Source organism: Musca domestica, unplaced genomic scaffold, assembly GCF_030504385.1.
Source record: "Musca domestica strain aabys unplaced genomic scaffold, Musca_domestica.polishedcontigs.V.1.1 26, whole genome shotgun sequence".
In the NCBI taxonomy this organism is placed as follows: domain Eukaryota; kingdom Metazoa; phylum Arthropoda; class Insecta; order Diptera; family Muscidae; genus Musca; species Musca domestica.
In genome coordinates this window covers 9,088,412-9,160,500 of record NW_026712283.1, presented here as the reverse complement: position 1 = coordinate 9,160,500, position 72,089 = coordinate 9,088,412, and the positions used below count along the sequence as shown (strand labels likewise).

Here is a 72,089-nt window from a genome sequence, read left to right as displayed (position 1 = left end):
GTTACAAACAAATGCAAAAAGACATAATACCCTTACCACTATGTGGTGTAGGGTATAAAAATGTATTTTCGAGGACTTTAAAGACCACTAACTTTGATTTTTTAAAAATAGTTTTTCAAGGGCCACACGATATGTTTTAGTGGAGTATGAGATCTCAACGTGCAACATACTCAATTATATTCTTAAACACAAGACAACAAGCACCATTTCTGTCGATCTGGTAACAATATTTTTAAAGACTATCTAAAACATAGATGGGATTTACCTAAAAGATGGGTTTTACAAGGGCTGCCAGTATTTTTATACCCTACACCACAAGGTGTTCGGGCTATTATGTCTTTGTGCATTTGTTTGTAACATGGAGAAGGAAGCGAGATAGACCCATAGTTACTTTTGAGGATCTCCATAGAATCACTTTCTGAGTTGATTTATGCATGTCCGTCCGTCTGTCCATGTATTCTTGTAAACATAATGCAGGTCGCATTTATTATTCGATTGAGATGAAATTTTCTAACTAACATTTGTTTGGCCCAAGGACGAGCCCTATTGAAATTGGAGATAATCGGTCAAAATTTAGATATAGATCCCATATATATCTTCGTCCGATTTGCTTTTTATTGTGCACCAAACGTCTAATATCAGTCCGAATAGTATACACATACACATTCAACCAAATTAGGCCTGAAAATAAGTATGCTAAATTTGATCGAAATCGGATCAGATATACATATAGTTCCCATATATATTGTTCATACGATTTGTTATTTTTGTCCTCAGCAGGCGTAATATGCTTTGCTTTTTATTGTGCACCAAACGTCTAATATCAGTCCGAATAGTATAGAATTTTGCACATTCAACCAAATTAGGCCTGAAAATAAGTACGCTAAATTTGATCGAAATCGGTTCAGATATACCTATAGTTCCCATATATATTGTTCATCCGATTTGTTATTTTTGTCCTCCGCGGCCGTAATATGCACTCTGTAACAACAATATTTGGGGAAATAATGCAGCTCAGAAATACATTTGCTAAATTTTATCGAAATCGGTTCAGATTTGGATATAGCTCCCATATATAACTTCGTCCGATTCACTTTTTATTGTGTACCAAATGTCTAATATTTGCCCAAATAGGATGGAATTTGGCACATACGACCGAATTGAGTCTAGAAGCTAGTATGTCAAATTTGGTGAAGATCGGTTCAGATATAGCTATAGCTCCCATATATACTGTTCATCCGATTTGTTATATTTGTTACCCATAGCCGTAATATGCCCTCCGTAACAACGATATTCAGGGAGATATATCAAATACAGCTCAGAAATATCTTTGCCAAATTTTATCGAGATCGGTTCCGATTTGGATAGACCTCCCATATATATCTTTATCCGATTTCAAATTAATTGTGCACCAAATTGGCAAAACAAGTCCGAATTCAAAAGATACAAATGCTTCGGCATATTTATTCATTTGAAATTTAAATTATAATTATATTCATAGCATGTATGATCGAATTCTCCCATAAAAACTTTTAATTGTTATGCGGTGCTCTACTAAATTACCAAAGTGGTGAAGGATATCATAAAGTCGGATCCGAAGAATAATTCTTCAAGGTGTATAAAAAAAGCATGAAAATACCGAGGAACCGTTATATGGGGGATATACGAAGATGTGGACCTGCACAGACAATTTTCCGTCCTAGGCTTTTGTATCCATGACGAATTTAAAATACCAAATTTGAAACCATTTCGATGAATAATATCTCTAAAATCATCAGAATACCGAATATAGGGAGGTACCAATATATGGGGACTATAACAAAACGTGGACCTATATAGACAATTCTCTTCCAGGAGATAACGTATTCAGAAGGAACACCGTTTGTGGATGTTGAGACAATTCTATTGATAAATTTGGCTACAATCATCAAAAAGCCGAATCGGGGGGATTTAAAATATAGTGGATCTATAAAGACAATTCTACTCCAGGGGCTAAAGTACCCAGAAGGTACTCCTGCTGTGTATTTTAGGACAATTTCATTGAAAAATGTCGATAAAATCGTCAAAATACCGAACATCGGGAGGTACCGTTATACGGGGAATATATGATATCATAGACCTACACAGACAATTCTCTTTCAGGGGATTAAGCCCTCAGAAGGAACTACTTCCGTGGATTTTGAGATAATTCTATTGAAAATTTTGGCTTCAATCATGAAAATACCGAATATTGGGAGGTTATAGGGGGGCTGTACGATATCGTGGACGGATATAGTCTATCTTGTACCGAACTTGACCTGCCCGTAGACACAGGACTGGTCTATGCAAACTGACGGATGGACAGGGCTAAATCGTTTTAAGATTGTACGCTGATCATAAAAATATATACACTTTGTTGGGTCTAAAATTATTATTTCGATGAATTACAAACGGAATGACGAACTTAATATACCCTCCATACTACGAATGGTACAGGGTATACGAAGGTTAACCAGAGAATCCAATCAATCTTAGGAATATAATTTTCATTTGGTATACCTTCATCCCAGCTTCGAGATTCCTTGTTTTAAATCGAATTAATTATACCCTCAGCCACATGGCTAGAGTATACCTTTCATTTGATACGACCAAAACCCGCCTCATCGGAATAACGGTTTTAGACCCTAGGTCTCTTTGTACGAAATCCGTTTCACGACATTATACCCTCAGCCACATGGCTAGAGTATACCTATCATTTGATACGACCAAAACCCGCCTCATCGGAATAACGGTTTTAGACCCTAGGTCTCTTTGTACGAAATCCGTTTCAGGACATCTGGAGTCGATCTAGCAATGTCCGTCCGCATGTCGGCTTGCGCATGATAACTTTCGAAGGGAGTATCCGATTTCATCCAAACTTCGTATATCGTAATATTATTGTCAAACTTAGATCGAATTCGGAGATGTAAAATATCGGTCCATTCCTTCTGATACCTGCCTCAAAAAAGATCGGAATTTTCAAAAAATATATTTTTTACACAGACAGGGAAAGGATACTCCGATTTTGCTCCAACTTTGCAAATCCTAATATTTGCGTCCGTGCTAGGTCAGGTGTGAAAATGAACAATATCGGTCCGCTCCATCAAGTACCTCCCTTACAAATACAACTCTTATAAAATGTGATGTAAGAGTCCGATTGTCTTCAAATTTCACACATTCCAATATTTTTATAAACCCGAGATCTGGAATATATCGGTCCTCTCCTTTTGGTACCTCGAAATTTTCAAAAAAAAAAAAAAAAAATACCGCACTGAAAAAGATAAGATAATCCGATTTTGCTCAAACTTTGCAAATCCTAATATTTGCGCCAGTTCTATGTCAGGTGTGAAAATGGACAATATCGCTTCACACCTTCAAAACGTCGAGATTGTGAATATCCATGAAGCTCCTAACACGCGAAATAAACATTCGATCCCTTTCCGACTTAGTACTTTGTAATATTTCTATCAACACAAGATCTGTTATAAAAATGGTAGAGATCGGACCATTCCTTCTGATACATCCCGCACAAAGGGTCAATGTTTTGAATAACTAAAATGATCATAAAATCCGAAATAAGCATGCGGTTCTCTTTATACTTCACACATTTCATTATTTCTTCCAACACAAGATCTGCTGTCAAGATAGGATATATCGGTCCACCCTTTCTGGTACCTCCCCCACATAAGATCGAATTTTTGAGTACCCATGAAGCTTATAAAACGCGAAATCAATATCCGATACCATTCAGACTAGGTACATCTCAATATTTCCATAAACACAAGATATTTTATAAAGATGGTAGGGATCGGACCATTTCTTCTGGTACCTCCACCACATAAGGTCGAAATTTTGAATATGCAGGAAGCTCCTAAAACGCGAAATTAACATTCGATCCCATCAACGCAAGATCAATTATAAATATGGTAGAAATCGGACCATTCCTTCTGGTAGATCTCCCACAAATGGTCAAAGTTTCGAATAAGTAAATGATCATAAAATCCGAAATAAGCATGCGGTTTTCTTCATATTGCACACATTTCATTATTTCTACCAACACAAGATCTGCCGTGAAGATAAGATATATCGGTTCACTCCTTCTGGCACCTACCCCACATAAGGTCCAAAATTTGAATATGCAGGAAGCTCCTAAAACGCGAAATTAACATTCGATCCCATTTAGACTTTGTACATCTCAATATTTCCATTAACACAAAATCTGTTATAAATATGGTAGAAATCGTTCCACTCCTTCTGGTACTTCTCCCACAAAGGGTCAACGTTTTAAATATTCATGAAGTTCCTAAAACGCGAAAGTAACATTCGATCTCATTCAGACATGGTACATCTCAATATTTCCATTAACACAAAATCTGTTATAAATATGGCGGAGATCGAACCGTTTCTTCTGGTACTTCCCCCACAAGGGGTCAAAATTTTAAAAAACAAAACGCTCTTCAAATTTCAAACATACAAACATTTTTGCTAACACAAGATCTGTTGTGAATATGATATACATCTACGAACCCCTTCTGGTATCTCACCAACAAAGGCTCACAATTTCCAATACTTATATCTCTCATGACGTGCGAAATAAGTCGGCGATTCTTTACAACTTGCTATATCTAAATATTTCTCTAAACCAGAAACCTGATATGAATATGTGTTTTATCGAAATTTATGATTTCGCATAAAATTGGATATGTGTTCGATATTCTTCAATTTTTGTCCGTACCAATATTATTATCTGTATTATATGAAGTGTGAAAACGGAATTTCTGTTACCCCACGCATATTTCCATATTTTTCAAAAATTTGCACATATCTCACAAAAGGTATAGGAAGTAGTCCATATAATCCAAATCTGGCACATTGTAATATTTATATCAGTCTTAGGACAGATACGAATTGGTCAATATGGGCCAACTGCTTCGGAACCTCCCCCATAAAGGGGGAATATTTTGAATAATCATAACTCAAGGCTGGGGGCATACATCTGTCGGCAAAACCGACTGATACTATTTTATTTGTTTTATTCTAAACTTGAAAGAAAGGCTTAGGCCTTAACCTCTTCTTCTCTAACTGAAGTAAATCAACATATATCCATTAAAATTTATCTGTGATGCAGAACATGAGCAATGAGCGAGACTAAAACACATAAATTATTTTTTTCATGCATTCAAACACCGAATATTAAACCATTCCGATCGTATTCCAAACATCCGTTATAGTTTTACTCCGCTGTTAATTATGCTGCACATATGCAAGCGAAACAAATTAAATGAAATAAAGAGCCGAATAAAATGACTAAATTTAGCACGTTTCAATATCCTCGGAATAATAATTCCCACCCACGCACTTGTGTGTTTTAATCCAAAGCCTATCAACACAAACACACACTTAACAACACATTTATATATTTCTCATTATTGCTGGCAGTGGAATCATATGTAGCACGTATGTATGTATGTATGCGTGTATGTTGTTTATGGTTGTTGTTATTATTATTATTTTTTGTGTATTTTTGTATGATACACTTCGTAGTGTTCGCATGCCGACAAGTGAAAACACATTGTTTGCAGATGTTTAATTAAAGTAACGGCGAAAACGACACAGCATCCCAGCATCGGAAGTTTCCATAGAATAGAGCGGCTGGCCTGCCTGCCTGCCTGCCCTGAAAAAGGAGAACACCCTCAATTGTTTCGGCATTAAATTAACTCAACTTCGTAATACAGACTGCGCTTTTTTTTGCTCACCGCCTTCGGCCAGAATGGCAGCAAATATTTTCGATTTTTATTTTTAAGTCTCTCTTTCGCCGAAGCTGGCTGTGATGTTGTTCATGACCCCTTTTTTCTTGTTTTTGCCGGTGCGGCAATCGGTTTGTGCAGTTTTAAATATTCTCTTCCGCTGGTTGAGTGTGTGAGGAGGCTGATAGGTTTCCAATGCCTAGCCATGTGAGTGTGTCTGTGTGTGAATAAATGTCACATAAAAATCAGATGGATAGATGGCTGGCTGGCTGAATGAATGACAAACAAGCCATCAGACATCGTTTAACAAGTAGGAGAGATGGGCAAATTTTAAAATTCATCGGGAAGGAAGGGTGACGGGGGCATAAAGTGGCTGCCATTGAATCTTGTTTTTGATTTAATGAATTCATGGGTAAATTTTATGAATTTATTTTTTATCTGAAATCAAGGATGCCCTGCACAGGTCTCTGATCTAAATATAAATCCCCTATAGAGTTTTCAATCCATAAAGACATCATGAAGGTTATTTTACCTTTGGAAGACCTCTGACATCTCTATCTATAGAAGACATCTGAGGGGTCGTCTAGATATAGAAGACTTCTGAGGGGAATTCTACCTATAGAGGACCTCTGAGGGGGGATTCTAGTTATAAAAGACCTTTTAGGGTTCTTGTAACTATAAAATACCTCTAAGGGGTCTTTCGTTAGACTTTTGAAGGGGTTTCTACCTATGGAAGATTAACAAGGGCTATTCTAGTTATAAAAAAGACCCCAGAGATCTTTTACCTATTTAAGATCTCTGATGTGTCTTCTACATATTGAAGACCTGTGCTAGGTTTTCTAACTATATGAGAACTCTGAAGAATTTTCCACCTCCGAGGAGTCTTCTATCAATCGAAGACCTCTGAGGGATCTCTATCCATAGAGGGCCTCTAAGGGGTCTTCTATATGTAGTAGACCTCTGAGTGGTGTGACATATATAGAAAACCCTTGAGGGGACCTCTAGCTATAGGAGATATCTTATAGGTCTTCTAGCTATACATGATCTCTATAAAAGGCCTCTGAGGTGTCTTCTAGTTATGGGTGACCTCTGAGGGGCCTTCTGAGGGATCTTCCGTCTATGGAAGTCCTCCGAGGTTCTCTATCTATAAAATACCTTTGAGGAGTCTTTTAGTTATAGAAGACCTCTGAAGAGTCCCCTATCAATAGAAGAACTCTAAAAGGTCTTCTAGTTATAGAAGACTATTGAGGGGTTTTCTAGCAACAGAAGATCGCTGAGACCTCATTTACGTAAAGAAGAACTCTGATGGGGTATAGAGGGCCTATGAAGAGTTCCCTATCTGTAGACGACCTCTGAGGGTTATTTTGCTATAGAGGACCTTTGAGCGGTCTTCCAGCTATAGAAACGGTCTTCTAGCTACAGAAGATATCTGAGGGGACTTAGAGAAGACCCATGAAAATTTCCCTATCTATAGAAGACCTCTGAGGGTTATTTAGCTGTAGAACCTCTTGGGGAGGTCTTCATATAACTATAGAATACCTCTGAGAAGTTTACTAGCTATGGGAGACCTCTGAGGGGTATTTTAGCTACAGTGGACCTCTGAGGGGTATTCCAGTTATAGGAGACCTGTGATAGATCTTTTGGTTATAGAAGACCTCTAAGAGGTCATCTATCTAAAGAGGACCTCTGACGGGCTTTCTAGCTAAAGAAAACCTCTGAGGGGTCTTCTAGTTATAGAAGACCTCTGAGGGTTCTTCTAGCTTTATACGACCTTTGAGCGGTCTTCTAGTTATAGAAGACCTCTGAGGGGTCTTCTAGCTATGGGAGACCTCAAATGGGACTTCCAGTTATAGAAGACCACTGAGTGGTCATTTATCTAAAAAAGACCTCTGATAGGCCTTCAAGTTATAAAAGACTTCTACCTTCAGAAGACATCTGACAGGAGTCCTTCGAAGAGCCTTCAAGCTAAAGGAAATGCTGATGGGTCTTCTAGTTATATGGGACCTCTGAGGGGTCTTCTAGATATGGGAGACCTCAGATGGGTCTTCTAGTTCCAGAAGATCTCTGATGGGTCTTCTTGTTACAGAAGTCCTCTGAGAGGTCATTTATATATAGAAAACCTCTGGCGGGTCTTCTAGTTATTAAAGATATCTAGCTACAGAAGATACCTGAGAGGTTTTCTACCTACAAGAGACCTCCGAGGAGTCTTCTTCTGATGGGTCTTCTAGTTATAGAAGGCCACAGAGAGGTCATTCATCTAAAGAAGACCTCTGACAGGCTTTCTATATAAAGTTATAAAAGACTTCTAGCTTCAGAAGACACCTGATATGGAACCTCTGAGAGGTCTTTTAGTTATAGAAGATCTCTGAGGGTTCCTCTAGCTATAGAAAACCCCTGAGGGGTCTATCTATAAAAGCATTCTCAGAAATCTTCTAGAGAAAGAGGGGTCTTCCATACAATAGAAGAGGTCTTCTATCTATAAAAGACCTCTGAGAGGACTTTCAGTTGTGGAATACAAGACCTCTGAGGGGTCTTTTAACCATTGAAGACTTCGAGAGTGGTCTACCATCATTCGAAGATGTCAAGAATAGTAATCTATCTACCTCACGATGGCCTTCCACCTATTGCAGACTTTACAGTTGATTTTCTGTCTATATGAGATCCGTTAGGTTACCTTCTGTAAACAGAACATATCGTCAGGATTTTTGTATAAACACACCAAATTTATTTTACCAGCATTTAATTTTCAAACAATTCTACTCCCTCTCAATTCATTTCAATTCCATCAAAACCTCTTTAAATCCACTTAAATCGACTGCAGTTTTAACCCCTAATCCCAAATCCCAAGAATACAATAAATTATTAATTTCTTGAAAATTTTTATTTAATTTCAGTCGACCTTTTTCCTTTTTGTCATATTAGATTACAATCAAACGCCTGCCAGGCCAGTATTGATGTACACATATAGGCAAACGTCTGTTGACCGGCAACGGCCACAAACCGCCATCGATTACACGCATCTGCCTTTGACAACAAAAAACGAAGACGGAACATGGCAAGCATGAAAGGGGTCACACCACTTTTATATCAACAATCAAAAAGGGGTTCAGAGGTTTCGATTACATGCCACGGCATGTGACACTACGGCGAGAAGCCCAACAAAAGAAATTCACATAATTATTAGCTTATTAATTCATTCATTCATTCATTCATTCATTATGTGTATGACATTTAATAAATTTTTATTACGGCCTTGTGTGTTGTGTTGTTCCCTAGTTTTCAGTTTTTTTTTTCTTTTGTGGCGCTCTTTTGTTTGAAATTAACGAAAGAAAGAAAAGAAATTGAGATGGTGGGTATTCATTTATAATTAGAAGTGCAAGTAAATTTAGTTAATCAAACAAATGCGGAAATGCTAAACAATGCATCACTTAATAAAAGAAAAGGAGATTAAGAGATGGGGCGGCAAATGCTTAGAAAAAAATAAGTTTCAGTATGGAGTATCATAAGACCCATGAGTCCATACCTTATTCTTCTACAACTGCTCATATAATTGTAGGATCTCTCTTAACTACTTAAGTTCCTTGAAAGCAGGAAGAATATTGTGTCGGAATTAACTTTTTGGCAGATGGCGACAATCTGAGCCACTGACTTAAAATCATCTATTTTTATACCCTAAAACACATTTTAGTATACCGATTATTATATTTTCCAGAAGTGATGTAATCTAGTTAAGTGCATCCGCCTGTCTATCCTTGTTAAACTGTTATCACTCTTCAAGTCGCAATTATGGTCTGATCCTCGCGCAAAAGCTAAGATCGACTCAGAACATTTAGGGGATGCAATGCAAACAAAAAATTAAGTTTTTTCTTGATTCCGAAGACGCCCTAAAGGACACAATTATGAATCAATCAACGGGCATAAGGTTAAAGTTAAAGACAAGCAAAAATTCTACCATTTACAATGGTCATAGAATAATACTTCCTAGAATCTTGAAATTTTGGGAGGGATTACTTTTGGTCCGAAAACGGACATTTTGGAAATTCGCACTAGAACGGTACGAATTTGTATTTTTCTATACACCCTCCACCATTCTTCATCAGCGTACAATTCTATGTCGATCTAGCGATGTACGTCTGTCTGTATAATCACCCTTTTTTTGGAACGACTTAAGTTAGAAGGCTAAAATTTTGCACACATGTGTATTTTGTCAGTTAAGTTCGTAAATGGGTCATGTCGATCCACGTTTTCGTAATGCCCCCATATTTGAAGATTTTAGCGACATTAGAGATCGGAATCATTTCAAATTTCATATTGGAAGATCTTTATGGGTACTACATGAGGTTCACGTCTTCTTATAGTCACCATATAACGATATCTCCCGATATTAGGTATTTTAATGATTTTCACAGGAATTGTTATAAATTTCGTATCAGAAGTTCGCAATGATACTTTAACCCATGACAGAAAATTTTCTATGAGAAGACCTTCGACTCTTCTATGAGAAGACCTTCGACTCTTCTATGAGAAGACCTTCGAGTCTTCTATGAGAAGACCTTCGAGTCTTCTATGAGAAGACCTTCGAGTCTTCTATGAGAAAACCTTCGAGTCTTCTATGAGAAGACCTTCGAGTCTTCTATGAGAAGACCTTCGAGTCTTCTATGAGAAGACCTTCGAGTCTTCTATGAGAAGACCTTCGAGTCTTCTATGCGAATACCTTCTGGTCTTCTATGCGAAGGCCTTCTGGTCTTCTATGACCTTCTGGTCTTCAATGAGAAGACCTTCAGGTCTTCAATGAGAAGACCTTCTGGTCTTCAATGAGAAGACCTTCTGGTCTTCAATGAGAAGACCTTCTGGTCTTCAATGAGAAGACCTTCTGGTCTTCAATGAGAAGACCTTCTGGTCTTCTATGAGAAGACCTTCTGTTCTTCTATGAGAAGACCTTCTGGTCTTCTATGAGAAGACCTTCTGGTCTTCTATGAGAAGATCTTCTGGTCTTCTATGAAAAGACCTTCTGGTCTTCTATGAGAAGACGATCTGGTCTTCTATGAGAAGACGATCTGGTCTTCTATAAGAAGACTTCTGGTCTTCTATAAGATGACTTCTGGTCTTCTATGAGAAGACCGTCTGGTGTTCTCTAAGAAGACCTTCTGGTCTTCTATGAGAAGACCTTCGAGTCTTCTATGAGAAGACCTTCGAGTCTTCTATGAGAAGACCTTCGAGTCTTCTATGAGAAGACCTTCGAGTCTTCTATGAGAAGACCTTCGAGTCTTCTATGAGAAGACCTTCGAGTCTTCTATGAGAAGACCTTCGAGTCTTCTATAAGAAGACCTTCTAGTCTTCTATGAGAAGACCTTCGAGTCTTCTATGAGAAGACCTTCGAGTCTTCTATGAGAAGACCTTCGAGTCTCCTATGAGAAGACCTTCGAGTCTTCTATGAGAAGACCTTCGAATCTTCTATGAGAAGACCTTCGAGTCTTCTATGAGAAGACCTTCGAGTCTTCTATGAGAAGACCTTCGAGTCTTCTATGAGAAGACCTTCGAGTCTTCTATGAGAAGACCTTCGAGTCTTCTATGAGAAGACCTTCGAGTCTTCTATGAGAAGACCTTCTGGTATTCTATGAGAAGACTTTCGTGTCTTCTATGACAATTCTGTCATGACCTTCTGGTCCTCTATGAGAAGACGATCTGGTCTTCTATAAGAAGACTTCTGGTCTTCTATGAGAAGACTTCTGGTCTTCTATGAGAAGACCTTCTGGTCTTCTATGAGAAGACCTTCTGGTCTTCTATTAGAAGACCTTTTGGTCTTCTGTTAGACCACCAACAAATATAACAAATCTAATATAACCTCTATTTCAATCAATTACTCGAATTCAAAACATTCATCACTCACTCATGCCCTGAAAACATTAGCAGATGTTGAACAGCATCAAAAGAAAACATCATTAAAATCAATGAACGTAAAAAATGGACAAATTTTCCGACAGTAAAACAAAAATGGAACATAAAAATCGTTATGCCTGACAGACAATGTTATGACATATTCCGCATTATGTTGTAACCAAATGCGTTCGTCACATGAGATGCGTAACGTGTAAATTTACACTTTTCTTCGGCGTTGTAAAAATTCAGCGACAAAAATCATAAATAAACGAATTATGGCATCTCCCCGCTCCGGGAGGAATATCAAGTGACCAGTCAACAACCCGAAAGGTTGAACCACCCCGACATATGTATCTCAATTGATTTGTCGTCTCTTGGTCAACGGCAGAAAATATTTCAAACAAATCGAAAAATTCAGGCGTTAAGGGGTGGAGGGGGAGATGAACATAATTACTGCGATTGTTATCTTTGTCACAATCTCTTTAATTAGCCATCGAAAGGTTTTGGAGTATAAATATGATTGTGTGTGCCTGGGTATGTTGTCGCATGTCGATGCCCCCTTTCTGGAAATTGAATTGGAAATTTTTGGAAATTGATATCGTTTGTGGCTGCAGACACATTGCCTTTGAATTTTCTACTGGTATTCGGCAATCGTAGAGGCTAATGAAGTTTCGAATTGCAGTTGTTGTTGTTATTGTTGTTGCTGGTTGTTGTAATTAAGACAGTATAAAGCAAATGCTGGTGGATGTTGATGTTATTTGGTTTTGTCATTTGAAAATATAATTGAATTGTATTACTTGGTCACACAATTGTATGTGTGGTTGTTCTACTATAAAGTCTAGGAATTTGAGGATGCGTGTGTGTGTTCAAAGGAATTTTGAAAGGGCAACAGTGATGAATTTGTGTGTTGCTCCTCAATGCATATATTAACATATGACGGTATTGGTAATATTTTGAAATATCGCTACAGGCATTGCTTCTATTGCAACAGGGCCTACGGATGTCCCATGTAGTGAAATTTGTGATTAAATACAGTCCAAAATTAAGAGGTCTCTAAAATATTTCAATTTTATGTTATGCAAAACCTCTATTTACGCTTTTTATACCCTCAGCCATATGGCTACATAGGGTATATATCATGTGATACGGCCAAAACGTGCCTCATCGAAATAACGGTTTTAGACCCTAGGTCTTTTTGGACAAAATCCGTTTCAGAACATTTGGAATCGATCTAGCAAAGTCCGTCTGTCTGTCTGTCTGGCTGAATGGTGCGCACGATTAATCTCGAAGGGAGTATCCGATTTTATCCAAAGTACGTACATCGCAATATTATTGTCAAACTTAGATCGAGGTCGGAGATGGGCAATATCGGCAACTCTTTCTGGAACCTCCCACACAAAATGTCAAAATTTCCATTGAAAATAATTTTTTTACATATATCCTAATATTTGCATCAACGCTAGGTTAAGTGCGAAAATGGGCAATATTGGTCCACTCCATCAAGTACCTCACCCACAAACGGTCAACATTTTGAATAATTACTACTCTTATAAAATATGATGTTAGAATCAAATTTCACACATCCAAATATTTTTACCAACTCAAGGTCTGGTGTTAAGATGGAATATATCGGTCCATTCCTCCTAAAACAACCCTACAAAAGGTCGAAATATTCCAAAATATATATTTTATGCACAGAAAGAGAAAGGATAATGCGAATTTTCTCCAACTTTGCAAATCGCAATATTTACGTCAGTGCTAGGTCAGGTGCGAAAATTGACAATATCGGTCCACTCCATCAAGTACCCACAAGGGATCAATATTTTGAATAATTTCAACTTTCATAAAATTTCATGTAATAGTCCGATTGTCTTCAAATTTCACACATCCCAAAAATTTTATTAACCGAAGGTCTGGTATCAAGATGGAATACATCGGTGCACTCCTTCTGGTACCTCCCCCACAAAAAGTCGACATTAAAAAAAAAAAAAACAAATAATATTTTCTGCATAGAAAGAGAAGCTATAATCCGAATTTGCTCCAACTTTGCAAAGCCTAATATTAGCGCCAGTTTTAGGTTAGGTGCAAAAATGGATAATATCAGTCCACTCCATCAAGTGCCTCTCCACAAAGCGTAAAAATAATAATATCCCTTATAAAATGTGATGTAAGAATCCGATTATCTTAAAATGTCACACATCCCATTATTTGTTTAACCCGAGATCTGGTGTTAAGATGGAATTTATCGGTCCACTCCTTCCGGTACCTTCCCCAGAAAAGGTCGAAATTTTGAATATCCATTAAGCTCATAAAACGCGAAATTACCATTCGAGTCCATTTAGACTTGGCACATCTGAATATTTCCATCAACACAAAAGAGTTGTATTTCTACATTATTGATCATCATCATCATCGAAACGATACTGCCCATCTCCGAACTCGACCTAAGTTTGATAATAATATTACGCTGAACCATTTTTGGTCCAAATCAGATCCCCTTCCCTTCAAGAGATATCGTGTGCATCAGCCATACAGACAGACGGACGGATATCGCTACATCGACTCCAAATGTCCTGAAACGGATTTGGTCCAAAGAGATCTAGGGTCTTAAACATTTATTTGAACTAGGCACGCTTTAACCGTATATATACTCACTCTGCCTGTATGGCTTAGGGTTTAAACCGGGCCGAACTTCTTATACCCTCCATCATTTGGAAGAAGCTTGAAAAATTTCAAAAAATCCGTCGGAAAATACCGCTTAAATGAAACCCGTTGTATGGGGGCTATACGAAGACGTGGTTCTGCATTAGTAATTTGTGTCATAGGCTGTAGTAACTGTTACGAATTTTATATACGAAATTTGAAACAATTCCGGTGATTAATGTCGCAAAAATCATGAAAATGCCTAATGGGTGTACCCTTATATGGAGGCTATACGATATCGTGTACATATACATACGATTCTCTTCTAGTGGGTAAAGTACTCAGAAATAACCCCTTGCGAGGATTTTAAGACAATTCCATTAAAAAAAAAATGGCTGAAATCATCAGAATACCGAATATTGGGGGTGCCGCTATATGGTGGATATACAATATCGTGGATATATATGGACAATTCTCTTCTAAGGAATAAAATACGCACAAGGAACTCCTTGTTAGGATTTTCAAACAATTTCCTTGAAAAATGTGGCTAAAATCATCAATATACAGAATATCGGGAGGAACCCTTATATGGGGGATATATGATATCGTGAACCTATATAGACAATTCTCTTCCAAGGAATAAAGTACTCACAAAGAACTCCATGTATAGACTTTCAGGCAATTCCTTTGAAAAATGTGGCTAAAATCGTCAAAATCCAATCTTCGAACTAGACCTGCCTGCAGACAAAACACAGATCTGTGCAAAATTTTAGCGTCCTATCGTAATTAGTTTTGACTGTAGCGTGATTTCAACAGACGGACAGAGCTAAATCGTCTTAATGGAACTATTTTTCGTTTCATATCTCCAGGCCCTGGAGTCCATTCAAGGCTATTTGCACATTTTGGGATTTTTTTTTTATTATTAAAGTCTACCGAACAATTTTGTTGCCTTGTTTTTCTACATTTCCTTCCCTTGTCTGAGCAACAGTTTTTTATAGATTATTTGATTTATTCATTTCATGGTATTTGTTTTTACTTCATCTTCCTCACATTCTGCTTTGTTATTCGTCCTCCAATACCAACTGAAGCGTTCCATGGCTAATAACTTAATGACATTTGTTGTTGTTGCTGCTGCTGTGGTTACTGCTGTATTCTTTCCTGTTTTTATATAGTTAGCGATTTGTAGAGCAAAAACTATATGTGGTGGACTTCAGATTTTTTTTTTTTTTTTTTTTTTTTTTGCAAATCCAGCCCACCAGCATATTCTCTGGGAGTTGGGACAAAAAAGGGATTGTTTACTTTGATGTTTATGTTTTTGCTCCACTTCAAGTTGGATTGACGTCGTTGGTTTTTTTTCCTTCATCTGCGAACTTTAAGCGGAAATGAGATTTTGATTGCTCACTTCGCTGTCATTCGCATTTAGTCGGTGAGTTACTTATTGAGTAAAAAAAAGTATGGTGTTATTAGATTTGTTGAGCTGGTTTTTGTTGTTGTTACTTTTTAATGAGAAAACATAATTTACTCAATAGAGCAAATTATCGATGTTACGGCAAAGAAAAAAAGAATTTGTAGAAATTTACATTGTAAAAACAATTTTATGGTCTGCTGTGGCAGTCTTATATTGGAGAGTCAAGTTCTGCTGAAGTTATCAAATAAATTCTATGAGTTACTAAATAAATTTCAATATGAAACATCATCCGATAGAACGGTACCTCCCTATATATGGTATTTTGAAGTCGCTACATTATACCCGTTTATAATATGGTAATGGCTTATAACAAACAATGCCTATATATGTCGACGTCGTATAGACCCCAATATAACGGCTATATTCGGTATTTTTTAAGATTTTAACAGAATTTTTAACGGATATTATTTTTTGAAAAATTCCAAATTCGTCCCAAATGGTGGAGGGTATTCCAAGTTCGGCACGGCCCAACTTACTGCTTTTTAACTTGTTTTATTTCTAGTTTCGTATTTGAACATTGCAAAAGTTGCCTATGCAGGTCCACGTCGTCGTGTAGACCCGGCGGTATATCCGTCGTATTTTTAAAATTTAAACAGAATTTTTAACGGATTTTATTTTTTTGAAAATTGTCAAATTCGTTGCAAATGGTGGATGGTATTCAAAGTTCGGCCCGGCCGAACTTATAGTTTTTTTACTTGTTAATGATGTTTCATATTGGAATTTATTTAGTAACTCATAGAATTTATTTGATAATTTTGTCATAAGACTTTACAATATTCAAATACGAAACTAGAAATAAAACAAGTTAAAAAGCAGTAAGTTGGGCCGTGCCGAACTTGGAATACCCTCCACCATTTGGAACGAATTTGGAATTTTTTAAAAAATAAAATCCGCTAAAAATTCTGTTAAAATCTTAAAAAATACCGAATATAGCCGTTATATTGGTGTCCATACGACGTCGACCTACATAGGCATTGTTTGTTATAAGCCATTACCATATTATAAACGGGTATAATGTAGCATCTTCAAAATACCGTATATAGGGAGGTACCGTTATATCGGAGCTATACGAAGACCTGGACCTGCATAGACAATTTTCTGCCACAGGCTGTAACTTCCATTACGAATTTCAAATACGACATTTCAAACAATTTCGGTGAGTAAAGTACCTAAATTCGTCAAAATACCGAATATAAGGAGGTACTGATATATCGGAGCTATACGAAGACCTGGACCTGCATAGACAATTTTCTGTCACAGGCTGTAGGTCCTATTACGAACTCTAAATACGTAATTTGAAACTACTACGGTGAATAATGACGCTAAAATCATCAAAATACCGAATATTGGGAGGTACCGTTATATGGGGGCTATACGAAGACGTATACCTGTACAGACAATTTTCTGTCATAGGTTGTAGTATCCATTTTATACTTCAAATACCAAATTTGAAAATTTGCCGGTGAATAATGTCGCTTAAATCACCATAATACCGAAAAAAGGGAGGTAACGTTATATGAGGGCTATACCATGGACCTACAAGGCCCATATTCAATACCAAAAGTCCTGCAGACATAATATACATTTGAGTAAAATTTTATCAGTCTACTTCATTTCGTTCGGAAGCTAGAATGATTTCAACAGACGGACGGACGGACGGACGGACAGACGGACGGACATCGCTAAATCGACATAAAATTTTACGCTGATCAAGAATATGTATACTGGGTGAGGTGAAAAAACTGCAACCATTTCTAAGCCACTCGTCCGACAGCTGTTGAAATTATTCCAGTGACAGCTCATTATATTGTTAACAAGCGTGCAAAAGCATTTTGGTGAGAATTTTCCAGAAACAAAGTTATTCGTGATGGAATTCAACCGTGTGTCTCGTACCATCGCTCGTTACCGTGATACTGGTAGCATAGCCCGACGTTAAGGAAGTGGACGGAAGATAACAGCAACATCAGCAGAAATGGTACGAAAAGTAAAGAAGCGACTTGATCGAACCAGCATCGCAGTGGCTGGAGAATGACTCGTGAGCTCAACATATTGCAATATTCTATTCGGCAAACATTGAAAACTGAGCTCGGGTTCAAGCCATTCAAATTCCAAAAAGTGCAAGGATTAACACCGCAACAGAAAGAAAATAGACTGCTTCGCTTTGCCGAAAGTGGTGAACTGCTGAATTTGTTTTTCTCCGATGGGAAAACATTCGTTGTCCAGCAGTTTGTAAACAGACAAAATGATCGTGTTTACTTGCCAAAGAGGTCAGCTGAATATGTTCACCTTCGGATGGTCACCAGAACTCAAGCGCCGGCCATGGTGATGGTGTAGACCGCCATAACAGCCGATGGTCGCTCTCCGCTCGTATTAATCGACCGTGGCATCAGAATAAATACCGAATGTTATCCCGAAAATATTCTGGAGGGTGTATTTTGCCAACATTTTGGCCGCAGACCTTGGATATTTTAACAGATTTCAGCACAATCGCACTCAGCACGCGCCACCCAAGAATGGTTACAAAATGAGGTTCCTCGCTTCATTTCCAGCGCATAATGGCCACCAAAATCTCCGGATACCAATCTGTTGGACTATTGTGTCTGGAGCAAGGTTGGTACTAAAAAATACCAAAGTGTCGATCACCTCAAGCAAGCGCTTAGCCGGGAATGGGCCAAAATACCGCAGAGCAACATTCGGGCAGGCTGTGACGGTGTCACTGGCCATTTGAAGCCCATAATTCGTGTTAAAGGTGACCAAGTCGAACAAATCTAAACTTATTCTAAAATCTTATGTTATTTCCGACATTTTTTTACTTTCATTCAATAAAATTTAAAAGAAAAAAAAAATAAATAAAAATTATGGCGTTTGACTTTGTTCTATTTTGTTATCTCACCCTGTACCTGTTATAAAAGGAATGACAAACTAAATATACCCTCCATATTATGGTGGAGGGTATAAAAATAACAACAGAAAGTCTTAAATCATTGATTTAAAGAACTTGGAATATTTAGGTCACAAACTTACATGTTTCGGCCAAAGTACTCTTTCTCCTCTCTCTCTCTCTCCTGAACTTGAGTGTTTCATTTATTTTTATTCCATAAATTGAGTACTTTGAAGTTTGTGCTTCTTATACACAATTCATTGCTCACATATCCAATCAAATTCGAATGCTGTTAGAGAGTTCGGCTACTCCAATTCAATATTTATTTTCCAAAACAAAAAAAGAATGGTATAAAGTTAAATATACACCAATTAAAAGTTTAAATACACTTATACCTGCATTGTTTTCTGTTATGTGATAGTAGTGGTAGTAGTTTTATTTTTTGTATGTGTATGGAAATTTTTTGTTTACTTGTTCGTAACACAGTTTGCATATGTTGAGAAAAAACTGAAGGATGCAAGTTTTTTTGTTTGTTTTCTTGATATCGAATTCAGAGTAAATAACTTTTGGTTTGGATTTGTTATTTTGTACATTTATTGCCTCTAACGGAAGAGGAGTGGAAATTATTTTTGTTATTCTATATGTAACAGCTGAAATATTTGTTGGATATCATATTTAATATGAACATACCCGTATATTCCTAATTAGCTTAAAATTTTTGGTAGGTCTAACCATGGTAAGGTAGAGCCACCAGCTGATTACAATTTTTTCCTAAGTGTTCCCGACTTCTGCCAATTTTGTTATTGCTTCAAAATAAAAGCAAAAAAATATTTAAAAAAATATATCACTTAGCCGTAGTACACAGCACGATAACTCTCGAAGGGAGTATCCGATATGCTCCAAAGATAGATCGAGTTCGGATATGGGCAATATCGATCCACTTCTGGTACCTTCCCTTTAAATGTTCATCAATTTTGGAAATAAATAAAAAAATCTCCTATTGAGTGAAGGGAATGCTAGATATAGTTCAAATCAATAAGGAAAAGTCAAAAGTTGGATAGTGATACCCTACACCAATATGCATATTTAGTAGAACTCCCGCAAAGAAATAATTTATTTCAAGTAGATCATAACATCTATCAACATTTGGCTTTAGAGCAATTATAGTTTGCTAAAGAGTACATGATATTACTCGGAGAAGGATTATTAAAAAAATATATATCGGAGCCAAATTGCACAAAATGGAAACGTACGTCCCGAAATTCACTCCATATGGGCTTATATTAGCCATTATTTGCACAATAAACTTAAAATCGGATTAAGGATATACATGTGAGGGACTTAAACACGAAATTGGATAAAACATATATATGGAAGCTATAGCTATATCTACATTACCAAAATTCAGGACTTTTGGACTGATGTTGGCCATTTGGTGCACAATTTACCCGAAATCGGTTAAAGATATATATGGGACCTATATTCAAATCTGAACCGATCTTGATAACATTTAGCAGAGATATTTCTGAGCTCTATAAGATATCTGGAACCAAATGTTATTCTTGTGGAGTGCATATTACGCTTGTGCGGGACATTAAACACCAAATCAGATGAAACATATATGTATATGTGGGAGCTATAGCTATATTTGAACCGATTTTCTCCGCGATCGATATACTTGCTTCTTGACTAAATTTGGTTGAATGTACCAAAACTTCAAGACTTTTGGACTGATATTGGCCATATAGTGCACAATTAACCCGAAATCGGTATATATGGGACCTATATCCAAATCTGAACCGATTTTGGTAAAATTGATCATAGGTACATTTGGGCTGTATCAGATAACTGGTACCAAATGTTATTCTTGCGGAGTAAATATTACGAATTTGAGGGACTTAAATATTAAATCGGATGAAAAAAATTCCATGCACTTGTTTCTAGGCTGAATTTGGTTGGATGTACCAAAATCAAAGACTTTTGGACTGATATTGGCCATTTAGTGCACAATTAATCAGAAATCGGTAGAAAATACAGGGTAAGATAAAAAATCCATAATTTTTACATCTTTTTTCCTAAATGTTATTGAATGAAAGGAAAAAATGTCGGAAATAGCATCAAGTTTTAGAATAAGTTTAGATTTGTTCGAAATGGTCACCTTTGGCACGAATTATGGCCTTCAAACGGACAATGAAACCGTCACACGCTACCCGAATGTTGCTCTGCGGTATTTTGGCCCATTCCCGGCGAAGCGCTTGCTTGATGTGATCGACACTTTGGTATTTTTTAGTGCCAACCTTGCCTTCCTAAATACTCCAGACACTATGGTCCAATAGATTGATATCTAGAGATTTTGGTGGCCATTTGCGCTAGAAATGAAGCGAAGAACCGGATTTTGTAACCATTCTTGGGTGGCGCGTGCTGAGTGCGATGTTTGCGTGCCCAAGGCCTTAATACACCCTCCAGAATATTTTCGCGATAATATTCGGCATTTATTCTAATGCCAAGGTCGATTAATACGAGCAGAGAGCGACCATCGGCTGTTATGGCGGCCCACACCATTACCATGGCCGGCGCTTCAGTTCTGGAGGCCAACCGAAGGTGCACATTTTGAACTGACCACTTTGGCAAGTAAACACTATAATTTTGTTTATTTACAACCTTCTGAACAACGAATGTTTTCTCATCGGAGAGAACCAAATTCGGCAGTTTACCACTTTCGGCCAAGCGAAGCAACTCTTTAGCTCTTTTCAGTCTACTTTTTTATGTTGCGGTGTAAATTCTTGTTCTTTTTTGGAATTTAAATGGTTGGTTGTAGTTTTTTCCTCTCACCCTGTATAGACAATTTTATATTTCAAGGATTGTCATCTACCAAATTTTCTTAAATACCAAATTTGAAACAATTTCGTGGGTGAGTGTGACTAGGGTTGGCAAAATATCGAATATCGCTGGGTATCGTTATATGTGCGCTATAGGAAAATGTGGACCTAAATATTCAATGTTCTACCACCGGAGCTAGAACCCAATATGAACTACAAATACCAATTTTTGGACAAATCCTTAGAAAAATCATCAAAATACCGAATATGAGGAGGTATCGTTATATGCGTAAAACAAGGACCGATGTATCTCATTCCCAATACAAACCATCCTAGACACAATGAAAATTGTTCTGATAAATTTTGAAGCTCTACATCAAATAATGTGGGCTGTATCGTGATTTCAATAAACAAACAGAAATCAGACGTACATTGTTAAATCGACTTAGAATTTTATGCTGATTATGAATATGTATACTTTATATTCGTCTACGACGAATGTTTAGGGAGGTTACAAACGGAATGACAAAGTTAATATTTCCTCATTTTCAAGGCGGAGGGTATAATTGAAGGACGTTTATTTAAACAAGTAAAAGAGCTGTAAGTTCGGCCGGCCCGAACTTTGAATACCCTCCACCATTTGGTGGAGACAATTTTCAAAAAAAATTAAATTCGTTAAAAATTATTAAGGTCTATACGATGATGTGGACCTGAATAGGCAACTTTGTCATAAGCTACTACAATATTCAAATGCAAAACTGGAAAATAAATCTGTTTATAATGTAGCTAAAATCATCAAAATACCAAATATAGGGAGGTAGCATAGGGGCTCCAGTATCCATTAAGAACTTCAAATACAAAATTTGAAATAATTCCGGTAAATAATGTCACTAAAATCATCAAAATATCGAATATCACGGGAACCGTTATATGGGTCAATACGAAGACGGGGAGCTGCACAAACAATTTTCCGTCTTACGCTGTAGTATCCGTTACGAACTTCAAATACCAAAATGTGAAACGATTCCGGTGAATAAGGTCACTTAAATCATAAAAATACCGAATATCGGGAGGTACTGTTATATGTGGACTATACCTAAACGTGGACGTACATAACCCATTTTCAATACCAAAAGTTCTGCAGACAAAACATACATTTGAGCAAAATTTTATCAACCAACTTGAGTTCTTTCGGAATCTGGAGCGATTTCCACAGAAGGTCAGACGGACAGATGGACAAACGGACGGACATCGCTAAATCGACATAGAATTTTATGCTGATCAAGAATATATATTCTTTGTGAGGTATAAAATGTATATTTCGATGTGTTACAACCGGAATGACAAGCTTAATATACCCTCCATACTGTGGTGGAGTGTATAACAATAAAGGGAGTAGATCAAAAAAGGTGACTAGGACATGTATTATTTTTCCATTAATAATTGTTTCATTTATAAAAATATGTCCACCTAGTAGGGCCCTCATATAGTGTAAGAGATTATGGTATTTTTAGTAAAATTTACCCAAAAAGTAAAAAATTCAAGAGATTAAAGGTAATTATGGAACCTCTGCTTAGTTGAGGTTTATTTCCTACTAGATGACATTTGATGCACACATGCTACTATTTTAGGTATTCACACTGTCTGTCACAATTCCTCAATATCTATCAAAAACTTCTCTTCACTCTTCCTACCAATTCCATTAAAATCCTAGGCAAGGAAGCATTTATAATTCTGTAATACAAATTTTCAAATGCAATGTCATAGAACATTGCTTTGTTAACTTTAAAACATGGTGGTGTCATTTCAGTTTCAGAAACGAAGAAACTTTCTAACAAATTCATTTAAACCATCAAATTCAATTAATTTCTAAATAAACACGCACACACACACACAGCGACACACACACATACAACACAGTGGAATACAAAGTTCGTGTTGCAGGTCTTTCATTTTCAATTTTGATGCCACTACTTTCGAACAAAAGAATAGACAGTTGTTATGGCGAGAACAGAGCGAAGGAAAGGATGGATGGATCTGCTTGTCTTCTATATCTCTCTGTCAGTTGGATGTTTGTTCTAGTTTAACTAACAAATTGTAAAAGACAACAACTTGAAAGTATAACAGCAGCAACAACAACACGAATAACAATAACAACAACAACCAGACCAGAAGAAAAGGTTGAACACCAAAACACAAAAACGTGCAGAAAAAGAGTTAAAATTTATTAAGGAACAAAAGTTTATTTGACACTAAATAAGACAGCAGAAGGAGCAACAGAAGGAGCAGCAGCCAAGGAAGAAGAAAACTTCATCATTGTCATTATCATAAAAACGTGGCATGAAAACATCATCATTTTCTGTTGCCTCGTCAGCGCAGTCATCATCATCGTCAGCGTCCCCATTGTCATCACCGAGTCATCAACAACTTTGTGCTGTTATTTCAATGGTGGTTTTTGTAGGTTTTTTGTTGTTGCTCGTCATTTTCGTTTAAACTTTTGTTAATTTATTTTACTTTTTACTTTTTAGTTTGTTTTAATCATAATACAGAACAACAACAGCAACAAGAATATCGTAATTGACAGAAATACAAATGCCAACATTGTCATCAACATGCTAGTCATCATCATCAGTCACTCGACATTTTCCGAGAAAGGAGAGAGGAAGAAGGAACAACATTCAATAACAATGGAGAGTTAAATGCTTGCATTTCCAATCCAATAATTATGTAATATTTTTTCAAGGATTATTAAACCGAAAATCGTCAATTTTTGCTTAGAATAATTTTCAAAGACGGATAATTGAGAACTATTCATGGAAATATTTTCAAAAAAAAATTATAGACTTATGAACAAACATTTAAAGGACTAATAATCTTGGACTAATAAAAATGCATTTATAAGGAATATTTCAACATTAACGGAAGTTGGAAATATATATAAATTGTGACATTTGTAAAAGGATTTTTTTTTAATTTTTAAGAATATTTTTCAATATAAATTCGAATACCCTCCACGATTTGGAACGAATTTGGCAATTTTCAAAAAAAAAAAAAACTAAAATCCTTTCTGTTAAAATCTTAAAAATATCGAATGTAGCGTTGTATTAAGTTCTATACGACGACGTGGACCTACATAGGCAACTTTGGTCATAAACTATAACTATATTCAAATGCGAAACTTGAAAAAAAATTATCTGTCATAGGCTGTAGTATCCATTGCGAACTTCAAATACCAAACTAGAAACACTTCCAGCGAATAATGTCGCTAAAATCATGAAAATACCGAATATCGGGAGGAGCCGTTTTGATGATTTTAGCCACATTTTTCAATGGAATTGTATGAAGCTGTTCTCTGAGAGCACTTTATCTCTTGGCAGAGAATTATCTATATAGGTCCACGATATCGTATATCCCCCATATAACGGTACCACCCCGATATTCGGTATTTTGTTGATTTTAGTCACATTTTTCGACGGAATTGTCTAAAATTATACACAAGGGGTTCTTTGTGAGCACTTTGCCCCCCTGAAAGGGAATTGTCTACATAGGTCCAAAATATCGTATAAACCCCATATAACGGTATCCCCCCGATATTCGGGATTTTGATGATTTTAGCCACATTTTCCAATGGAATGGTCTGAAAATCCGCACAACGAGTTCCTTGTCAGAACTTTATTCATTGAATTATCTATATAGGTCAACGATATCATATAGTCCACATATAACAGTACCCCCCCTATATTCGGTATTTTGATGATTTTAGCAACATTTTCCAACGGAATTGTCTGAAATTCCACCCAAGGGGTTCTTGGTGAACACTTTACCCCCTGACAGGGAGTTCTCTATATAGGTCTATGATATCATATATCTCCCATATAACGGTACCCCGATATTCGGTATTTTGATAATTTTAGCCACATTTTTAAACGGAATTGTCTTTAATTCTATACAAGGAGTTATTTGTGAGTACTTTATCCCTAGACATAGATTTGTCTATATAGGTCCACAATATCGTTTAGGATGCTATTTCGCTTTCTTGTTTTGTTTTTCGAAATCTTGAAACCTATGTGGGGGAGGTACCAACAGAAATGGTTCGCTTTCGACCATTTTTACAACAGATCTTGATCGGATCAGATTTTTACAACACATTTTAAAAGAGTTAAAACAATTCAAAATTTTGACCCTTTGTGAGGGAAGTACTTGATGGAGTGGACCGACCTGACCTAGCACTGATGCAAACAAAAGTTGAAGCCAAATCGAATTATTCTTTCTCTTTCTGTGCAGTAAAACAATTATTTATTCAATTATTATTATTATTATTATTATTTTTTTTTTTTTTTTGAAAATTTCGACCTTTTGTGGCGGAGTTACCAGAAAAAGTGGACCGATATTGCCCATATGGAACCCGATATAAGTTTAATAGCAATATTGCTATGTAATAAGTTCGGATTCTCCCTTCGAGAGTTATAGTGCGCACCAGTCACTCAGACAGTCGCACATAGCTAGATCGACTCCAAGTGTCCTTATTTCGATGAGGCACGTTTTGGTCGTATCAAATAAAATATACCCTCTTTTTTTGGGACCTATAACAAATATGTGTGATTTAACATGTAACAGTTTTTCCGGGATATATAGACCAATAATCGTGGATTTAAATAATTTAAAAAGGCGACGAAAGGGAAGGGAAGGAATAAAAAAATATTTTTCATGAACTGATGGACTACTAATCGTAGATTTTTGAATAATACTTCTCGGAGACAAATATATTAGTAATCTTGGATTTTTAATAATATTTTTTTAAGATTCAAAAATTTCTGGATTTTCAAGGAATATTTTTCAAAGACAAGTGATCGTTAATTTTTTTTAAAAATTTTTTGCAGAATTCGTTTATCAATATCGTGGATTTTAATCAAATCAATAATAGACCAAAAACAAGTAAGTAAAGGCTACAGTCGAGCGGGGCCGACCGTTGAATACCCTACAACACTATAATAAACGATACAGTTTATATAGGCGAGATACTCGAAAGAATTCCACAAGATATTGTGACAAATAATAAAAGAAAACCATCAGGTTTCTTTCTCTAATTTTCGATTAATAGCAACTTAAACTAATTTGCTCATATCCTATTTATTGGTAGGTGTTGCACTTAAATGGTCTTCCTAGATCTGGAACCAATATTTCCCAAAGACCTATAATCTCCCAGAAGTGGCAAAAGATTAACAGTTATTATTGGGTTTTGACTGAAACGCATCTATATGAGATACAGACATTTGACTATATTCTTCAACGAAATCAGCGTTAATGAAATAGTCAGAAGTGCGTCTTTCCTGTATTTGTGAATTCTCCAAAAAGTCACTGGAATGGACATTTTCGTATTTTGTCTACAAAAGTTGGCAAACTCCTTCACACAGTGAATATTTTTGGATGGCCATCCAAAACTGCTTGCCTTTTGTAATGTCCGGTAATCCCCATTCAAATGTGCGTGAGGATCGGGCGATAATTACGACCTGCTGACAATTTTGCAGTTTTTTTGGGCCATTTCAACCACTAAATATAGGGCGATCATCTCCAAAAAGAGTAGGCTTCTATTCTAAATATTATCCGATGACCACCCAAATTGGTAGGCTTCATCCCCGCCCTAAACTCTAGCTACATGCGAAATTCCGCGTCGATTGGTCTATAATTGCGACCTGTATAGCTACTGCAAAATCCGACATTTTTTCAGTATTTGGTCCATTTCAACCCCTAAACATTTGGCGATCATCTCCAAAAGAAATAGGGTTCTATTCTGACATTAACCCCACCTACATTTTAAATTTCGTGACGATCGGGCCATAACTGCGACCTGTAGAGTGATTACAAATTAACATGGACAGACGGACAGACGGACGGACGGACATACATAGCTAGATCGACTCAGCTCGGCGAGCTAGGAAGATCCATATATACTTTCCTATATGGGAAACCAATATTTCGAGGTGTTACATAAATTCTGGCCCAATCAAACTTATAATACCCCCAACACATAGTGTTGTAGGGTATAACTATGGGTTTGTATGTTTTATCTTAGGTTTAATAGACTAAAGTCGAGTGTTTTTATGCTAGAAGGATATTTTTTCAAGGACCAATAATCTTTAATATTAAACGGTTACTTTCAGGGACTAAAAAAGTTATCCGGAATCTCTCAATAATATTTTTTGAAGTATCAATAGTTAGGAAAATTTAATGAATATTTTTTCATGGACAAATTTCGTAATATTTTTGAATTTTTGCAGAACACATTTCACATACCAATAATCGTGGTTTTTTTCAAGAAATATTTTTCCAAGGATCAATATTCTTAGATTTTGAAAGAATTTATTTTTAACACTCCTGTGACACCACCTAATGGATTAACTGCCACCGACCCCCTTCTAATTAAATTATATTAAACTTATTTCTTTCACCCCTTTTTTATTATTATACACCCAATTTTTCCCCCTCAGAACTTTAATCCCACGCCTGCTTGGGATTAGAAATGCAGTGCGCAGGAAAACTTTTAACAAAGTATAAATGAATTGTGGTCTTAAATCAAAAGTACGGGCGACAATCGGTACGGTACGATATGGCAGAGGGGAAATTAATCCTATTGTTTTGATGTCATTGTACTGGTGAATGAGACGAACAGCGACGTTATTTACTTAGAAAAATTGTTTACAGTGCACTTCTTGGTTAACAAACAGTTTGCAATGCAATGAAGTAAATTTAGGGGTCCTGCCAGCCAGCCAGCCACCCTCGACTCACTTCAGTGAACTTGAGCTGAATCTAAAGCTAGAAACAAACCCGATTTACACACACAGAGAGAGGGTAAACAAATGCGACAGAGTATAAAATAAAAGTTTTTAATAGATTTTTCACTTCTTAAACATTTTACAAAAAAAAAAAAAAAAAAGAGAATCTCAATGAACATTTGGACTACGCTTTGGTTGGGTAAGGCCTAAGAAGAGTCTCAAAATCTATATTTTTCGACAGTGTGTGTGTGTGTGTGGGAATGGGTTATTTCTTGCCTTGAATTCTTGTTCAGATATTTACTTGTACAAATTTCTAAAGTCTTTTGTTTCCCGTTTTATTTATATGTGAATGGGTGTGTGTGTGTGCGAGTGCAAGAATCTCAGTAACCTTCCATGATATCCTCCCCCATGCAAGGCTGGCTTGCCGGCTGGCTAAGCGCTGAGGAAAAACTTTTTCTTGGCACACCAACATATCTTCGAAGCTTAAATTGATTTTGTTGGTGGGTTGGTGTTTCTCTGCCTGTCACTGCTTCACTTCACTTGGCTGCTATTTAGTGTTTTTCATTGCTTCTGCTGCTGCTGCTGTAGTTCTTGTTGTTGTTGTTGGTGGTGGCAAATAAAACAAAGTGCTGTTTTCTTTTTGTTAGTTTCTTTCACTTTTGTGGATTATTTTATGGTTTTGGGTTTTACTCTTCTCTTTTCGGATGGCAGTCATTCCATTTCATTGTAAGGAAGCTATGCCGATTTTATTTAACCTCAAAATGAAAGGTGGAGACAGCAAACAGCACTAATGTGCGGCTTCGTTTTGCCAAATGCACAAAATGACATAAAAATGCTTTTTTTTTTTTGTAACATGAAAACAATAACTTTTTGCGGATTGCACAACTCGAGTAATTTAGTAATTGAAATATTAACCTTTGGAAAATGGAATTTTTTCGGAGAGTGATTTTAAGTTGAGAAAAAGTCCTATACTTGCTATAAAAATTACATAAATTATTGCAACAAAAGGGACTGTATTTTAAAAAATAGTTTAAATAAACTGTTGTTTTAAAAAATAGCTTTTATTTACTAAAAAATTAATTTTTTCCCATATTTTCGATTTTCGATAAATGTTAATGATTTGCCTGAAAAAAGAAAATGAGATGCTAGCTAATGTTGCACACAAAATAAAAGATACAATTGAAAAACATTACGATTATTCGATATGTTGTTACAGTATGTAAAACTTGGTATCATTTTTTAGAACTAATTGTATTAGAATGTAATTTTGTAGTCAGAAAGTTAGGCATTGGCGATTTTTCCGTTAAATCCTTGAAAAGGAATTTTTGAAAATCCATGAAAAAATTTACGATTTTGCAAAATAATTCCTATATATTCCTGATTTTCCAGCAGCGACATTCAGCATTTTAAATATTTTCAGTTGAATTGGATCTTTGGGATATTTCATAAAAAGAAATATTACCGAGTGATCAGACAAAGTTGTTGGCTTAAGGTTATGGTATAGTAGATAGTGTATCTAGGACAAGTATTTGAAGGTCTCGCAAACTTGTTGGTTATATCAAACGTATAATACCCCCTGATTAAAGATTTGACTTGGGGTTGTCTGATGGTGTAGTTTCAAATTATTGTAAAAATATTTAGATTGTAACTTACCTATGATATACCTGGAAATGGTTAAAAATTTCCTGAAAAAAAAAATTGAAAAATTAAGATAATATATTAATAAATATTATAAACCAAATTTTATTCAAATTTAAAATTAGAACTCCATATCAACAATACCATCACTAAACCAGCATTTATAAATTCGAGCTTGAATTTTCTTGCCCAACTAATTTTTACTTACACGAATTCAGATATGAGAATTTTGTACCCTATTTCAGGATTCGGCTGCTCGTGAGAATATGAGGTGCAAATTGTGGTGTTGTTTGTTTTCATAATTATACCCTACAGCACATAGTGGTAAGGGTATTATATCTTTATGCATTTGTTTGTAACATGGAGAAGGAAACGAGAAAGACCGATAGTTACTTTTGAGGATCCTTAGAGAATCGCTTTCTGAGTCGATTTATGCATGTCAGTCGGTCCGTCCATCCACCTGTCAATGTATTTTTGTCAGCAAAATACAGGTCGCATTTATTGTTCGATTAGAGGTGGTTTCGGACACGCGTATATTTAGAGGTAGGCTTGGAAATGCATTTTATAGTTGTTCATATCCGAAACCACCTTCATATGTCCTGGCTACACATGAACATGAACGATCCTAATACCAAATTTCAGATTCCAAACACCCAATACCAAATTGTACTAAATGTAGTAATATTTAGTACTTTTCGTGTACTTATAGTACCCATTTCCAAAACCAACCTAAACCAAACATTTTCAAATTTATTAAAATTTAGTACATTTCGAACATTTAGTACATATTTCCAAAACGACCTTCACTTACTTTTCAAAATCTCATACTAAATTTAATTTTTCGTAACCTTAATGCTCGAATATGCAAAAACCCTTTGGCACATCTATCCTGCACTTTGTTTGTGATTCTCATTCCAAATTTCAGAATTCTACCTTATTTCGTTGGTCCAATACAATGTACTACATTTTTAGTACATTTTAATACGTTTCGTATCCTTTAAGTACGAATTTCCCAAAACCAAAGCCTACGAAACAAGACTGGCCTTCTTGCAAACTTTCACGATTCTAGCTTTGGCCTTTTCGTTTGGACGTTGATTCTAGTTTAGTAAGCCAGTCAGTTATTTCATTACTTTCTTATATATTATATTTCAAGAATTATCTTGACCTTATAAAGGAGGCAAGGAAAGACAACATATGTCATTAATTTAGTTTGCCCATTTTTGGACGTTCAGTTTCAGGACATTTTAAATCGATTAACCAATGCTAGGCTAGTGCGCACCCAAACTTTCGAAGGGAGTCCCCAATTTACTCCAAACCTGGTACATGGAAAAATTATTACGAAACTTGCAAAAACTCTTGCGAAACTCTTTCTGGTACCTCATCCATTATGATTAAACTTTGCAAAACCTAAAGAGTTAGGTTAAGTACGAAAATGCATAACATCGACCCACTCCTTCTAGTACCTTCTCCACATAGGGTTAACAATTTAAATAATCGCAACTCTCATAAAATTCTTTTTTTCTTCAAAATTTTCACATCCCAATATTTTTACTAATTCATGATCTGGTGTAAAGACGGAATATATCGGGCAACGGGTAAAACTTTCAATAATTATATATCTCATAAAATGCGACATGAATATCCTATTCTTTTTAAACCTCACACATTCCAATATTTCTACAAGCACAAGATCTGGTGTGATCTGTGTGGTGACCCCCCAACGGGTCAAAAATTTGAATTACCATGAAGCTCATAAAACGGGAAATGATATTGGGAAGTGCAAGTCATCGTATTCCATGATGACTTGCACATCAAAATAGTCAGATCAACACAAGATCTACTGTTAATAAAGAGTTTATCGGATCATACTTTAAGTACAGCCCCAACAAAGGGTAAACATTTTGAATAATTATAGCTTTTATAAAGAGTGAAACAAAAGTCCGACTGTCTTCGTAGTTCTCACATTTCAATATTTTTATCAACACAAGATCTGGTGTAAATATCGAATATAGTGGACTACTCCTTTTGGAACCTCCCCCACAAAAGGTCAAAATGTTGACTACTTATAATTCGTATACCATGCAAAACAAGTCAGCGTTTCTCTGTAAACTAGGTATATCTCAATGCTTGACTAAACTTGAGATCTGAGGCGAATATGACATTTTTCGACCTTTTCTTTTGATACTTCAGAGGGTCAACATTAATTTTTTTTTTTTAAATTAGAAATAATTATTCTATGTTTCTCTAATATCGCACAATGCAATGCCTTTATCTAAATTAGTTCTAGTGTGCATATGGAACCCCCACAAAGGGTAAAATAATATTTCTATAAGCCACAGATGTAATGTAAATATGGTACCAATCCTTCTGGTACCACCCACACACAATATAAGAAATGTTTATTTCCAATTAATACCACAAAACTGAAAATAAGTAATTATTGAACATCTCAATATCTTTATCGGCATTATTATCTGTTTAACACATCGGACCAGTCTTTTTCCCACCCTCTCGAAGTTCAACATTTTCCAAAAAAATACGTTCAACTATCTGAAATAAAGAGGATGAGGTAGGCGATATAGTTCAAGCCTGGCATGTCGCAATAATTATTTCAGACTTGGATCACATCCGAAATTGAAAATATTGACCCTTCCTTGGGTACTTACCCAATAAAGGGTAAATATTTTTAAAAATCAAGTCAATACATATTTTATGTCGACAAAACAAAAAATTATATTTTATTCTTTACTTACTGCTATAATGGTTTTTATTACAGTCTAGACAATTTTTTTTTTTTTCAAAGAACTACCTATATCTAATTTCTCCTAATTTACCATTATTAAATTCAAAAGAAAAGCGTCAAATAATTTTATATAATATTTGATGAAAAAATCAATTGACTTTCTTTTTTGTATTTTCTAAGAAAAAACCGAAATTATCTACTAAAAGGCAATACAATACCAAGAAAGAATTGTTAAACTCTGTTTCAGTTTATGGATGATAAAAACTGACAATGGCAACACTGATATGAAATGAAAAAAAAAAAATAGTTTATCATAAATATCCCATAATCATTTGTAAAGCGATAACAAGAAGGAGAGCGATATGCCAAAGCAAAATCACAAATACTTATTTATATAGCCAATGATAAAATATTAGCCAAGATTGAGCCGACATAAAATATGTAAATAAAAAAGAGGATATAAACAATAATACAATTTAAAAGTCTTCCCCCCTGTACTCTGCAAATCCAATACCAAAAAACATTGTTAAAACTAACTATGCGCGAGACATTAGAGGCGTAGAAGAAAAAAAATACGCAAACAACGAAACTTTTTTTTTTCTTTAGCAGACTTTGGGTAGCTACTTAATGCGATATGTCTTAAAACTTAATACGAAATAATATCATTTTAACAGCTTTCGAGTGTTGTAAAACCATTTCCTTTAAAGCGATATGATATAAGTGGTGCGGGGGGTGGTGCGGTGGGGTGGTGTGGTGGTTGTTGTGTGAGTGAGCGAGCGAGCAAGCGTTCAGTATTAGCTTCCATTACTTTGAAAAGTAATAACATCAATAGACTTAACAGTAAAAGGGTGGGGTGGCATTGGGGTGATGTGAAATTGATTAAGAAAATGTTATGCCAGTACTCAGGATTGTTTTTTTTTTAATTGCTTTTGAAGATTTTTCTGAGCTATCATCGTGTATTTCCTATAATTTTATGAAGGATCATTAATCCTTTAATCTAATGATCTTTAATAACCTATATTTAAATAATTCACTTTAAAGAGTATGTTTTCGAAATTCGAAAGTATATTTGAGTAATAATAAAAAATTTATTATTCACTTTTTAGAAATATGTATATCTGCGTTTTAATCTTGGATATCTTAGCAATTTGTCAAGGTCTTTTTGAAAATTCACTTTTTAGGGTTATTGGAACTACGTAAATTTGTCAACCACAGAAAATTGATATTTAATAATATTTTTCAAGGGACCTCTGTTACAATTTGAATATTTTTAAGAATTTAATTTTTATTTATTGGGATGAAATTTTGCAAACAATATTTGTTTGGCCCAACGACGAACCCTATTGAAATTGATGATAATCAGATCAGGTCTAGATATAGCTCCCATATATCCTCAACCCATTTCAGGTTAATGGTGCACCAAATGGCAAATATCAGTTCACATGACCTGAACATTGGCACATCCAACTGAATAAATTCAAGAAGCAAATACATCAAATTTGGAGAAAGATCGGTTCAGATACAGCTATAGCTCCCATATATAAGTTTTGTCCGATTTGGGGTTTAAAGTCCCTCACAAGCGTAATATGCATTCCACAACAATGATCTTTGCTACCAGATATCAGATACAGCTCTGAAATAAGTGTTTCAAAGTTTGTCAAGATCAGTTCAGATTAGGATACAACTCCCATATATATCCTCGAACGATTTCGAGTTAATCGTGCACCAAATTGCCAATATCAGTCCAAATGACCTTCATTTTGGCATATCTGATCGAATTCAGCCTAGAAGCAAGTAAATCAAATTTGGAGAAAATCGGTTCAGATATAGCTATAACTCTCATATATATGTTTCATCCGATTTGACGTTTAAGTCCCACACTTGCGTAATATACACTCCAGAAGAATGATATTTGGTCATCGGACTTTTGTCGAGATCGGTTCAGATTAGGATGTAGCTGTCAATAGACTGAATTTTGGCAAATACGACTGAATTCGTCGTTTGAAGTCTCTCACAAGCGTAATATACACTCCACAACAATGATATTTGGTACCAAATGTCAGATACAGCTCTGAAGTAAGTGTATTAAGTTTTGTCAAGATCGGTTCAGATTTGGATATAGGTCCCATATATATCTTTAACCGATTTTGGGTTAATTGTGCACCAAATAGCCAATATCAGTCCAAATGACCGGAATTTTGGCATATCCTATCGGTTCAGATATTGCTATAGCTCCCATATATATGTTTTTTTTTCGATTTGGTGTTAAAGTCTCTCACGCGCGTAATATGCATTCGACAGCAATGATATTTGGTACCAGATATCTTATAGAGCTCGGAAATACCTTTGCCAAATTTTATCAAGATCGGTTCAGATTTGGATATAGCTCCCATAAATATCCTTAATCCGACCTCGGGTTAATCGTGCACCAAATTTTGGCATATCCAACCGAATTCGGTCTAGAAGCAAGTACTACATTATATTTGGTTATCATATAGTCCGTCCGTCCCGTCCGACTTTTGACGTTTCCTTACTGGTTTTAAAATATATATTTTTGAAGGACAAATATAATTTGTGATCAGTTTATAAAAGAGGAAAAATATCATACTTTAAATTGGCCATAACTCCTTAAATATTGATATTTCGGGGTTTTTAGCTATATTGCGCGATCAGTTTTTAAAAGAGGAAAAATAGCATACTGTAAAATGGTCATAACTCCTTAAATATTGATATTTCGGGGTTTTTAGCTATATTGCGCGATCAGTTTTTAAAAGAGGAAAAAAGTAGCCAACATGCAGCCCCCACCCTGCGCCTTTCTCTGTTCTGGTCGACCATTGTGAAATTTCAAAAATTCTTTGAATTTAAAATCGTGATATTTAAAATTCGTGGCTTCGGACACTTTCCACTGCAATTAAGGATTTTGAAATTTAATTTAGATAAAATATACAATTTTTAAGGTAAAAAACCCATCATTCCAAAATGAACATCTCTTCACCGACTAATGCCACTTCACTTAGTGTTGGCAAAGACTTTAATGAAAACTTTTTAATTTAGATACGCACATGGTTACAAACAAATGTTCGAGAGTAGCATCCAGTAAAGCCATAAAAAAGCAAGTAATACAGCACCAATGGCCAGTAAGGTCGACTGTCATATGACCTATGCTCGTACGTAAAGGGACCGTCAAATAACTTTATTGAAAAGAGGGATTACCGTTCACGAAATATGCACTACTTGAAAAGGAAAAACCTAATAATGCCGAACCTTTATGGCAGTATTCCCAGAGCTCAAATTGTATATATTTTTAACGCAGTGTCCTTTCTGACCAAAGCATGAAAATCAAGATAAGTCCATCCTATGTTTATAATTTTGTCATCGAAGAAATGTTCTCAAAATGGTATTTAAGATGGTCTTTTGAGAAAGTTTTGCTGAATTTGAAAAAAAAATCCGGGTTCACATAAAGATCTCTTTTCTTGGATGTCATCTTTCTAAAATAATTATTTTCTAGAGATTTTAGCACAAATTCATAAAAAGTACGACTTAAACCATAATCTGTGTTTTTAATATATACGCATGGATATGAATCCATGGCGTTTAGATAAGATTTAGGCTCTTCAACCTATAGTCGAATTTTATGACATATAATTTTTAAGAATATTTTGACTTGCTACGATCCGTTTTAAAGGACTAATATACAGTGTGAGATAAAACAACTGCAACAACTTCAAATGCCACAATTTCTACATTTTTTTTAATTTTATTGAATGAAAGCAAAAAATGTTGGAAATAGCATCAAATTTTAGAATAAGTTTAGATTTGTTCGAATTGGTCACCTTTGACACGAATTATGGCCTTCAAACGGTCAAAGAAGCCGTCACACGCCACCGAATTTTGCTGTGCGGTATTTTGGCCCATTCCTGACGAAGTACTTGCTTGAGGTTATCGACACTTTGGTACTTTCTAATGCCAACCTTGTTTTCCAAAATACTCCAGACACAATAGTCCACCGGATTGGTAGCCGGAGATTTTGGTGGCCGTTGTGCGCTTGAAATGAAGCGAAGAACCTCATTTTGTAATCATTCTTGGGAGGCGCGTTCTGAGCGCTACGGTGCTGAGTCCTGTTGGAATGTCCGAGGTCTGCGGCAAAAATGTTTGCGTGCGCAAGGCTTTAATACACCCTCCAGAATATTTTCGCGATAATATTCGGCATTTATTCGATTAATACGAGCAGAGAGCGATCATCGGCTGTTATGGCGGCCCACACTACCACCATGGTCGGCTCTTGAGTTCTGGCGCAAGTAAACACGATTTATTTATTTATTTTTTTTTTTTTCTGGAGAAAACCAAATTCGGAAATTCACCACTTTCCGCCAAGTGAAGCAACTCCTTAGCTCTTTTGAGTCTATTTTCTTTCTGTTGCGGTGTAAGTTCTTGCACTTTTTGGAATTTTAATGGCTTAACCCGATCTCATTTTTCAATATTTTCCGAATGATATATTGCGATGTGTTAAGCTCTCGAGCCATTTTTTGGCCACTGCGACGCGGGTTTCCATCAAGTCGATTCTTCACTTTTCGAACCATTTCTGCTGATATTGCTGTTTTCTTCCGTCCATTTCCTTGACGTCGGGCTACGCTACTAGTATCACGGTAACGAGCGATGGTACGAGACACAAAAGATTTATTCACATTTAAATGCTGGAGTGCTCTAACGATAGCCACTTGTTGTTTTCCAGCCAAATATAAAGAAATCACACTATCACGCGTGGATTCCATCACGAATAACTTTTTTTCTGGGAAATTCTGACCAAATTTTTTTTGTAAGCTTTTAAACAATATAATAAGCTGTCACTGGAATATTTTTTACAGCTGTCGGACGAGTGGCTTAGAAATGACAGCAGTCTAAAATTGGTGGCAATTTTTCATCTCACCCTGTATGTCCCTTATTTTTATCGGTCTTTTAAGAAAGTTTCTCAAAAGTTAACTCAATAATATAATATATATAATATAGTATAGAAAATATCTTGTCTATATTTCGATAAAGTCATAGGCATAATCTCCTTCCTCAATATACTGCTATTGGGAAAGTAGGGTATAAAAACTACAACTAAAAAAGTCGCAACCATTATGTGGTGCCAGGGGGAGAAAAGCAACAGAAAAAAAACAGCACAGAGCAAAGACTTTGAAATGTTATAGCATTCTATGCTATGTATTTGTTTAGACACACAATGTCCTATAGAATAAAATGGAACGAAAACAACACACACACACACTGGCACACACTGGTGCATGCATATTCATGCAAAACTAACACAAAAACACCAATAACATATTCGACATGTAATACAAAGAGACAAGCAGACAGAGATGTTACTTTAAAAGGAAATCATGGTCAAAAGGACAAAAACAATAGATGGGCTGGGCTAGGCTGCGTTTGGCTAGGCTAGGCCGGCAAGGGCCGAGCTATGCCGGATAGCCTTGACTGGCGTAACTAAAAACCAGAGAATATCTTTGTAAAAACTAAAAGAACTGCAAAAATACTATGATATATGAGTGTGAATAGTGGTACGGAAAAAACTTCTACCATCAACAAACTTACAATAAAATGCATGCAGTTAGTTTTCTTTTCTTCTTCATATTTTGTAAAAACTATGAACCAAAAAAATCTCCGAAAATAAAACACCATGCACATTGTCAGTTTCATGTTCTCGATGTACTTTGCGAATATTTTATTGATAAAAACTGGGAGAAAAAGAAGAAAACAAAAAAAAATCAAGAACATCATGGATCTCATTTTACAGGCCATTGGTCTTTTTTTAGAATAAAAAGGGACTACTTTTTTCCTCCCCATTGTTGGGGTGTGCAGCCAGCGTCTGATGTATGAATATTGATTGACCTTTTTGTTTTGCAGAATTTCACACATGACGAAAATTTGTATAAATTTTAAAATAAATTGTTTTTTTTTTTCCTTTGGCATCTCTCTCGCAAATGGGCTACAATTTGAACATAATTCCAACATTGAACTGAATTTGTTCGAACAACCAAACAACAGACGGCGGACAAGTCATAAAGAGAATGTGAAATGCATATGTAAATATTAATGGAAGTCATTTACGGCTAAAAATTTGTAGCAATTGAAATATGCAAAATATGTTACCAAAAAATAAAACAAATAAAAAAAATTATGTACGGACGGGCTGAACTTTTAATACCCTCCAGAAAACATTTTATGTAAAAGTATCTGAATTTAAACGTGTTCCACTTTAAACTACAAACGCCAGCAGGACCGTTTGAATAATGCAGTTAAACTTTTGAAAAAATCCTTAAAGTGGGTGATGCCGTTGGGTGGAGGCCAAATACCGAATATCGGGAGATACCAAAACGTTGACCTATGCATGCAATGTTCCGCAAACGGAGCAAGAACCCACTATGACCTTTAAATACCAATTTTAAGACAGATCCTTGGAAAAATTTGGCAACAATCACTAAAATACCGAATATCGGGAGATAACAAAACGTGGGATTATAGCTAGAACCCATTGCGAACTATAGTTACCAATTTTTAGACAAATTCGTGAAACAAATATATATGGCAAAAATCATCAAAATACCGAATATCGGGAGGTACCGTTATATGGCGACTATATAAAAACGTAAACCGATATATCTCATTTTCAATACCAACCATCCTGGACACAATATACATGGTTCTGCCAAATTTTAAAGCTCTGGCCTTCTATACTAGAAAACCCTCTGCTCGTCTATACCAGAAGACCCTCTGCTCGTCTATACTAGAAGAGCCTCTGTTTTTCTATACTAGAAGACCTCATGGTCTTCCATAAGAGAATACCCTCTGCTCTATACGAGGAGACCCCAAGTCTTTAATACGATAAGACCTCCATGTCTCCTATACTAGAAGGCCACAAGGTCTTCTATACTAGAAGACCTCCTGGTCTTCTATGCTAGAAGAGCTCCTGGTCTCCTCTACTAGAAGACTTCCTGGTCTTCTCTACTAGAAGACTTCCTGGTCTTCTCTACTAGAAGACTTCCTGGTCTTCTATACTAGAAGACTTCCTGGTCTTCTATACTAGAAGTCCTCCTGGTCTTCTATACGAGAAGACCACCAGGTCTTCTATACGAGAAGACCACCAGGTCTTCTATACGAGAAGACCACCAGGTCTTCTATACGAGAAGACCACACGATCTTCTATACAAGAAGACCACCAGGTCTTCTATACGAGAAGACCACTAGGTCTTCTATACGAGAAGACCACCAGGTCGTCTATACGAGAAGACCACCAGGTCGTCTATACGAGAAGACCACCAGGTCGTCTATACGAGAAGACCACCAGGTCGTCTATACGAGAAGACCACCAGGTCTTCTATACGAGAAGACCACCAGGTCTTCTATACGAGAAGACCACCAGGTCTTCTATACGAGAAGACCACACGGTCTTCTATACGAGAAGACCATCAGGTCTTCTATACGAGAAAACCACCAGGTCTTCTATACGACAAGACCACCAGGTCTTCTATACGACAAGACCACCAGGTCTTCTACACGAGAAGACCACCAGGTCTTCTATACGAGAAGACCACCAGGTCTTCTATACGAGAAGACCACCAGGTCTTCTATACGAGAAGACCACCAGGTCTTCTATACTAGAAGACCATCCTGGTGTTCTATACTAGAAAACTTCCAGGTCTTCTATACTAGAAGACCTCCTGTTGTTCTATACTAGAAGACCTCCTGGTATTCTATACTAGAAGACCTCCTGGTCTTCTATACTAGAAGACCTTCTGGTCTAACATACTAGAAGACCTCCTGGTCTTCTATACGAGAATACGTCCATGCCTTCTATATAAGAAGACGTCCAGGTCTTCTATGCGAGGTCTTCAATACTAGATGACCCTTTAGTCTACTACTCTAGGAGACCCTCTAGTCTTCTATACTAGAAGACCCTCTAGTCTTCTATACTAGAAGACGCTCTGGTCTTCTATACTAGAAGACCCTCTAGTCTTCTATACTAGAAGACGCTCTGGTCTTCTATACTAGAAGACGCTGTGGTCTTCTATACTAGAAGACGTCATGTCATCTGCAATAGAAGACCTCCAGGCATTTGCTAGTTTTCAATATTACAATTCGAATGGAACTATTATTTTCTTCGAATTGATGGCAAAACACATAACATCTGTCCCACCACATTGAAATAGTTCCAATTTAATAATATAATTTTTTAACTTGAAGCTAATATATTGTCTGATTAATTAGAATTACAACAATAAAAACATTTCAATCGGCGTTATGAGAAATACATATTAAACCCATTCAAAGTATTTCCCCAAAAATTCTCCAACCATTCTAAGTGATAAAGCAATTAATTTAATATTCTTGAAACGATTAATACTGTTCTCACTAAGACGTGAGAACAAAACAATTATGATCCCATAAAAATTGTGTTGAAACTATCAAATTTTGATTGTTTTTTCTTTTATTTCTAAAAATATTTTGATCGATTTCATCTAAACATGAAATAATTTAAATTTCAAAGCACATTTCTTGTATCTAACAAAGTCACTGAATACCATTAATACACTCAATGAAAACGTGTGTACAAAATCTGATATGAAAACAGAGATCACGTTTATGTGTTTGTACAAAAAAAATTGCTACACACAACAACGAGACAGACAGACATACAGATGGCCAGACAACTAATTTCGTTATCAGCCAATTTATGTTGGGGTGACTTCTGTAGAGCGTAGATCACACACTACACAACATATGAGATGTTTTTACCCTGAATATTGAACATTATTGTTATTTTTACCTGATCTCCGCCAATGTTCTTGTGTGTTCTATTTATAGCAACTGCTTTTATTCAGAGTAATATAAAAACGGACGATCACATGCCCGGCTAGCTCAGTCGGTAGAGCATGAGACTCTTAATCTCAGGGTCGTGGGTTCGAGCCCCACGTTGGGCGCAAACTAATTTTTTTATAGTTGTTTTTGTTATTAACATTTAATTTAAATGATTTCATAATTGAAATAATAGAAAATTGGTAATAACGTTATTAATAAAAATAATAATAACAAAAAATAATGGTTACAGTAATAATAATAATAATATTAATAATTATACAAAAATAATAAAAATAAAAATAATAATAATAATAATAATAATAATAATAATAATAATAATAATAATAATAATAATAATAATAATAATAATAATAATAATAATAATAACAATAATAATAATAATAATAATAATAATAATAATAATAATAATAATAATAATAATAATAATAATAATAATAATAATTAATTAAAATGGTATATTACAGTGGAAGAAAATTCAAAAATCCAAAAAAATATTTTTGAAAATTTTTAAAATTCTTTCCCAACAACATTTTTAAAATAAATTATTAAAAAACACTAACTGTTGCAACAATTATATTATAATAAGATATTAATAAAAATTTCCAAACCTCGAGATAAAAGTTGTCAAGAAAAATAATATCATTTAAACTAATTTAAGAAATTGATAACATCTAAATAACTTATATACACCCCAAAGGATATATCAAAAAATATATATTTTAAATAAAAAAAGATCGACAACTACAAAATATTAAGTTCGACCGGGCTGAACTTTCAATACCCTCCACATTAGGTAAAAAAACATTTTTAAATAAAAATAGCAGCGAAGTCGGTTGAAGAAAGTGGTTAAAGTTTTAAAATAATGCAAAGTGGGGAACCGCATAATATTAAAATAATAAAAATTCTTATATCCTACTAAATTTTAATATTTCTAAGGATTTATATATTAATCAACTTTTTCCTTTTTCGAAAGGAAGAATAGGAAAATGTTTACCTTTTACAACAAAAAGTCACAGATTATGATATTAGTAGCACCAATGCACAATGGACCCATATCCAATTTGTTGTCCAAAACTCTTTCAACATCTCCATATATAAAACCTAGAAACGAACAGCGATATCAATAACAAATTTCAGAATTCCTGGTCTATCCCTTAACCCAGTACCAAATGTAGTTCTATTTAGTACTTTTCGTACAACTACATATTTCTAAAAACACCTTTATATCTCAATCCCAGATACCATCTGAGACCACAATATCAAATTTCGGAATTCCAGTTCTATACGTTCACTCAAATATAAAGACTTGAGTTACATTCCTTCACGCAATGTTAAATTTAGTACTATTTAGTCCTTTTCGTACAATTATAGTACATATTTCTGAAATCACCCCCATTATAAACCTCAATGTCATATTTCAGGATTCCATCCCAATCCCTTCACCCAATAGCACACAGATACCATCTGTAAACTGAATATCAAATTTAAGAATTACATCTCTGATGCTTCGCCCAATACAAAACTTAGTTCTATTAAACACTTTTCGTAAAATTGTAGTACGCATTTCCAAAGCGTACTACATTTCCACATTTCCGTACTCCTGAATTTCCACATTACCCAATTTAGTACCATTTAGTACAATTGTAGGACACACATCCACAACAAGCTCCTTCTCTCAACTACAGACACCAACAGTAACAGCCATATCAAATTTGTAGGATTTAAGCTCCATTCCTTCACATAATGCCAAATTTAGTAACATTTAGTGCTTTTAGTACAAACCACCGCCGAATCTCAAACGCAGATACCATCTGTAATCTAAATATCACATTTCACAATTGAATCTATATCCTTTCAATCAACACCAAATTTAGTACTTCTCGTTCTCACGGATTTGTACCTCAAAATGGGCCCTAGTTCGTGTGGCGAGACATTGTATGTATAGGTCCACGCTTTGGTATAGCCCCCATATAACGGTACCTCGCGATATTCGGTATTTTGATGATTTTTGCCACATTTTTCACGGATTTGTTTAAAAATTGGTATTTGTAGGTCAAAGTGGGCCCTAGTTCGTGTGGCAAAACATTGTTTGTATAAGTCCACGCTTTGGTATAGCCCCATATAACGGTACCTCGCGATATTTGCCACATATTTTCACGGATTTGTCTGAAAATTGGTATTTGTAGGTCAAAATGGGTTCTAGCTCCGGTGGCGAAATATTGCATGTTTTGGTTCAGGTTTTGGTATAGCCACCATATAACGGTACCTCGCGATATTCGGTATTTTGATGGTTTTTGTCACCTATTTTCACGGATTTGTCTAAAAATTGGAATTTGTTGGTCATAATAGGTTCTAGCTCAGTTGGCGAAACATTGTATGTGTAGGTCACATTTTTCCACGACTATGTCTAAAAACTGGTATTTGTGGGTCATAATTGGTTCTGATATTTCCATTGCCCTAAGGTGGGGGTATTAAAAGTTCGGCCCAGCCGAACTTGATGTTTTTTACTTGTTTTTTTTTTTTTTTTTTTTTAATCTTAGATTTTCTTATATACATGTATACATAGAAAATATCCAATATTAAAAAAACGTCAAGAGATCAAAATATGTTCCCAAATGATCACATTGCCCGGCTAGCTCAGTCGGTAGAGCATGAGACTCTTAATCTCAGGGTCGTGGGTTCGAGCCCCACGTTGGGCGCAAAACGAAAATTTTTGCAATCTTAACCATGTAAAACGTGGAGCTGAGAATCGGTGGACATTTTTCAAATGTATTTCAAAATTCACAATGTTAAAAAGAAGAAGACATCGAAAATATTTCGAATATTCAATCAATCAATGAAAAGAGTTTTGAAATACATTCACCACCGAATGATTCAAAATCCTTCTTTACAGACTAAAAATAAAATTCGGACCCGATGTTGGAGTTTATGTTGAACCTTTAAATTTCGGTTATAATGGGGGAATTTGCTTAGTTGGCAATAAAACATTTCGTTAGTTTTATAAAAATTTCAAAAAATATATGTTAGTCGATTATTGGGATTTTTAAAAATATTCTGTAAACCTGGTAAAATTTTCTACTTGAATTGAAAACTACAAAATACTTAGGGATTTCTTTGGTTTTCAATTCAACTGAACAAAGATTATATGTTGGGGTGACTTATGTTGGTCGATCATACACACACACATTAGACATCGCAGACGGCATTTCGATTATTTTTTTACCTGATCGGCGCTAATGTTCTTGTGTGTTCTATTTATAGCAACGGCTTTTATTTTTAGTAATGTGGAAACTGACGATAACATGCCCGGCTAGCTCAGTCGGTAGAGCATGAGACTCTTAATCTCAGGGTCGTGGGTTCGAGCCCCACGTTGGGCGCAAATAACAAAAATTTTGTTCCCAACAAATGATTTGAAATAAAATAATACTACTGTAGTTAAGAAATATGAGACTATGTATAATGTAATTGGAAAATTTAGGGGAAAATATATGTCTCTGATCACTTAAACTACAACGCCCAGGCAAGGCCATTGTGTGTTCCTGTGAATGAAAATCTAATTAAGACCGCCGATTGACTTGACAGTTTGAAATCACAATACAAAACTTATAGATTTTCATTGTCAGAAGTTCTGATATTGATAACGTGTTCCCTTCTGGGGAATGTGGATTCATAAGAGATGTTAAGAGGATCATGAGTTCTAATGTAAGGGATGCAATTGTTATGTCTATGATCTGCGAGAATCTTTTCTAATTTTTACTCTAAATTCAACTTGCCAATTTTATTAATGCGATCAACATTTGGAAACACAGATGTTTCAATAATTTGCAGACACTTACACATACGCCCGGCTAGCTCAGTCGGTAAAGCATGAGACTCTTAATCTCAGGGTCGTGGGTTCGAGCCCCAAGTTGGGCGAAAAAATAATATTTTATTAAGAATTTTTTTGAGTAAGAACAATATTGAATGTCGTGGACGGAAAATAATATAAGAAAAACGTTTCTTTCTTTAAATGTATAACATTTCGGAAGATAGCTATAAATAGACATGTCTTTGCTAGGAATTTCATATTGCTTTCTGGTAATTAAATTCCTGTCATAGTCAAAGCCTAAGCTAGTTTATTTTTTTACTTGGTAACATTGTGGTGGAGTAAATTAAATAAGTCTCAGAATTGTCAGAAGTGTTCAAAATAAAAGCGATAGGTTTTAGATATAAACTTTTTATGCTCACCCCTCTCCGAAAACCTGTCATTCTAACGTCCCTGTAATTTGTGCCTATACTAGTATTATAAATTAATATTGTTTAAGAGGAGTTTGTCTACTTTCAAAAATCGAGACTGAAACTTTAAAATAGCGAAAATCAGAAGGTACGATTACATGTAGGCTATAACCCAATGAGAACCCAAAATATCAAATTACAGCTGATTTGAGTGAAATATCTGAATTTGGTCCGATATATACCGATATATTATTTCCAATGCCAAACATTTTAGGATTGCTACAAACATCTATTCCAAATTACAAGCATTTACCTGAAAATTTAGAATCTCTATTTCAATTTTAACAGACGGACCGGACCGGTCATCGCTAAGCTGTCTTCGAAATGTATGATGATCGCGAAAATATGTACAATATGCATAGAATTGCAAAAAAATTGATGTGCGCCCAACGTGGGGCTCGAACCCACGACCCTGAGATTAAGAGTCTCATGCTCTACCGACTGAGCTAGCCGGGCATATAACATAAGGACGATTTGGCCGCCATTTGTCGCCAATAATTGTAAGAGGGCGAGAGAGATCTCTAGGGAAGGATATAGATCCGTTTTAGTCTTGAATCCGCAACAAATGTTGTTAATTATTTAAATATAATTTATCCGTGTGGATTTTAAACGGCTTCACCCAAAAGTCGAAAGCCTTACAGCTGAGATCATTTTGGCTAACAATTATTTGTGAATATAGTTCCAAAATTTTATTAGCTTTCCCTAACCGAAAGTGCCGATATACAGGGTAAGATAACTGCAACAAAGTCAACCGAATAATTTTCAATTTTTTTCTTTTAATTTTATTAAATGAAAGCAAAAAATGTCGGAAATAGCATTAAATTTTAGAATAACACATGCTGCATGGAATGGGTATTTTGGCCCATTCCCAGCGAGCGCTTGCTTGAGGTGATCGACACTTTAGTATTTTTTAGTGCCAACCTTGCTTTCCAAAATAGTCCAGACACAATAGATCAACGGATTGGTATCCGGAGATTTTTGTGGCCATTGTGCGCTGGAAATGAAACGAGGAACCTCATTTCGTACCCATTCTTGGGTGGCGCGTGCTGAGTACTGGTGGAATGTCCAAGGTCTGCGGCCAAAATGTTTGCGTGCCCAATGCTTTAATACACCCTCCAGAATATTTTCGCGATAATATTTGGCATTTATTCTGATGGCACGGTCGATTAATACGAGCGGAGAGCGACCATCGACTGTCATGGCGACCCACACCATCACCATGGCCAGCGCTTAAGTTCTGGTTATTTTCATTTTGTAATCATTCTTGAGTGGCGCGTGCTGAGTGCGATGGTGCTGAGTCCTATTGGAATGTCCAAGGTCTGCGGCCAAAATGTTTGCGTGCCCAAGGCTTTGGTACACTTTCCAGAATATTTTCACAATAAAATTCGGCATTTATTCTGATGCCACTGTCGATTAATACGAACGGAGAGCGACCATCGGCTGTTATGGCGGCCCACACCATCACCATGGCCGGCGCTCGGCGCTTGAGTTCTGGTGGCCAACCCAAGGTGCACATTTTCAGATGACCTCTTTGGCCAGTAATCACAATCATTTTGTTTGTTTACAAACTGCTGGACAACGAATGTTTTCTCATCGGAGACAACCAAATTCGTCAGTTCACCACTTTCAGCCAAGCTAAGCAACTCTTTAGCACTTCTGAGTCTATTTTCTTTCTGTTGCGGTGCAAGTTCTTGCAATTTTTGGAATATCAATTGCTTTACCCCGAGCTCATATTTCAAAATTTGCCGAATGGAATATTGCGATATGTTCAGCTCACGAGTGATTTTTCGGCCACTGCGAAGCGGGTTTCGATCAAGTCGCTTCTTTACTTTCCGAATCATTTCTGCTGATGTTGCTGTTTTCTTCTGTCCACTTCTTTGACGTCGGGCTACGCTACCAGTATCAGGGTAACGTGCGTTGGTGCGGGACACAAAAGATTTATTCATATTTAAATGCTGGAGTGCTCTAACGATTTGCGGTTTCCAGCGAAATATAAAGAAATCGTACTATCACGATTATATTCCATCACGAATAACTTTTTTCTGGAAAATTCTGACCAAAATGCTTTTGTACGTTTGTAAAAAATATAATGAGCTGTCACTGGAATAATGTTATGAGCTGTCGGACGAGTGGCTTAGAAATGGCAACAGTCTGAAGATGGTTGTAGTTTGTTCATCTCACCCTGTATATGTTACCTCACGCATATTTCCACATTTTCCGAAAATTAGCACTTATCTTATAGAGTACAGGAAGAAGTCGACTTAGCCCACATCTGGCAAGTTGCAATATTTATATCTGTCTTAGGTCCCATACGAATCGGTCTGATCAGATACCAATATTGGCCAACTGCTTCGAAACCTCCCCTCGGCAGTTTGAATAATCATAAGTCAAGGCTGGAGGTATACATCTGTGGGCAAAACCGCCTGATACTATTTTACTTGTTTTATCTATAATATTGCCGAAGACACAATATACCTACAATGTACGAACTTCAAGGAATCTTAATCCGAAATTTTCAAAAAAAAAAAATGTTTCTATTATTAGGTAATTTTGCGAGGTAAGCCTTAATATCGCGCCTTCTTATTCAAGTTCTTTTCCTATAATCTGCTGGATTTTTCTTATAATTAATATTTGTGTCGCACAGTGTTTTTTTTTTTTTGGATCTATGTTTCCACATCTCAGAATAAGCAATTTTCTTTATTCAGTATTGATTTCAGATCAAAAACCCACCTTTCCCCCACTTCCAGATACCAAAAATCTTATAAATGTTCTATTAATTTCAAAATGAATTTATTATCTCTTCGTTTTCACTATAAAAACCATTAATTATGATAAGCAATTAACCCAAGCTCTAGAAATTAATTATTCTGGTAACACAACACGTTGGCATCGGTGTTTGTGTGTGTTGAGGGAACACAATTTTCCTTAGCATTTTATTTCGAACTTTTCACTAGTCAAAGTGTCTGCTGACTGCGTCGTATTCCCGGCATTGTAAAGTCAATTAGTTATCGGGTTTAAGCACCGTGGACAAATATTGATTTATGTGAATCTGTTACAAATTAACCCGAATAACAAAAACGAAAACATGAAAATAAAAGTTTTCGAATAAAAGTTTACAGCGCGACAAACTGGGAGTGGGGAGAGTTTTTTGTTTTAGGTTAAGGAGTGTTGGTCGGTTGGGTTGCCTTATGGCGTTAATGCCGGTTTGTCGTTATTTTCCTTTGTGAAAAATAACAATGAAATGTCGCCTAAGCTACCTTACTCCAGACTACCTTCAATATCAGGTTAAAGTCGCTTACAATATTGACCATAAATCAAATTGCTTACAGACTGGTCTGGAGATCTTACGTGTTGACCGACACCACACCAGCCATCGAACCAACCACTCACTCACTTCTCTCTCTCCACACTCCACAATGACAACCACTTTCGTTGATGGTGTCAAACAACAGACGTTGCTGCTGTTCGAGTTGTTGTATCACCAAGAATTTCTGATAAAAGTGAAAAAAAAAGCGAAACGGAAGTTAAGGGATTGGTCTAATAAAAGAAGATTAATCGAAAAATTAGAATTAATATTCGTCGGAGTGCTGCTGCCACTGTTACTTCCCTTTAACTCGTTAAGAGGTTAATGCCATTTGTAAATTGATAGCCCGCTCGTCTTTTGTCGATTCATTGGAAATAGGGTGGGTTCATGGCACGTCTCATTAGAAGCTAACGCCTGGCTCCCTATGCAGAATGTGAGTGCTGCTGCAGGGGTGGGGTTTTTTTTATGTCGTCTTAACACGCAATTGATTAATTTAACGGAGAGTATTTTATAACAGTTACTATTGATGTTAATATTTAATAAAATTATGAAAGAATATTAAAAATAGTTTTATGGTGGGAAGATGGAGGATTGGTTGCCTCACGTGTCAATACAGTGAAACCCCTATAAAAATATGATTTTTATTAATATATATTAAAGTTCTTGCCCATGAATCATAGTGGTACTTTGTGACTAGTAGTTAGTATGACTTTTACTGAAAGGAAGGGTGTGCTCTGGTAGGTCTAAACGAAGCTTTTCAGAGATATATGGAAATCTCCATCTTCTGAGCGCATACAGATACCAATATAAAAGAGTAGTGAAATAACTGCTTGACCTAGAATCAACGACTAGACGAAAGGGATGATGCTAGAATCTTGAAATTTTGTACGAGGCCAGTCTTGATGCGTAAACGTGTCATAAGGCTGGTTTTATGAAAATTCGTACTAAAAAGGGTACGAAAAGTACTAACGTGTACAAACAACTTAATACTTTGTATTGAACAAACATAATATGTTAGAATTCAGAAATTTGGAATGAGAGTCACCGACGGAACGCAATATAGATTTGCCACGGAGTTCTTGGAAATTCGAACTATAAGGTTACGAAAAGTTCCAAAATGGTACGAAACTTCTAATATGGTACCATTTGGTATTATGTATAGATATAAAGCTAAATACTTGAAAGTTGCTTGGAAAGTTAGTTGAATATTCGAGGATAGTTTTAGAAATGTGTACTAAGTGTGCGTACTGTACTAAATGGTACCAAATTTGGTATACGGTACAGTGGTATACGGAAAAGTTGAAGCTGTTGGGGGTAGGTCTGTGGTAAAGGGGTGGTTCGGAATATATGTACTACAAGTGAATGAAAAGTACTAAATATTACTATTGTACTATTGGTACATTTTTGTTTTGCGTGAACAGATGGTGCCTGAAAATTGAAATCTGGTTTTAGGGTCGCTGTTCATGTGTAGCCTGGATATATGAAGGTGGTTCCGGAAATGTGCACTATAATTGTAAGAAATGTACTAAATGGTACCATTTGGTACTACTGGATGAAGTGATACATATAAAATTCTGAAATTTGATGTTTGATATTTGGATTATTGATAGTATCTGCATTTGGTCCTATATTTGTACGATAAATATTAAATGGTACTAAATTTGGTATTGGGTAAAGAGATAGGGCTGAAATCCTAAATTCGGAAAGGATGTCGCTTTTGGTGTCTCTTGTTAATATATGAAGGTGATTTTGGATTTGGATGGAAGGATTTTAACTATAATTGTTTGAAAAGATTTAAATATTACCAAATTTGGTATTGGGTGAAGGGATAGAGGTGAAATTTGATAAATATAGAGGGTGAGCTGAAAAAACTGCAACCAAATTTCAGACTGCTGTCATTTCTGAGCCACTCGTCCGACAGCTGTTAAAATTATTCCAGTGACAGTTCATTAAATTGTTTACAAGCGTAAAAAAGTATTTTGGTGAGAATTTTCCAGAAAAATTGTTATTCGTGATGGAATTCAAGCGCGATAGTGTGATTTCTCTATTTTTGGCTGGAAAACCACAAGTGGCTATCGTTAGAGCACTCCGGCATTTAAATGTGAATAAATCTTTTGTGTCTCGTACCATAACCCGATACCGTGATACTGGTAGCGTAGCACGACGTCAAGGAAGTGAACGGAAGAAAACAGCAACATCAGCAGAAATGATTCGAAAAGTAAAGAAGCGACTTGATCGAAACCCGCGTGGCAGTGGCCGAGAGCTCGCGTCGAGAGTGGCTTGTGAGCAGAAAATATCGCAATATTCCATTCGTCAAATATCGAAAAATGAGCTCGGGGTAAAGCCATTGAAATTCCAAAAAGTGCAAGAACTTACACCGCAACAGAAAAAATAGACTCAAAAGATCTCAAGATTTGCTTCGCTTGGCCGAAAGTGGTGAACTGCCGAATTTGGTTTTCTCCGATGAGAAAACATTCGTTGTCCAGCAGTTTGTAAACAATCAAAATGATCGTTTTTACTTGCCAAAGAGGTCAGCTGAAAATGTGCACCTTCGGGTGGCCACCAGAACTCAAGCGCCGGCCATGGTGATGATGTGGGCCGCCATAACAGCCGATGGTCGCCCTCCGCTCGTATTAATCGACCGTGGCATCAGAATAAATGCCAATTTTAAGGCGAAAATATTCTGGAGGGTGTATTAAACCTTGCCCTCCAACCTTCCTACAGGACTCAGCACCATCGCTCTCAGCACGCGTCACCCAAGAATGGTTACAAAATGAGCTTCCTCGCTTCATTTCCAGCACACAATGGCCACCAAAATCTCCGTATACCAATCCGTTTAACTATTGTGGCTGGAGTATTTTGGAAAGCAAGGTTGGCACTAAAAAAATACCAAATTGTCGATCACCACACGCTGAGAATGGGCCAAAATACCGCAGAGCAACATTCGGGCAGCGTGTGACGGTTTCATTGGCCGTTTGAAGGCCATAATTCGTGCCAATGTATGTATTTACATTTTTTTACAGCTGATTATACGCGTTTCCATTATAGGCCAATTGAAGGGGGCTCGTCTGTACAGACATGAGCTCTAACTAAGTCCCTTAAAAAAATATTCTATAGGCGTTAAAGCAGCCATTTGACCGTGTGGTTTTGTAAGCCTCTCTTGCATTATAATTTTAACAAAATTATAATAAAATGTTTATTTGTTTAACCGAATTCTTAAAATTTAGCAGGTTAATTCATTGGCTCCCAACCGAACTCCAGACAATGTTCAAAATGAGCTTTATATCATCAATGTTTGCATTAATTTTTCAAAAATTCTCTCACATAATAAAAAGCGAAACCTTATGTCTAATTTTTTGAATTTGCATAAATTTGATAAAGAACTGGCCCTACCGATTAGAGTGGAATTTGTAGTTCCTTTGATCTCAGTGATGAAGAAAGCCAAATAGCAACATTTTTAGGGGCCTTTACAACCAGTTCATAAATATTCGAATAAATTATGTCGCATCTAGCAAATGTAAGATCACAAAATTCAGGATTTCAATTTTTTTTTCAAACCACTTTGTAGCCATAAGTTAAAATAAAAATCGAATTCATATCTGGATATATGTATAAATGCTATCTCTTGGGCGAGCGATAACTCAGCACACCACAGATCAATTTACATAGTTAAAGAAGTATAAATGCTAAGGGAGTAGACAGACGTTTCAAAAGAGAAGCCACGAGATAAATATTTCATGCCGGTGTTTCGTGTGGTTGTTGTAGCTATCATCTACGTCCAACATTTAAATAAAAAGTCAATTGAATTGATAACAAACAATTTATTATTTACATACAAAAGATTTCATAAAGCAATATAAACTTCACGCTGTTGGTGCTGAAGCAGCAGTGGAGGCTTTTGCTTTTCGTGGATGATGGGCGATGTTTATGTTTTTTGTGGCAAATAATTGCTTTGTTGGCCCCAATTTAATTAAGTTTCTGATATAGGGAACTTGATATACATATTAGGGTGGGATTTTTATTTATTTTTCTTGAAGTGATTTGATATTTTCATAGCACAATCGATAATTAACAGTTTAACTAATTAAAGCATTATTTTAAGAAAAGCTTATCAGAAGTATTTTAAACGCTGTGGCGGTTTATTAGACCATCATCAAAACGTGATGCTGTTACGCTTGTAGAAGCGTTAAATTATAAATTTAAAAAAACAACGCAACACGGCTAATGATCGGGTAGAGTTTTTCCAAAAATTTCCTCACAGCATGCCATAAGCGCCATAGCAGTTATCATAGTTTCAGTGAAATTTGTAACACCCTATTTTCGCTGCAGGTGTCCATTTTTACATAAGAGGTCTGTCTTAATGAAAACCTCTTTTTCCCTAACGAAACTTCATTGGTCACCAATTAATAATTTCGAGAATAAAGATTTTCATCTAATTTTGAGATAATTGTCAACAGAGTTTCTAATTGTAATACATTTTTCTCATATCATGTCGAAATATTACCTCCACCACTAGGAATAAATTTGCTTAGTGAAACCAGTAAAGAAAGTCCTAAAGTCGCGCGGGGACGACTTTATGATACCCTACACCATTTTGCTAATTTTGTAGAGCTCCACATAACAATTAAAAGCTTTTAAGGCAAAATTCCATCAGACACGCTATGATTATAATTATTATTTAAAGTTCAAAGGACTAAATATGCCGAAGCCTTTGTATAGTTTGAATTCGGAATTGTATTGCCCGTTTGGTGCAAAATTAATTTGAAATCTGATAAAGATATATGTGGGAGCTATATCCAAATCGGAACCGATCTCAATAAAATTTGGCAAATATATTTCTGAGCTGTATTTGATATATTTCCCTGAATATCATTGTTACGGAGTGCATATTACGGCTGTGGGTAACAAATACAATAAATCGGATGAACAATATATATGGGAGCTATAACTATATCTGAACCGATCTTCACCAAATTTGGCATACTACCTTCTAGAGTAAATTCGATCGTATGTGCCAAATTCCATCCCATTTGGACAAACATTAGACGTTTGGTGCACAATAAATGGTAAATCGGACGAAGCTATATATGGGAGCTATATCCCAATCTGAACCGATCTCGATAAAATTTAGCAAAGGTATTTCTGAGCTGCATTTTATATATTTCCCAAAATATTGTTGTTACGGAGTGCATATTACGGCCGCGGAGGACAAAAATAACAAATCGGATGAGGGAGCTATAGCTATATCTGAACCGATTTCGATCAAATTTGGCATAGTTGTTTTCAGGTCCAATCTGATCGTACGTACAAAATTCCATATGGGCTGATATTACACGTTTGGTGCACAATAAAAGGCAAATCGGGCGAAGATATATATGGGAGCTATATCTAAATTTTTACCGATTATCTCCAATTTCAATAGGGTCCGTCCTTGGGCCAAACAAATGTTGTTTGCAAAATTTCATCTCAATCGGATAATAAATGCGACCTGCATTTCGTTCACAAGAATACATGGACAGACGGACAGACGGACTGACATGCATAAATCAACTCAGAAAGTGATTCTATGCAGATCATCAAAAGGAACTATGGGTCTTTCTCGTTTCCTTTTGCCTGTTACAAACAAATGCACAAACACATAATACCCTGACCACCTTGTGATGTAGGGTATAAATACAGAATATAAAGAGGAACTACTACACGAAGACTCGGACCTGCTCTGACAATTCTGCCGACAGATGTATACCCTTAGCCCTCTTGACCCCCAATGGAGTGGGTTTTGAAAGAATGGGTCAATATTGTCCATTTCGTATCGGACCTAAATAAATATAATATAAAAATTAATATAAATATATAAGAAAATTTAGCATTTATTCTCCTATTTATGGCAAATAATAAATCTCATATTCATCTTAGAATTCTGGCTGAGAGACATATATTTAGATATAGTGTGTTGTAAAGAATCGCTGAGTTGTTTCGCAATTTATGACAGATAAAAGTATTGAAAAGTGTATCCCTTTGTGGGTGAGATACCTGAAGGGGTTCGCAGATATATATAGAATCTTCACAACGGATCTTGTGTTATCAAAAATGTTTGTATGTGTGAAATTTTTTATTTCGCTTTCTTTGAGCGTTTAGTTTTTCAAAATCTTGAACTCTACTATGTGGAGCAGGTAGCAAAAGAAATGGTCCGATACCATCTACCATCTTTATAACAGATCTTGTGTTGATAGAAATTTTGAGATGTCCTATGTCTGGAATGGAATCGGATGTTGACTTCGCCTTCTATGAACTTCATGAATATTCAAAACTACCATTTGTGGGGGCAGGTACCAAAATAAGTGGACCGACATAGTAACACCAGACCTTGGGTTAATATAAATATTGGGACGTGTGAAATTTGAAGACAATCGGACTCTTACATCGCATTTTATGAGTTGTAATTATTCAAAATTTTGACCATTTGTGGGGGAGGTACTGGATGGGGTGGGCCGATATTGTCCGTTTTCGCACCTGACCTAGCACTGACGCAAATATTAGTATGTGCAAAGTTGGAGCAAAATCGGATTATCGTTTCTTTATCTGTGCAGAAAATATATTTTTTGAAAATTTCGACCTTTTGTGGGGGAGATACCAGAAGGAGTAGACCGATATCGCCCATCTCTGAACTCGATCAAAGTTCGACAAAAATATTACGATGTACCAAGTTTGGCCCTAATTGGTTACTCGCTTCGAGAGTTATCGTGCGCACCAGCCAAACAGCCAGACGGACGGACATCACTAGATCGAATTTGGTCCAAAGAGACCTAGGGTCTAAAACCGTTATTTCGACTAGGCACGTTTTGACCGTATCAAATGATATATACCCTCTGTAGTCATATGGCTGAGGGCATAAAAAGTAATCCAAAGCTAAAGTCATTCGAATACGGAAAATAGAGAGGTTTTGAGAGAGGTATTAGTAATTTTCTCTCAATGAAGATACGAACACCAAATACAAAATTTGATACAATTCCGGTGAAAAATGTGACGGAAATAATCAAAATACCGATTAGCGGGAGTACAGTTAGTCCAAATTTAGACAAGGCGAGTTTAATGTCGGCAATTTCTGTCGTTCTTTTTCGAACTTGCACTGATACAAGGTAATTATTTTTCTGTCATTTTTATATTATATTATGATTATTTTTATATTAATTATATTATTTTTATATTAGGAGGGTATATTAACTTTGTCATTCTGTTTGTAACACCCCTAAATATTCATCGTAGAACCCATAAAGTATATATATTCATGTTCAGCATAAAATTCTTAGCCGCCCACATTATTTGACGTAGAGCTTCAAAATTTGGCAGAACAATTTGTATTGTGTCTGGGATGGTTGGTATTGAAAATGAAATAAATCGGTCCTCGTTTTGGTATAGCCGCCATATAACGGTACCTCCCGATATTCGGTATTCTGATGATTTTTGTCACATTTTCCACGTTGTTGTGTGAAAGTTGGTATTTTTAGGTCATAATGGATTCGAGATCCGGTGGGGAAATATTGTATATATGGGTCCAAGTTTTTGTATAGACCCCATATAATGGTATCTCCCGATATTCTGTATCTCGATGAGTTTCATCACAACAAATTTATATTTGTGGGTCATAATGGATTCTAGCCCCGGTGGCGTAACATTGTATATATAGGTCCACGTTTTTGTATAGCCCCCATATAACTCTACCTCCCGATATTCGGTATTTTGATGATTTTTCCCACATTTTCCACGAATTTGTCTAAAAATTAGTAATTCTAGTTCCATTCAATTATTTCAAATATGGTATTTAAGAAGATTTAGTAGATGACAATCCTTGAAATATAAAATTGTATATAGAGGTTCCCTTTTTGGTATGGCCCCCATATAACGGCCTCACTCACTTGTTTTGTTTTCGTTTTTTTTTTTTTGAAAAGATTAACAGCATTACCCAAACGACCCTAGCAGTATTTATAGTTTAAAGTGGAACACGTTTAAATTCAGATACTTTTATATAAAATTGTTTCCTTTACCCAAAGGTGAAGGGTTTTAAAAATTTAACAGATCTGAAATCTGAATATATATAACTGGTGGGTTTTAAGTTGTTATTTCAAGGAGTTACCAATGAAATGACATATGGTATAAAAATTGGCATCGTCCTTATAAAGGTATTTTCGTTAATTCGAAGGTTTTAGCCATATTTTCATTCTACCGATATTAGATCGAATAGTTAATATCGCTATATGTATAGTAATGTCTTGTGTTTATCCCTCTACATTTATTTCATTTTTAATTATTCTAAATTTTATTAATATATTGTTTTCTTTTTTGGTCGAAGCGTGTACACTTGTTGACGTAGCCAGAAATGACATTCGAAAATATTTTGGAGGGTGGGGTTTCAACAGGAAAAAAAATTACATTTTTCAAGGAAATCGTTATGAAGACATCCTAAAATTTACTATTTCGAAGGAGCCGGTACTAATCTAATAGGAAGTTAAATAACAGTCATTTCTAAAGTGAGCCCTCTTTGTCGGTAATTTGTATTCTAAGAATTTTAAAATAATTTTCTGTCATTTTTGAAAACCTAATAAAAATCGAAAATACATCGTTTTTTTTTTTTTTTTGAAATTTAAAGGAAGTCTATTATCTATTGTGGGTACATCTTTCGTATATCAATTCCTTTTCAATTGGACATATATACGTCATACTCAGTTTTCTGTTTAAAGTTGACATTGCTCAATCGTTTAATATTTTTGTTTTCCTATTTTTGTTATTTTGCTTTTTGCTTTGTGCGGAAGATTTTTAAAACCACACCTGAAGTATTGAAATGCCAATGGTGATTCCTATGAATTCCTGTTGCTCTGGCAAAATATGTAAATATTTGTGTATTTTCTTTATAGTTCATAAAATATTCATGGGGACCCGGAATACAGTCTTTGGATCACGCGATTTGTAAATATTTTTCCAAGTGAAAAGCAAGCAAACAAACTTAAATCACAAAATAAAACAACACACTCCACATAGACGAAATGATGAATGAGAATGAAATGGGAGCTTTAAATTGACATTTCGAAATTTTGCAGAGAATCATGGCTAGTTAATGGTGACGCCCACAAAGCGTCAGGGAATAGCTTATCCTAGACACTGGGGTTTGATGAAATGAAAAATAAAACCAGTAAGGAAAAGACAAAAGTTGGGCAGGGCCGACTCGATGATACTCTACACCATTATGCATATTTAGTAGAGCTCCCGTAACAAAAGAATTTATATTGGAAATTTATTGGAAGTAGATCATTCCACCTATCAACCTTTGGCTTAAGAGCAGTTATAATTGTTTTCAGAGGCAGCTAATATATAGGAACTTCCGAAACGATTTTCACCAAATGTGAGGGAGACATTTTTGTCTTTTATACCAAATAACAATGCTATAGAGTGCATTATATCACTTCCAGAATGATTATATTAAAATAATATATATCGGAACCGAGTTCCACCAAATGGAAACGTACGTCCCGAAATTCACTCCATTTGGGCTGTTATAAGCCATTATTTGCACAATAAACCTGAAATCGCAATAAGGATATATATGGGAGCTATATCCAAATCTGAGCCAATCTCTATAAAATATCATTGTTGTGAAGTGCATTTTTGGAGTTGAAGACCAAATCGGATGAAACATATATATGAGAGCTAAACATATATCTGAACCGATTTTCGATTTGATGTACTTGCTGCTGGACTGAATTCGATTGGATGTGCCAAATTTGTTTTTATTACCCTTTTGGTGAACAATTAATGATTGAAGATATACAGGGTGAGATGAAAAAACTGCAACCAACTTCAGACTGCTGTAATTTCCAAGCCACTCGTCCCACAGCTGTTAAAATTATTCCAGGTATAGCTCATTATATTGCTTACAAACGTACAAAAGCATTTTGGTGAGAATTATTCAGAAAAAAAGAGTTATTCGTGATGGAATTCAAGTGGGATAGTGTGATTTCTTTATATTTGGCTGGAAAACCACAAGTGGCTATCGTTAGAGCACTCCAGCATTTAAATTTGAATAAAGTTCTTGTGTCTCGTAGCATCGCTCGTTACCGTGATACTGGTAGCGTATCCCAACGTCAAGGAAGTGGACGGAAGAAAACAGCAACAACATCCGCAGAAATGGTCCGAAGAGTAAAGAAGCGACTTGATAGAAGCCTGCGTCGCCATGGCCGAAAATGGCTCGTGAGCTGAACATATTGCAACATTCCATTTGGCAAATATTTAAAAATGAGCTCGGGGTAAAGCCCTTGAAATTCCAAAAAGTGCAAGAACTTACACCGCAACAGAAAGAAAATAGACTCAGAAGAGCTAAAGAGTTGCTTCGCTTGGGCGAAAATGGTGAACTGCTGAATTTGGTTTTCTCCGATGAGAAACCATTCGTTGTCCAGCAGTTTATAAACCAACATCACCGGCCATGGTGATGGTGTGGGCCATAACAGCCGATGGTTGCTTTCCGCTTGTATTAATCGACCTTGACATCAAAATCAATGTCGAATTTTATCGCGAAAGTAGAGGATGTATTACAGCCTTGGGCACGCAAAAATTTTGGCCACAGACCTTGGACATTCCAACAAGACTCAGCACCACAGCACTCAGCACGCGCCACTCAAGAATGGTTACAAAATGAGGTTCCTCGTTTCATTTCCAGCGCACAATGGCCACCTAAATCTCCGGATACCAATCCGTTGGACTATTGTGTCTGGAGTATTTTGGAAAGCAAGGTTGACACTAAAAAATACCAAAGTGTCGATCACCTCAAGCAAGCGCTTCGCCGGGAATAGGCCAAAATACCTCAGAGCAACATTCGGGCAGCGTGTGATGGTTCCATTGGCTGTTTGAAGGTCATAATTCGTGCCAAAGGTGACCGATTCGAACAAATCTAAACTTATTCTAAAATTTGATGCTCTTTCCGATATTTTTTGCCTTCATTATATAAGATTTAAAAAAAATGTAAAAATTATGGTGTTTGTCTTTGTTGCAGTTTTTTTTATCTTGCCTTGTATATGGGAGCTATATCTGTACCTGAACCGATTTTCACCAAATTTGACTGAATTCGGTCAGATGTGCCAAAATTCTGGTCATTGGGATTGATATTGGTCATTTGGGGCACAATTAACCCGAAATCGGTTGAAAAAATATATGGGAGTTATATCCAAATCTAAACCGATCTTAATACAACTTGGCAGAGGTATTTTTAGGCTGTATCTGATATCCGGTACCAAATATCATTGTTGTGGAGTGCATATTTGGGCTTAAAGACCAAATCGGATGGAAAATATATATGGGAGCTAAGGCTATATCTGAACTGATTTTCTTCAAATTTGATGTAATTGCTTCTAGACTGAATTTGGTCGGATGTGCCAAAATTCAGGTCAAAACTCAGGGGATATTGGACATTTGGTGTACAATTAACCCGAAATCGTTTGAAGATAAATTTGAACCGATTCTCACCAATTTTAGTAGGATTTGTCCTTAATCCAAAAAAAAAAAAAAAATTGGAAAATTTCATCTCAGTCGGATCATAAATGCGACCTGCACTTTGTTCACAAAAATACGGACGGACAGACGGACTAATGTGCATAAAATGCCTCAGAAATTAATTCTATGCAGATCCTCAAAAGTAACTACGAGTCTATCCCGATTCCTTCTCCATATTACAAGCAAATACACAAAGACATAATACCCTTACGCAGGGTATAATGAAATGCATCCAAAATGTTAGAGTGTCTAGAAATTCGTTGTTTTTTATTTTTTGTATAAATGAATTGATTTTTACTTAAATATCAAACGGTTATTTTCACCATTTCCATGAAATAAATCAAAGTGCTTGATTTTTGCACAGCTCTTTTGCCTAGGAGATAATTTCATTCTATTTTCTCATTAACACACTCCCCCCTCTCTCACTCTCTTATTGTCTGTTACCTGGCTAGATTATCCGTTGGAAACTTCACCAAACGCGACCTTTTAAAAAAGAGGACTTTCTGTGGAAAAAAAAAACTTGACCTTTTACGACTGGGTCACTTCGTCGCCCACTACATTTCACTGTTAATGGACTTCTTGCTGCTGGAGGCCAAAGGTACACGTGAGCGAGTAAATGTTTGTGTGTGTAAGTGTAGGTGTGATACCCTTTTGATGTAATACTTATGCCTCCACGACGAAATTACGCCGCAGGCATTAAACGATACCTCCCAGATATGGAACCTCTTTCAGAGTGCAACAACATTCCATCCATATGACGTGAATGTAATGTTCATTACTATATCGCGAGGAATTTTTATTGAATAATTGTATTGCATCAAGTAAGTTTCTTTTATGCTATATTTTCTCCCTCATTCGTATGAGGAAATGGAAAATGAATAAACCGAAATTCAAATGAAATTTAATGTTCACTTTAAACAGAGATATTTTGCAACAGTAAATTTAAATGTCAAAAATATTTTGATAATTGGATTGATTAGAAAATGAAATAGCATTTTGTGTTTGTAGGCGAGTATGTTAATGTACACATAAAAATCAAAGAACAGAATTACATTTATATTTCCATATGCATATTAATTCCTGGAATTTGATAATGGTTGAAATATATTCGACCAATTGCTTTTTAAACAATTTGTTCATATTTCACATTGCAACAGAACTCAATATAAATTAGTTATTTGAAAATTGTTCCAAATGTTTTGAAAATTGTTGAAATTATGTGAAATGCTATCGTTTGTAGAAACACCAGCAACTCAATCATTGTTTTATGAAAATCAAAAATGAAAACCTTTTTTAATAAAGGAACTTCAAATTAGAATATTTAAAAAAAATAAAGTTAACATGTTTATAAAACAAAAATCCCGCCTCGGAGATCTACAGAGTAAATTGATTGGCTTAATTACCTGTTCTAAAGCCCTAGCATTTGGAATGAGCATCGCTGATGATTAAAAGGGATAGGATGAGGCAGGATTTTTAGAAATTTCTACTTACGAAATGGTAAGAACAGGACTAGAGGATAAAGGCTACAAAAGGAGATTCTGTCTAAAACTTGTTTTAAAGGGAAGAAAATGTTCTGAAGAGCAGGAGATTGGCTTTGTTTTTGTCAGCACTGCTCAAAACCATAAGCTAGCACATGAGTCCACAAAAGCGAACATTTAAAAGAAAATCAATATTCTGTCTTTCTTTATATTTTAATATTTTTTAAAATTCTTTGTAAATGCGAAGTTGGTCCAAAAGTATTAATTAAGCTTATAATTAACAATAAAGAAAAAAAACGACACTGATTTATTGATGATTTCTAAAAGCAAAGAGAAATTGTCTGGTAAGCGGGCCCTTGTTCTTGAGCAGGGCTGTTTTTGGCGCAAATTATGTTGAATTCTCCCAATGTAAGAGAGGGAGTATGGGAGACATCTATTGGATTTTTTTTTAATAAAATCGGAACGATTTGTTAAAATGAGAGATCGATTAGATGAATTTTAACAGCGCTGCTCAAGAAAAAATATCTCTTTCCAGTCAAATTTCTCTTTGCTTATTTAAATCAAGAACAAAACAGTGTTAAGTCATTATTTAAACAAAAAAAATATCCATTTGCTTTATAAATTATTTTGGCAAACATTCGTGTTTAAAAACAATTAAATGGAATCGGAAAATATAAAGAAAAATAGAATTGTTACTTTCTCTTAAAATATCTCTTTTTTCGGCTGATGTTCTAAACACGGTTTTGAGCAGGGCTGATTTTATCTTGAAAAGAGATAATTCATAGTCTCTTTATTAAAGAGAAAGACAACTAATGATTTATCGTTGTACGGGGGTAAGTGCGTGACAACCGATGTTATGTATTTGCAAAGGTAACAGTGCACACTTCACTTCATGAATATTAAAGAGAGTATTTGGAGCAGTGGTGCTCAAAACCGTGTTCTAGAACATGAAGAGAAAAAAGAGATAATTTAAGAGAAAATTAAAACTCTGTTTTTCTTTATATTTTACGGTTCTATTTAATTGTTTTTAAACACGAATGTTTGCCAAAATAATTAATAAAGCAAATGGATAAAAAATATTTGTATAAATAATGACTTAACACTGTTTTGTTCTTGATTTAAATAAGCAAAGAGAAATTTGAATGAAAAGAGATATTTCTTTTTGGGCACCGCTGATTTGGAGCAAAAAAAGTTTTCTTTTGGAGAGATTTCTAAAGTGCCCCGTACACAATCAAAATGCATGCCGCGCAATTATGGTGTGTTTGTGAAAATCAGATATTTTTTGTGCTCGTTTTTCTCATTTGCGACGTTTTTATAATAAGTTTGATTGGGTCAAAAAGTATGTAACACCTCAAAATATTGGTTTCCCACATAGGAAAGTATGTATGGATCTTCCTATCGAGCCGAGCTGAGTCGATCTAGCTATGTGTGTCCGTTCGTCCGTCCATATTAATTTGTAATCACGCTATAGGTCGTAATTATGGCCCGATCTTCACGAAATTTAGAATGGAGGTGGGGCTAGAGCCAGAATATAATCCTATTGCTTTTGGAGATGAACGCATAATATTTAGGTCACAATTATAGACCAATCGACGCGGAAGTTAGCATAGGGCTAGAGCTTAGGGCTGGGCAGGAGCTTTCCAATTTTGATGGTCATCGGATAATATTTAGTGGCTGGAATAGATCATAAAATTTGTGTTAAATAAAAGTAAAATTTTCCATTAAATCGCGAATATTTGTAATCATGACGAGGTCACAAATAGACGAAAAGGTCAATTGTGACCGTTATGTAGATGCCGATAGTAAATATATACAAAGGAAAGGGATGCTAGCCAGAATGCTTATATCTCAAAATTGGCTAGACCGATTTTGGCAAATTATGTCAATTCAGCATGCCTTCTTGGCATAAAAGTAAAAAATCTAAAAAAATCGCATAAAACAATGCCAATAATGATGTTAATATAGATTTTGTAGAATTTTGTTAAATATTTTTTATATTTTCATATTTTTATCGCATGCGATTTTTTCAAATTGACTTATAATATTGAAGTTTTTGTTTTGTATTATTTTTTTGCATTACAACACAGGTTGGGGATATTATATACAGATTACAATTATCGTCCGATCCTTACGAAAAATTTCCAAAGGTAGGGCTAAGCCTATTGTTTTCAAAGATGTTCGCAATTTGTTTAGAGATTGAAACGGACCAACAACTAAAAGTATTCCTGATTTTGCAGCCGTTATAAAGGTCACAAATAGAAGCCAAAGGACACGAAATCCCGCATGAAGATAGAGTTTATGACAGCGGGTAGAAAAAAAATATATTCTGCCGAAACGCTGAAAATAGCTCACAGGCGAATTCCAAAATACACAAAAGGCGAACTTCTGTTTTTTTTTTTTTTTTTTGGCTGACTTCGTTAACGAATATAACCAACTATCGTAGGCAAGCAAATCATATAGATGAGTCTAAATTTGGAGATACAGAGGGGCCTCTGCTTTTGGAGGTGATCGCAAAATATTTAACGGTTCAAATGAACCAAAAACAGAAAAAATTTCCTGATCACATAATTAAAGCCAATCGACACGCCTGAGAAGGGAGATAATGACAGGGAAGAGTTCTAGCATTTTGAATGACCATTGGATTATATTAAGCTGTAAAATGGACCACAACAACTAACAGCATGAGGGAGTGCGTAAATATTGGGCAAAAGTCCCTGGTCAAAATACTAAGGATTATAACTGGGCAGTGCTCCGTGACATAATTTCAAAAGAGAAATCTTCCAAAATGGATTTGGACATAAAGGGGCTTCTAACATATTGTAGTGTTGTAGGGTATTACATGGTCTGCCCATTATTTATATTAATTATATTTTTGTATATAAATAAAAAGAAGAAACGTATTACCAGAAAATTGCTCCCCTTACCCCTCTTTCTTACAAATAAAGAATTTTAAAAAGGAAAGCTTGCCTAATATAAATTCGGACTTTTGTGGGGAATAGTCTAAAAATTGGTTTTATATTGGCAATTCTTTGCATTGGCAATGCAAATGGCAAATTTACAGCAAACTATTTCAAAAAAATAAAACTGAACAGCCCAAACATCATTAGACTGTCGATAGAGTTATGTGGAGGCTGCCAAAAATTTCACAGGCTGAAATCCATATCAACAAAATGTAAAAAGCCGACTTCATTTCGTTAGGGAGCTAGAGTCTTATTCGGATCAGGAATATATATACTTGGTGGGATTTACAATTATTCATTCTTTTTTTCAAAGAATCACCAATGGAATGACATGGGGTATAAAAATTGGCATACTCCTTATAAAGATACCGCCTGATTTTAGTTAATTCGAAGGTTTTTAACCATATATCCATTCTATCGATATTAGATCGAACAGCTAACACCGTTATATCTATTGTAATGCCTTGTGTTGATCCCTTTATACTTCTTTCATTTGTAATTATTCTAAATTGTATTAATATATTGTTTTCTTTATTAGTCCAAGCGTATACACTTGTTGGCGTAGCCAGAAATGACATTCGAAACCATTTTGGAGAGTGGGGTTCCAACAGGAAAAAAATTAAATTTTTCAAGGAAATCGTTATGAAGACATCCTAAAATTTACTATTTCGAAGGGGCCGGTACTACTCTAATTGGAAGTTAAATAACAGTCATTTCTAAAGTGAGCCCTCTTTGTCGATAATTTGTATTCTAAGGATCTCAAAACAATACTCTATCATTTTTTTCATTTTTAAAAACCACATAAACAGGCATGTCACAGAAGTTTTACGAAATCGATTTATTTCACCTTTTCCAAATCGTTACGATTTGCTTTTGCTTCTTCAGCACTCGTACGTTTTGACTAATCCGGAAAAAAAATCATTTCACATTTTTGAAATAAAAATATGGTAACTCCATGAAAAAAAAGTCGTAAACAAATTATTGACAATTAAAAAAGGAGTTTAAATTGTTTTTTTTAATATAAACACCAAAAGTAAAAATGCCAGGGGCTTCAATACTTGCTGTAATGGATGAAGAAATAAATCAGCGGTCTACTGAAAAAAATCGTCGCCGGACATTGAGGAACGCATCAGATCCTTTATCTCACTCAAATGCAGAGTAAGGATCCACCAGCAATGAGTTATTTTCAAATTTATTTTAATAATAATTTATTTCTACAGATTTATAACTTATTATCGGCTAAATAAAGAAGCTTTTGTTTTAGTTTTGGAAAAAATTTCTCCCCACCTCAAACGTTCCAATATACCGGCTATTATCCAGCTTGCAACAACAATTAGGTTTTTGGCTACGGGTGCATTTCAAGGAGTTATAGGTAGAGATGTGGAGCTAAGCCTTGGGAGAAGTACAGTTTCTACAATTATGTGGAGAGTTATTAATGCAATTGAAGCTGAAATTTGTCCACATTGGATCAAATTAAGAATGTCTTCCGAAGAAAAAAGAAAGTCGAAACCAAACAATTAATTGTTTTTTTTTTTTGTTTTTCCCCTTTCTTGCTTTTTGGTCTGTCAGTTGTACATTTCTACACCTTCTTCTTCAACACATATGGCAATAATTCAACAATACAAGTCTGCCGTTCATTTCTGCATATTTTTTTGCGTTTTCATCATGGATTAGAAAAATAATAGATTTTTTGTAAAATAAATTCCAAAAACATGTTCATTCTAAGAGAATTTGGTTAAAACAATATTTTCTGTTAAATATATGTGTCTTCTGTTTATTTTTTACGTTAAAATCACTAAACATTTCAATTTCACCCTGCTTTTTGAAAGTGATATCAAAACGCAAAATTTTTGCGTTTTCCGTTTTTTAGGGAAGCTAAAACCGTTTTCGTTTTCACTCTTGAACGATTTTACATTCTGTGACATGCCTGAAAAATCAGATTCTTTTCTGAAAATATATAGTAATTTTGTTTTAAATTTACAGAAAGTCTTTCATCCATTGGTGGCATCTTCTTCATATATCCTTTTCAATTGCACAAATAAATATCTCATTGAATTTTCTATTTAAAGTTGATATTGCTCAATCGTTCAATATTTTTGTTTTCCTATTTTTTTTCCTATGCGAAAGATTTTTAAAACCACACCTGAAGTATTGAAATGCCAATGGTGATTCCTATGAATTCCTGTTGCTCTGACAAAATATGTAAATATTTGTGTATTTTCTTTATAGTTCATAAAATATTCATGGGGACCCGGAATACAGTCTTTGGAACACGCAATTTGTAAATATTTTTCCAAGAGAAAAGCAAGCAAACAAACTTAATTCACAAAATAAAAAAAAAAAAACACACACACAATACACTTCACATAGACGAAATGATGAATGAGAAAGAAATGGGAGCTTTAAATTGACATTTCAAAATTTTGCAGAGAATCATGGCTAGTTAATGGTAACGCCCACAAAGCGTCAGGGAATTGCTTATCCTAGACTCAGGGGTTTGATGAAATGAAAAATAAAACCAGTAAGGAAAAGACACAAGTTGGGCGGGGCCGACTCGATGATACTCTACACCATTATGCATATTTAGTAGAGCTCCCGTAACAAAAGAATTTATATTGGGAATTTATTGGAAGTAGATCATACCGCCTATCAACCTTTGGCTTAAGAACAGTTATATTTTTTTTTCAGAGGCAGCCAATATATATGAAATTCTGAAACGATTTTCACCAAATGTGAGGGACACATTTTTGTCTTTTATACCAAATAACAATGCTATAGAGTGCATGATATCACTTTCAGAAGGATTATATTATTATATCGGAACCGAGTTCCACCAAATGGAAACGTACGTCCCGAAATTCACTCCATTTGGGCTGTTATAAGCCATTATTTGCACAATAAACCTGAAATCGCAATAAGGATATATATGGGAGCTATATCCAAATCTGAGCAAATCTCCATAAAATTTGAAAAATGTATTTCCGAGCTTTATAAGATATCTGGTACCAGATATCATTGTTATGAAGTGCATATTTGGACTTAAAGGCCACATCGGATTAAATATATATGCATATATATGGGAGCTAAAGCTATATCTGAACCGATTTTCGATTTGATGTACTTGCTCCTAGACTGAAGTTGATCGGATATGCCAAAATTGTTTTTATTCGCCATTTGGTGCACAATTAATGATTGAAATTATACAGGGTGAGATGATATAACTGCAACCAACTTCAGACTGCTGTCATTTCCAAGCCACTGGTCCAACAGCTGTTAAAATTATTCCAGCGACAGCTCATTTTATTGTTTATAAGCGTACAAAAACATTTTGGTGAGAATTGTCCAGAAAAAAAAGTTATTAGTGATGAAATTCAAGCGTGATAGTGTGATTTCTTTATATGTGGCTAGAAAACCACAAGTGGCTATCGTTAGAGCACTCCAGCATTTAAATGTGAATAAATATTTTGTGTCTCGTATCATCGATCGTTACCGTGATACTGGTAGAGTAGCCCGACGTCAAGGAAGTGGACGGAAGAAAACAGCAACAACATCCGCAGAAATGGTTCGAGAAGTAATGAAGCGACTTGATCGAAACAAGCGTCGCAGTGGCCGAAAAATGCCTCATGAGCTGAACATATCGCAACATTCCACTTGGCAAATATTTAAAAATGAGCTCGGGGTAAAGCCCTTGAAATTCCAAAAAGTGCAAGAACTTACACCCCAACAGAAAGAAAATAGACTCAAAAGAGATAAAGAGTTGTTTCGCTTGGCCGAAAGTGGTGAACTGCCTAATTTGGTTTTCTCCGCTCCGATGAGAAAACATTCGTTGTCCAGCAGTTTGTAAACAAACAAAATTATCGTGTTTACTTGCCAAAGAGGTCAGCTGAAAATGTACACCTTAGGTTGGCCACCAGAACTCAATCGCCGGCCATTGTGATGGTGTGGGCCGCCATAACAGCCAATGGTTGCTTTCCGCTTGTATTAATCGACCTTGACATCAAAATTAAAGTCGAATTTTATCGCGAAAGTAGAGGATGTATTACAGCCTTGGGCACGCAAAAATTTTGGCCGCAGACCTTGGACATTCCAAGAAGACTCAGCACCACAGCACTCAGCACGCGCCACTCAAGAATGGTTACAAAATGAGGTTCCTCGTTTCATTTCCAGCGCACAATGGCCACCTAAATCTCCGGATACCAATCCGTTGGACTATTGTGTCTGGAGTATTTTGGAAAGCAAGGTTGACACTAAAAAATACCAAAGTGTCGATCACCTCAAGCAAGCGCTTCGCCGGGAATAGGCCAAAATACCTCAGAGCAACATTCGGGCAGCGTGTGATGGTTCCATTGGCTGTTTGAAGGTCATAATTCGTGCCAAAGGTGACCGATTCGAACAAATCTAAACTTATTCTAAAATTTGATGCTCTTTCCGATATTTTTTGCCTTCATTATATAAGATTTAAAAAAAAATGTAAAAATTATGGTGTTTGTCTTTGTTGCAGTTTTTTTTATCTTGCCTTGTATATGGGAGCTATATCTGTACCTGAACCGATTTTCACCAAATTTGACTGAATTCGGTCAGATGTGCCAAAATTCTGGTCATTGGGATTGATAGTGGTCATTTGGGGCACAATTAACCCGAAATCGGTTGAAAAAATATATGGGAGTTATATCCAAATCTAAACCGATCTTAATACAACTTGGCAGAGGTATTTTTAGGCTGTATCTGATATCCGGTACCAAATATCATTGTTGTGGAGTGCATATTTGGGCTTAAAGACCAAATCGGATGGAAAATATATATGGGAGCTAAGGCTATATCTGAACTGATTTTCTTCAAATTTAATGTAATTGCCTAGACTGAATTTGGTCGGATGTGCCAAAATTCAGGTCAAAATTCATGGGATATTGGACATTTGGTGTACAATTAACCCGATTCTCACCAATTTTAGTAGGATTTGTCCTTAATCAAAAAAAAAATGGAAAATTTCATCTCAGTCGGATCATATATGCGACCTGCACTTTGTTCACAAAATACGGACGGACAGACGGACTAATGTGCATAAAATGCCTCAGAAATTGATTCTATGCAGATCCTCAAAAGTAACTACGAGTCTATTCCGATTCTTTCTCCATATTACAAGCAAATACACAAAGACATAATACCCTTACGCAGGGTATAATGAAATGCATCCAAAATGTTAGAGTGTCTAGAAATTCGTTGTTTTTTATTTTTTGTATAAATGAATTGATTTTTACTTAAATATCAAACGGTTATTTTCACCATTTCCATGAAATAAATCAAAGTGCTTGATTTTTGCACAGCTCTTTTGCCTAGGAGATAATTTCATTCTATTTTCTCATTAACACACTCCCCTCTCGCTCTCTCTCTCACTCTTGTGTGTTACCTGCCTAGATTATCCATTGGAAACTTCACCAAACGCGACCTTTTAAAAAAGAGGACTTTCTGTGAAAAAAAAAAAACTTGACCTTTTACGACTGGGTCACTTCGTCGCCCACTACATTTCACCATTAATGGACTTCTTGCTATTGAAGGCTAAAGGTACACGTGAGCGAGTAAATAAATATTTGTGTGTGAGCGTGTAGGTGTGATACCCTTTAGATGTAATACTTTTGCCTCCACGACGAAATTACGCCGCAGGCATGAAACGATACCTCCCAGATATGGAACCTCTTTCAGAGTGCAACAACATTCCATCCATATGACGCGAATGTATTGTGCATTTCTATATCGGGAGGAATTTTTATTGAATAATTGTATTGCATCGAGTAAGTTTCTTTTATGCTATATTTTCTCCCTCATTCGTATGGGGAAATGGAAAATGCATAAAGCGAAATTCGAATGAAATTTAATGTTCACTTTAAACAGAGATATTTTGCAACAGTAAATTTAAATGTCAAAAGCATTTCAATGATTGGATTGATTAGAAAATGAAATAGCATTTTATGTTTGTAGGCGAGTATGTTATGGTACACAAAAAAATCAATGAACAAAAATATATTTATATTTCCATATGCATATTAATTCCTGGAATTTGATAATGGGTGAAATATATTCGACAAATTGCTTTTTAAACAATTTGTTCATATTTCAGATTGCAACAGAACTCAATACAAATTAGTCCTTAGAAAATTGTTTCAAATGTTTTGAAAATTATTGAAATGATGTGAAATGCTATCGTTTGTAGAAACAACAGCAACTCAATTCTTGTTTTATGAAAATCAGAAATGAAAACTTTAAAAAAAGAAACCTCAAATTAAGAAATTCAAAAATAAATAAATTTTACATGTTTATAAAACATGAATCCCGCTCGGAAATCTATAGAGTAAGGTTATTAATTACCTGTTTTAAAGACCTGGTATTTGGAATGAGCATCGCTGATGGTGAAAAGGGATGGGATGAGGCGGGATTTTTAGAAATTCCTACTTACGAAAGAACAGGACTAGAGGATAAAGTCTACAGGAAATAGGCTACAAATGGAAATTCTGTCTAAATCTCGTTTTAAAGGAAAGAAAATGTTCTGAAGTGTACAGAATTGTTCAATTGTACGTTAGAGAGCATCCGAATAGAGCCATAATTTGAAAATTTGGCACTTTGTGCGGAAGGGCGAGAGAAAGTCATACTTTTAAGGGCAAAGGCACAATATAGATCAATGAAAGCTTTTAGAAGCTCAGTGTTAAGATGGAGGATTATTGTGGAATTATTGTTTTGAAGGTACTGTATTGGGACAACGGTTACAAAATATATTATTAAATGAAAGATAGTTGCTAAAATTTCGCTTTAGAAGCACTCTCAGGTGAGATAAAACGGAATTGTGGGAAATGTTTACTTCAAGGGTACAAAAGTTTACTTCAATAACAAATACACAAACATTTTGAAAGAGGTCAATTGTAAAACATAGTATTTTTAGAAAAGATACATAAAGCATACGAACAAGTACTAAAAGTGTTAAATGTAACCGCATTGTGTAACAGCTGAATAAGAGCTATAGCTTTTCTATAAGAATCGCCAATCGAGTGAAGG

General features: G+C 35.6%; 1 long non-coding RNA gene and 5 other non-coding genes across 6 annotated transcripts; 5 read left to right on the top strand and 1 right to left on the bottom strand.

The window, feature by feature from the left end:
• The first annotated feature begins 41,518 nt into the window (after nucleotides 1-41,518).
• Nucleotides 41,519-41,591, top strand: TRNAK-CUU (transfer RNA lysine (anticodon CUU)). Its single transcript has one exon. It is a non-coding gene; the product is annotated as a tRNA-Lys (tRNA).
• Nucleotides 41,592-44,116: 2,525 nt separating this feature from the next.
• TRNAK-CUU (transfer RNA lysine (anticodon CUU)) lies at nucleotides 44,117-44,189 on the top strand. Its single transcript has one exon. It is a non-coding gene; the product is annotated as a tRNA-Lys (tRNA).
• A 605-nt stretch (nucleotides 44,190-44,794) lies between these two features.
• On the top strand, nucleotides 44,795-44,867 carry TRNAK-CUU (transfer RNA lysine (anticodon CUU)). The gene has a single exon. It is a non-coding gene; the product is annotated as a tRNA-Lys (tRNA).
• A 465-nt stretch (nucleotides 44,868-45,332) lies between these two features.
• Nucleotides 45,333-45,405, top strand: TRNAK-CUU (transfer RNA lysine (anticodon CUU)). Its single transcript has one exon. It is a non-coding gene; the product is annotated as a tRNA-Lys (tRNA).
• Nucleotides 45,406-46,148: 743 nt separating this feature from the next.
• On the bottom strand, nucleotides 46,149-46,221 carry TRNAK-CUU (transfer RNA lysine (anticodon CUU)). The gene has a single exon. It is a non-coding gene; the product is annotated as a tRNA-Lys (tRNA).
• Nucleotides 46,222-65,857: 19,636 nt separating this feature from the next.
• LOC131803034 (uncharacterized) lies at nucleotides 65,858-66,759 on the top strand. Its single transcript, XR_009342450.1, has 2 exons — nucleotides 65,858-66,203; nucleotides 66,266-66,759. It is a non-coding gene; the product is annotated as an uncharacterized LOC131803034 (long non-coding RNA).
• Nucleotides 66,760-72,089: the final 5,330 nt, after the last annotated feature.